Below are 60,948 nucleotides of genomic sequence, written 5' to 3' on the forward strand. Positions count from 1 at the left end.
ACTTTTCTCTTTGCTTGAATCTTAATAAAATTCTTATATATATAAAAAGAAACATAAGAAATGTGCTTTAGGATTGAAACTAGCTTTTCAGTTCAACTTATGGCAAGTTTATCTATCCATTCCCATGACAACCCATGCCTGATGCCCCAGAAGAATGAATCCTCCTTCCTGCATCTTGCACCCCTACATTACTGCCTCCCGCTTCCCAGTGACATGATTGTTTTCTTCATTAAGACAATTGCTTTCTTTGAAGTAGTTAGCAGAGGGGGTAAGAAGCAACCCAAGAGATCTACTGCTCATTAGTATGCATGTGTCACTTTTCCCTTCCCCTTTTCAGAAATGTATATAATGTTAGTGTATTCCTTTTGTTGGCAGGGAAAACACCCACCCTCCTTTGGGGAATTTCCCCTTCAGTGCGCAGTGTAACAACCGAATCAATACATACTGCAGTCAGCCTCAATTATTTTTGCTTTGTGTCCTGTGTTGATCCCACACAAGCTCCAGGGAAGACTTCACAGCCTGACCACAGTTTCACCACAATGTACGCTCAGGACATTCCAATGGAAGGGAATATATTCATATCAAGGTTGAACTGTGCAGGCCTTGGTGCTCTCTGAGCTTGGCTGTTTTTGTGCAGACGTTTAATTAGCCAACTAGGTAACAGTATCAGTGCAAGTGAGTGTGGGCTCTGTTAATTCCTGGAAGCTTGGCATTCAGACAAATCAGCTATCAATAGACACCTAGAGATAAACCATATTTACAGACCATTCCAAAGAGAGAGTAGAAAAGCTAAGAGGGAAACAAAAAGACCAGAACTCATCCTCTCCAGCAGCCAATGCCCAGAAATGCAGGGATTCACACCAGAGAAAAGATCAGGCAGAAAACAATACACTGATCAAGGAACTACCATGGAGAAAACCACACCACAACCAACGCTGGCAGGGCAAGCTACTGTATATATACAGGGAGCAAGCCCCACACCCACTCACACTGATGATGTTACTTATTTATCATATTTAAAAACAAAACTAGCTTAACATGTATAATAATTGAAAACCTAAATTGAGGTATCTGAGTGATTTTTCCCAGTTAATTTCTAGCTAACATTAGACTTTCAGGATAGGTTCCTTTTTAGGTGCTACCAGATCATCCTGTTGTGATTTGAGACCCGTTCTTTTCAGTCATTTCCCTCAATTTATGGAATGGAATATCAGAAATCCACTTTCCTTAGATACCTTCAGAAGAGCCAAAGATCCCTTCTTTTTACTCTTCTTAATCATTCTAGATCATTTTAATATCAGTAGTAATTAATGTTAATTTCATTTGTTTGCTTTGTTTGATGTGTCTAAATGGTGGAAATTTAAGTGTAAGCTGCCCTGAGATATTGAGAAAGCATTCTGCTCAGAATCTGAAAAATAAATTTCAAGTTCATCCTAAGGGTCACCACTAGGTCTTATTAAAAACTGGTTATTTATTAGATCACAGGTTCATGGAGAAAAAGATTAAAGAAACAAAAGCACCTCTTCATTTTGAAGGAAGAGAAGCTGGAAGTCAAGGAGTATGGAAATCTCAATTTACACTTCCTTCTTTAAGATCCTGCTTGTATGAACATTGACAATTTTGTGCATTCTCACTCCTGGTAATGGGCAAGCATCTCATTTAGCTAAAGAGAACTTTTCCTAGGATCTCAGTGCAGCTCTGAAGGCAACTGCAAGGGTAAAATGCACCTTGTTGCAAAGAAGTGCAAAGACATACTATGCTTATGCCCTCACATTCTACGAAACACTTTTTTGGCTAAAAGAATAGAAATTAGAATGTACCATGTAGATGTATTTCATTGGGTCTGCTGGAGAATGTAGATGTATTCCTTTGGGTCAAAGGTACAAAATATCAATTCTGCCAGAGTGATAAAATCCCTGTTGAAACAGTAGATTTGGATGCTTTGTCTGTTATTCAGTATAGAATGGCACTTCCTAAAAGAATCTTTGACATCTTTGCCACCTCTAACTTCCCCTCATCCCAAAAACTTTTTCTTCAATATATAATCCGTTTATGAGTCATTCCACCCTTTCTATTTCATTAAGAGAATGGAAATGTAAAGGTTGCAATTTCCTCTTCCCCTTATAATTATCAAAACAACAACAAAAACAACCTGTGATTAACTTTGCTGTTCCTCAAATCCCAGATTGACAAATTATTATACTTGGAAGAATGCGGACTAACTGCTGATGGACAGTTAAACCTTTTAGAGTTTAAAGGCAGGTAAGATCATTATCAGAATGATCTCTCTGAACCATTTATATTCTAAGATTCAGAACAGAATTTAAGTCATGTAAGGAACAGATTGAGATTCAGTTCATGCTAGTCCACATTTGGGGACTCATAAGCATTTTATGGAAATGAGGGACTTTTTCAAACTGGGATTAATATTTATAATGATGATATTGATTCTTTGCCTGCTGCTATTGCCACCCATGTCTTGCAAGACTGAACCAATAAAATGCAGCATCCAAGATCCTATCCCGATTGTTCAGAAATATTTCCAACCCGGTGACCTAATTATTAGTGGCATTACTTCTTTTGTCTTCATAACTAGAGACGTAGAAATCTTTGAGGAAGATCCTCATCATTCTCTTGTTGGTGAATCCCTGTAAGACAATAATTTCTTTCTGTACTCTATCGATCTAGATAAAATTCTTTTCTACACCTATTCTGTGTGTCATAATTAGCTACAGTGATAAAAAAAATATCCTTCCAGCTAAAGTTTAAATGAGGTGATATTTTTCAGCTTACAAATTATTTTCTTGTTCTTTGTAAAGTAAAACAACAGGTAGAACCTATGTTCATTAGGTCAAATTTTAAAAGATCAAACCATTCAATACATCATGGCTAGTAGATTCTGACAAGACAGGAATCCCGCCCCCCATATCCCCATCCCCCAATCCCTTTGGATGGGCATTACAGCATCAGTGTCTAAATCTGGCTCTGCAGAAGATGTGGAATTCCCTTGAACTATGGGAATAGTAATGTTGAGTCAGAGATACAGCATCTTTTCCCTCAGTCAATGAGTCATGCAGTTTTCTTCCTGGAACAATTTTCTTATTAACTCAAAGAGTTATTTTTTGGAGGGGAGAGGAACAGATATGAGAACCATATGCTGTCTCTGTCCTTTTACTGGTAAAAATCCTCATTCTGACTTTCTTAGTCCTTTTAATTATTTTTCTCCCAATTTCTCCATCACAACAGGTTCCTACAACAAAGCTTACCAAGGCCATAAACATCATAGCGGTATCACCAGTTTCTACAGGTGTTGTTAGTGAAGAAAAACTCATTCAATTTTGGTTATATTGTCATTTCTAATCAGAGAGTTTTGAATTGTTTATTAGCCTAGTAGAGAAAACTATGATTTATGCATTACTTAAGAAGCATGTGTGGTGCTATAAAAGGTCCTTGTGCTTCAACAAGATATATGTAGTCTTCTACATATAACTTGTGGAAGTCAGATGAAATTCAAAATGTATGCCAGTTTTGCAATTTTTCCACTCAATTAAGTTAAATTTAAACCATCTCTTGTGTAAGAAAAAGTGATTAATCCAATTTTACTTCCCAGCTATACAATGCTAATGTAGGTTTTACATGCTTGGTAATGATTCTGGTCAGTTTCACATAATTAGAATTGCTTAAGAATAGCAAAGGGAATAAAAAAAGTGAAAAAAAATTGGATTATTCCCCTCAAAAATATTTGCACAATATTTATATTGAGTAATAATATAAAAACCATTTAACACGAAACAGTGACTATTACCTTCTAAATAATTTTTCTGAAGCTTTATATATTAATCAGCTAACATGAAAGAATGATTATTGGCTTTTGAGTTATTTTTTTCTTGGTGTATATTTTCACTGCCCTTTTCAGGTGCCAAATTTCATTTGATGCAGCATCTCTTTCCCTTTGCAGAGTCCTGACTAAGTATTATCAGCATATCTTGACCATGATATTTGCTGTGAAGAAGATCAATGAAGACCTCCAACTCTTACCTAATATCACATTGGGCTTCAGAATCTATGATAGCTATGCTGGGGCACAGATGTATCATGCCACAATGGAAGTTTTCTCCAGTCAGAACAGATTCATTCCCAATTACAAGTGTGGCATTCTGAACAAACCCATATCGGTTGTCAGGACTATTGATCCTGGAATCTTTTTGGTAGATATTTTAGACACTTACAAAGTTCCACAGGTAAGATGGATTGGCTTTGTTTTTTGAGATGTAGGGGACTGCAAGATCTTAAAGTATAATGAACTTTCATCTATATTTCTCTATGGAGCATATTTAAGAAAGTGTATTGACTATATCATAAAATAAAATGATGGAAGTTGATAAAGAATATGCCTGCCAATCAGGGAGAAGGTTATTGTGAGATATGAAAAAGGAAACAATCCATACTGGAAAGGTATTCAAACACTAAATCTTAGTGAACAATATATTTTAGTAAAAGGAAAAGATATCTGTGAATTTAGAACCATATGGAATCACTATGGCAGATAAAATGTGAGCCAAATCAAAAGCCTCGTTACCATTTACAGTGAAGCAGGAAAATCCCTTCTTTCCCTAATAAGTCCTCCTTGATGTTTTGTCCCTTTCCCCCAATATCTCATCTTAAATTGTGAAGAAGAGTTACTTGAAGATGAATCAACAGGATCTCCCTGGAGATGCAGTGCTTCAGTTGGAGAATTCAACATGCTAAACCACCAAGTATATAAACAGTAGCAGTTCAAAAAAGTCTGAAATAGCATAAAGCAAAATTTATATTTTAAAGGTTGTTAGGAAGGCAGTTGTAGAACATATTTAAAATGTACAGTAAAGTAATTAAGAGAGGGTTATTTCTTAATATATACTTGAATATATGTATATAAATTTCTCATGGAATATTTTAGCTGCTTCCTCTTATTTGAGATTATATTATTTAATTATTTATTATTTTATTGTTATTGTGCTTTGTTTCATTGTTCCAGGAAGTATGCTTCCCAGAGTCATTTGAACCTGGGTCAAGGTAAAAGTACTCTAAGTAAGTAATAAGTAAGCAAACAAGTAAATACTGTACATATATGAATAATAACACAAGGCAAAGGTTCAGATGTCAGGGTCTTTATGGAAGCAAATTTAAGCCATAAGTATTCAGGTAATTGTAAAATTGTAGATTTGGAAGGGAACACCAGGATCATCTAGTCCAACCATGATAAGTACTGATAAGTATCTTGTGCACTTAAATTATGTGAAGGCATATGCTGAGATATTTCAGAACTCTAAATTTTGACAGGATGCACATTTTTGTTTGTCTGTCATGCTTTACCCCTCTCTGGGTTTTCTATTTACCTATCTAATATTTATTTCCATAGTTCTCAACTGGCTCTTCTCCAAATGAAAGCCCTTTCTACTACCGCATGGCTCCAGGTGAAGAACTTCATTACAGGGGGATTATTCGACTACTTTTGCACTTCAGGTGGACTTGGGTTGGGGTGCTTGTGAAAGGAGGTGGTGGAAGAATATTTGAGCACCTAATCTTTTCAGTGTTTTCTCTCCATGGCATCTGCACTGCCTTCTTGGAACAACTCAGAGCATTTTATATCACCAATGTTTTTGATGGGATGAAATCACTTGTGCAAACCTTTCACCTTTTCATTAACAGCAAAGCCAATGCTGTCATAATCAATGATAACTATCTTTTAAATTTAAGATGGTTGTTACATCTACCTGCAATGGAACTGGTTTCTATAAATCCAAAAGGTAAGGTGTGGATCGTGGCTTCCCAAATGGGTCTTGCATCATTCTTTTATCAGAAAAGCTGGGATATCCAAGTCCTCCACGGTGCTCTGACCTTTGCACCTTACTCAAATGAAGTTGCAGGATTCCAGCATTTTCTCCAGACAAGGAACCATTTCTCATCAAAAGAGGATGGTTTCCTCAAAGATGTGTGGGAGCAAGCATTTGGCTGTGTGTTTCCAAATCCATCTGCGAATGAAGAAACAGAGGACATCTGTACAGGGAAGGAGAAACTGGAGAGCCTTCCTGGGGCCTTTTTTGAAATGAGGATGACCAGTGATAGTTACAGTGTATACAATGCAGTGTATGCTGTGGCACATGCTTTACACGCCATGAGGTTGGGCCCACAACAGCACTGGGGAAAGTTGAATGGCAGGAAATTCAATCTTCAGCATCTCCAGCCATGGCAGGTAATTTTATGAATAATCAATTATGTTGGAAATGGGATTTGAATTGCACAGACTCTCCAGCATCTCACAGCCTCCAGCTCACAAAAAGAAGTGAGATGGGGATTGAAAGTTTGTAATGTCTTCTAGGTTTCTTCTTTATCACATCCTCTCCTTTTGTGGAATAGTTAATCTCAAAGTACTTTCTTCCTGTTCTGATCTTCCCAGCTCTCTTGCACTCTAACCCTCTTCCTGATGGCTGTAGCTAGTTGAGATATATGCTTTGCCTCCCCCCCCCCCACATACACGGGAACTATTTCCTGTAACAAGCTTTATTTCTGTTAGAGTTACAAGAGCTGCTTACTCAAGTTAAGTCCTCCAGTTTAGAAATACACTCAGAAGCATTTCAGTCAGTAGAGGTATGGGCCAAAAAGAATGAATACAATGGGAAAGTTTTAATCTGTGTAGAAGCTGGAAGCACTTGTAGTTTCTATCTGGTCTTTCAAGCTGACAATTGTTCTGAGGCCACAAGGCACTGCCTTTGTGCTAGACAAAGAAAAACCCATGAATTGTGGAATTGTTAATCTCAATGTACTTTCTTCCTGTTCTGATCTTCCCAGCTCCTTAGACTCTAACCCTCTTCCTGATGGCTGTAGCTAGTTGAGATATATGCTTTGCCTATCCCCCCACCACCCCCTGCATATACACAGGAGCTATTTCTGGTAGTCTCTCAGTCTGAAGAGCAGAGGAACCCCTTGCTCAGACCACTTGGCAGCATGTTCCACAATCGATGTTCTGCTATGTGCTCTCAATCTATTTTTGCCTCCTTCCACTTCCCCTCCTAATCATCACTCACATCATTTGGCTCTGTTTGTTTTGTAGAATATATTTTTATTTGTCAGCGATTGAAATACATTGTCTGTCTGTCTGTCTGTATTAATATATGTATGGCTTTCTTGGGCTGGATTATTTTTAGTTATTGAAAGTTAGTAGAATGTAAGGGAGTGATTTCTGATCAAGGACCACAGATAACCAGCCTAGAGAGGAACATCAGCACATTACCACACAACACCAACACCAGCAGGAACAGCGTGCCACATATGTAAGCTATTTCAAATTAAAAGACCTATATGGCATGGATATAAATCACCTACATCAGAACCTACCTGAGTTATACCTAGTTCTGTACATTAACCATGCTTTCTTTGTGCATACTTTTTTTCATATGCAGCTTCACTACTTTTTAAAAAGAGTCTCATTTAACAACAGTGTTGGGGATGAAATTTCCTTTGATGAGAATGGAGAACTGGCTGCAGGACTGGATATTGAGAACTGGGTCACATTCCCAAACCAGTCCTTCCATCATGTGAAAGTTGGGAAGCTGGATCCCTGGGCTGCTGAAGACAAAATGTTCACCATTCATGAGGAAGCCATCACCTGGCCCAGCAGTTTCAACCAGGTAGGTTCTGAATGTAGTCAATTTTGTTTAAATGATTGGGTTGATATCCAAAGCATAGCTCCATAGCATTTAGACCAGAAAGAATATCATACTGGCAGGAATTGTAAGCAAACTAAGAATTCAAAATTTTGGAACAACAGGGATATCTAGTCAATTACATAAATTAGAATTGGTTTTCAAAGCATATGTTGCTCTAATGCTCAAAATGTCAAGGCAGATAAGTTTTTAGACCCACATTAATGTAAAGGATGAGAGCCAGTTTGATGTAGTAGTTAAGCCAAAAGGGTAGAGTCCTGCCTTAGGCATGAAGCCAACTGGGTGAGTTTGGGCCAGGCACTTTCTCTCAGCCCTAGGAAGAAGGCAATGGCAAAAGAATTCCAAAAATATTACCAAGAAGTTTTCAGGGAGTAGTCCAGGTAGTTGTCAGGAGTTAAGGAGGCTTATACACATACACACACAAACAAACAGAATGGTAGTGGACTTATATTTTACTTCTAAGCTTATGCACCTAGGAATAAGTATGAAAATATATATTGGAAAATTGTGTTAATTTTTATTGCTCCAATACTTCACATAAATATTAAGAACATGTAAATCTTAAAAGGGATGCTTTGGTCTGATGAAGTTTTGACCAAATCCAATTTCTGTAGTAGGTTCATAAAGATTCATAAATCATAATGAACCCTTCTTTTTTAAAAAAAAGCTAAAGAGATCTGAGAACTGCAAAATGCTTCACATATTCAATGTTTCTAATGCTGTTTCTAGGGTCATTTTATGATGTTGACTGATGGCGAATGGGATGTCTGTGTCCTTTTATGTTGCATGATAGAGATTGTTAAAACAACTGATATGGAGAAAAAAATTAGGAAACGATTGTCCACTGCTTTTGGAATTTGGGGGAGGTAATATGCCTTATCAGCACAAAAGACAACTCCCCTTCTCTTTTTCTCTCAAAAAGCCTGCCTCAGGTCTGGCTCTTGATAATGTTTAAAATAATGAAATATAATAAGTTTTTTTTCTTTTTTTATGGCTGACAAAATGAATTGATCTAGACCCTTTTTAAAGCATGCTTTAGAAATCTTTTTTTATTTTTTTATTGCATTTTTAATGGCTTTGTATGACACTTAGAGTCTATCAGAGTTGGGTGGCTATAACAAATTGAATTTATTTATTTATTTATTTATTAAATGTTCTCCAACATCTCTCAGTATTCATTTTGTATTCCGAGAATAATGAATACAGAATGAACCATACAGTTTTTCTTAGATGTGTGGGGAAAAAACACAAATTAACTTTTTGAAACAAATTATTCTGAAAAAATGAATTTCAAATAAATTGAATGAAAATATATTTTTCTAATCTTTTGGCTCAAGCAATTACTAATGGATTATTTATTGTGTAGCTAAGATGAGATATGGCACTCGTCAACGATGTCATCAACCCTATTATCCTTCTGCAATGACCGCAAGGCTCAGGCTCTGCAGTAGTTTCATCCCCTTCTGCATCAGTTGTTCCAGTCTTCAGCTGTGGGAGAGGCAAGATCATCCTAGAGGCTGCTCCACTGAGGGGTTCCCATGGTTTGGTCTCTCCACCCATTACTTAACACCTAGATAAAGCCTCTGAGTGAGGTCAGTCAGAGCTTTTGTTTCAGCTGTCATCAATAACCTGAGAAGCAAACTGCCAGGTGATCAGAAGCCTTGGTTTCTGGCTGTGGCTCCTCAAAGCCAGACCTCCCTGTCATAACTCTGTCCTTATCCATGATTTAATCTTGCGTGAAAGGGCAGAGCACCAACCCTTTGGACTTGTTCCTGCTATGACTACACTCAATCTTCTAGCTGTTAAATGCCATTTCTGAAGATTTCCCTACATTCAGCTGCTACTTAAAAACAGTTTTTTTTTTCCCCATGAAGCTGTCCCAAAATTACTCTCTATGTCAATATTTACATAAGTTCTAATTAAATTTTCAAATCATCAAAAGGGTTTGTAAGTAAAAACTCTTGTAAATTTTAGGGATTCTGACCCTATTTTTAGTATAGTTTCCCAGGTTTTACGTCTGATCGCTGCTGTAAACCTGAGGTATTTTGTATTAATTTTTATGATTGATAAATTCTATAAATCTTCTTGCAATTGTTTTTCTTTATTATAACGCATCATTTCCGACTTAGGAAGAAGGCATATGAAATTGCCTGACAAAGCGCAAGATTTCTCAGCAACATTCATTAATTTGGTCAGGGAGTTGTTACGGCTTGAAATAACTAGAGATACATCATAAGCAGAAAAAAATGTTAAACTGTATGCCTTTAATTGCAGGAGGTTCCATATATCCCAGAGCTAAGTGTCAATAGCAAAAGCAAAAAGTAGCTGGGAGAGAAGATATCTTTGTTTTCTCTCTCATGCAATGTTACTGTTACTAAGAGAGACAGAATCACTATTTTCTCTATTATTTTGTCCTAACAACCAGGAAACACACTGAGACAATGAACTGGTCTCTAATATTTATTACTAGTACTTAACAGGAATCCTAACAAACTGAAGAAGCGTGGGAAAAACCCAGACATATAACCCCCAAGGGTTAAGGCGGTCCCGATCTGTGTCTCTTTGAATGGCTGAACAGTTCCTCAGTGCTACGCATGCGCTTGACAGTCTGGGTGAGAGCCCCCTGCTCACCATCCTTACTCATGACATCACCCTCCCCTCCAGATTCACATTCCATTTCAGCCCCCTCCCCTCCAGAGTCTTGATAAGATGTGCTGTCTGCTTCTAAAGTCCCATGGGAACTGGGCAAGGAAGGCAAGTCTTCAAAGGACAACTCCTCCAAGGACAAAGCAGTGCTGCCCTCCCAATCCGATAATGCCTCCGGGCCAGGTGGCTGCTGCTGGAAAACATCTAGAGAGTTAGCAGGGTCAGCCCCCCTCCCCCCTGGGAAATGCAAGCCCGAGGTTGAGGGCTGTGGTTCCCCCACCTCCTCTGTAACTGGAGTCGAGGCTTCAGGTGGGGGCAGGGGGAAATACATACTCACAAACTCCTCAGCTTGGGCTTCTTCGGCCTGCTCAGGCGAAAGAGGAATCTCGGGTAAAATGCGAGGCTTGGGTTTGTGAGGGAAAAGCTGATGGAATCGATGAACCAGTGCTGGAGCATGTACATCTCTGGCATTCTCCCACGTGTGCTCTTCCTCAGGGTACCCTTTCCAGTGTATGCAATATTGGATGCCCCTTCCCCTCCTCCTAGAGTCCAGAATTTCCTCCACTTCGTACTCTTCCTCTCCCTCCACAATTACTGGAGGTGGGGGGGGGGGTAGTTGCGATCGCAAGTTACTTGGGGGAGGGTCTTTGGCTAGCAAGGCTCTGTGAAACACTGGATGGACCTTCATGGATGGTGGGAGCTGTAAATGATAAGCTACTGGATTTATCTGCTGCACCACAGTGAAAGGGCCGACAAACTTAGAGTCCAATTTCTTGGAGGGTCTGGTAGAGATCAAGAACTTGGTAGAGAGCCACACTTTGTCTCCTACTGCAATCGCTGGCCCCTCCTGCCTGTGAGCATCTGCCGCTCTCTTATAAGCACTCTTTGCCCTGTTCAGCTGCTCCTTTAACAACTCCTGTGCGGCTTGTTGCTCTTTAAGAAAATCAGCTGCGGCTGGAACAGTTCCCTGCTGGGAGGAGGTGGGCAACACCTGAGGGTTAACCCCATAGAGTGCTTGGAACGGAGACATCTGGTAGATGACTGCACAGAGTTGTTATAAGTAAATTCTGCCATGGGCAGCAGGGCTGGCCAATTGTCTTGCCGATAAGTGGTGTAACACTGCTGTAACCACTGGTTAATTTTTTCGGCTTGCCCATTACTGGCAGGATGATGCGCTGATGACAGTTGGATCTGGACCCCTAATGACTGGAAAAGGGCCCTCCAGAGCCTGGAAGTGAACTGTGGGCCTCTGTCACTCACCAAGTGATTCACCATGCCTCTATACCTAAAAACGTGGTCTATGAACAACTGCGCTGTGGCTGGTGCAGATGGGAGGCCCTTGCAAGGAATAAAATGTGCCATTTTTGTGAAAAGGTCCACCACCACCAGTATGGAAGTCAAACCCTGGACCAGGGGTAAATCAGTGATGAAATCCATGGAGATCGTATCCCAAGGCCTACTAGGGGTGGGTAGGGGTTGCAAGAGTCCTATGGGCTTCCCTGGGAGAGGCTTGGCTCGTCTGCAGGTGTGACAAGAAGCAACGTACCCCTTAATGTCTGCAACCATCTTAGGCCACCAGTAGTCTCTCAGAGCTCTATGGAGAGTTTTGAAAACACCTCCGTGGCCTGCCGTTTGGTGGTCATGACACAGTCTCAGTACTTCTTCCCTCAATGAAGGGGGAATATACAATCGCCCACTATGCCAGAGGATTCCTGCCTCCACATTGAATGGAGAGGCAGTGTCTTGCGGGGCCCTCTGGAGGTCATCCATCTGGCCCTGGCATACGGGTCCTGTTGCTGCTGAGCTCTGGCTCTTGAAAATAGGTCCTCTGCTTGTCTGCCTGCTGCTAAAATCTCTGTTTGGCTCCCCCTCATTGGCTGATCAAAGTTGTAAGGTTGTAATATAGCAGCCTGTACTTCCTGGTGAGTGGGGGGTTTTGCCTGAAAGGATCGAGACAGGGCGTCTGCCAAGCAGTTTTGCGCCCCGGGCACATAAGAAATAACAAAATTGAAACGGGAGAAAAACTGGCTCCATCTGATCTGGCGTGGGGTGAGGGATCTGATGTTCTGTAGAAGCTGTAAATTCTTGTGATCGGTGCAAACTTTCACAGGAAAGGTCGCCCCTTCTAGCCAGTGCCTCCACTCTTGGAATGCTGCTTTAATTGCCAGCAACTCTCTGTTAAAAACATCATAGTTTCTCTCTGCTGGTGAGAGTAGGCATGAAAAAAAGGCACAAGGAAGCAATGTATTCTCTGCCTTGTTTGTATATTGCAATAACACTGCCCCAATGGCAACATCTGAAGCATCTGAATACATTATGAATGGCTTCGTGGGGTCAGGGTGCCTTAAGAGCAGTTGGGAAGCAAAAAGCTGCTTCAATTCCTGGAACGCTGCTTGCTCCCTCTCCCCCCATATGAATTTTGAGCCTTTCTTCAAGAGCTGTGTAAATGGTCTGGTACGGTCACTGTAATTTTTTATGAAACGATGATAAAAATTGGAGAATCCTAACCATTTTTGTATATCTTTAACATTTCGGGGAGGTGGCCAAGAGAGAATTGCCTGGACCTTAGCAGGATCCATGGATATGCCTTCTGTGGATACTATATAGCCCAGGAAATGTACTTCAGTTAAATCAAAGGCACACTTCTCTAGCTTGGCGAACAGCCTGTTCTCTCTTAGTCTTTGCAAAACATTACGTACATGGGTTACGTGAGTTGTGGCATCCTCAGAGAAAATTAATATGTCATCTAGATAAACGACCATGTACTTATCTAGTAAATCAGCAAAAACGTGATTCATAAATCTGGAAAATATGGCTCCTGCATTAGACAAGCCAGAGGGCATAACAAGGTACTCAAATTTTCCAAACCTGGTGTCGAAGGCAGTCAGGTATTCGTGCCCCTCTTTCACCTGGATCAGATTGTACGCACTCCTGAGATCCAACCTGGTAAAAATGCATGCCTTCTGTAAGCGATCTAGCAGATCCGAGATTAAGGGCAGAGGATACGATTCTCTCTTAGTTTGTTTATTTAAAAAACTGAAGTCGTGGACCACTCTCATGGGTGTCTCCTGGGTTGCAGGTGCCAACGGGTCGGGCTTCTTTGGTACGAAGAAGGTAGGAGCAGACGCTGGGGACGTAGATGGTCGGATGAACCCCTTTTGGAGATTGGAGTCCAAGTAATCCTTTAAGGTGGCTAACTCCTTGGGGGACATGGGATATTGTTTCCTTGCTGGAATCTTGGCTCCTGGTATCAACTCAATGGTGCAGTCACAGTCCCTATGGGGGGGTAGTGCTGTGGCCTCTTGTTCGCTGAAAACGTCTGCAAAATCTGCATACTTGGCTGGCAAGTGGACTCCCCCTGCTACTGTGACTGCGTTGGTTGCTGGAGAGCATGGAGCAGCTTGAATCTTGTGGTGCTGGCATTCCTTAGCTGGGAAGGAGATTGCTCCTGTAGTCCAGTTCATCAACGGGTTGTGGATCCTCAGCCAAGGCGTGCCTAGGATTACTGGCACATTTAGCGATGCAGTAACATAAAGCTGGATCCACTCAGTGTGGTCTCCCACTGTCAGTTGCACCGGTTCTGTGAGCCTTCTAATCGGCCCTGCTTTGAGTGGCTGGCCGTCAATGGTCTCCACTTCTATGGGGCATGGTAATTCTCTGGTCGGGATGTTGCAGTCTTGTACGGTCTGCGCATCAATAAAATTAGTTGAAGCTCCGGAATCCACGAGGGCCTCTAGCTTGACCTGGTGCTCTGGGTTGTCATGGATTATTACTGGTAAGTAGTAAAAGGCTTGCCTGGAATCTTCGGAATGAGCCCTCCTTAATTGATTTATGGTCTCCCTGCTGAGCTCTGTGGAGAGAGACCGCTGGAGTTTCCCTGGTTGGGAGTAGAGGCGGAGCTGGTCCCTGTTTCAGCTGCTTGCCTTGGGGCTCTTACTGGAGCTGCTTGGCCTCTCGCTGGGCAAGCTCTCACCATGTGCCCCTGGGCTCCGCAGTAGAAACACAGGGCTCTCTCTCTCCTTCTCTGCCTCTCAGTCTCGGAAATCAGTCTCCTACTTGCCCCAATCTGCATTGGCTCCTCTTGTGCTGAGTGAGAGGATGCTACAGAGAGAGCTGGAATTCCTGAAAATGCTCTGAGGGTCTTGCTTCTCCCTGGCTGCATCTGCCTAAGCTCCTCTAGCCTGGCATCTATGACCACCGATAACTGATATAGGGCTTCTAACGTAGCTGGTGTTCCCTGGTGCACCAATTCATTCTTAATTTCCTCATCCAGCCCCTGTTTGAATTGGTCTTTTAATGCACTCTCATTCCAGTCCAGATCTCCTGCTAACAACTTGAAATCAGCAATGTAGAGTCCCACCCTCTTGTTACCTTGCTTGAGCCTCCGAATTTCCCGGCTGGCCATGGCTTCTCTGATGGGGTCGTCAAAGTGTGCTCGGAACCCTGCCAAAAAGGTCTGGTAGTCGTTGAGAATCGGGTCGTTGTTCTCCACCATGGGAATAGCCCATTTGGCAGCTGGTCCCTTCAGCAGGCCTAGGATGAAAGTGACTCTGGTTCTGTCTGTGGGAAACTCTGCGGGTCTGCTATCGAAGAACATAGTACACTGTGTGAGAAAGATTCTCAACTGTCCTGCTTCTCCTCCAAATTTCTCTGGTAGACTGCCCTGGGATCTCAACATTACTGGTGGAGCTGCTGCTGCTGCTGCTGCTGGTGCCGGTTGTGGGTTAATCGGAGCTGGTTGTTGTAACTGCTGTAGCATGGCAGCTTGTAATGTGTTGATCTGGAGATCTACTTGTTGCTGGTGTTGTTGTAGGGCTGCTGCTAATTGTTGGATGGCGAGCCGCATTTCTTGGTTTTCTGAAGACATTTCTAAACGTATCTCCTTAATTGCTTGTTCCTCCCTCTTTCGATGGGAGTAGGAGTTTGTTAGGATTGATGTCCTAACAACCAGGAAACACACTGAGACAATGAACTGGTCTCTAATATTTATTACTAGTACGTAACAGGAATCCTAACAAACTGAAGAAGCGTGGGAAAAACCCAGACATATAACCCCCAAGGGTTAAGACAGTCCCGATCTGTGTCTCTTTGAATGGTTGAACAGTTCCTCAGTGCTACGCATGCGCTTGACAGTCTGGATGGGAGCCCCCTGCTCGCCATCCTTACTCATGACATATTTCATCTGAAAGGGTATTTTTGTATCTTAATACAAATTATAATATGTTTGTAAAGAAATGCTTCCAAAATTCTTATGCTTTCAGGAAGAAAATATGTTAGACAGGTTAAGTTTGGCAATCTCTAACGGAACAAGTTCAAAGCATTAAAAAGTTTTTTTTTTTACTCTAGTAAAATGAATTAATGAGTTTCTATAATGGTTCTCTTAGATACTTACATCTAGTGAAACCTGTTTGTTTTTCATTAATATATTCAGGAGCCAATATTGCCAATCTATTTTCTAAAACTCTTACAAAGATTGATGTGATTAATTAGTTAAAGGGGTCTATATAAGTCCATGCCATCTGGTTTTTTACCTGCTTTGCCAACAGTGTTATTTACAGTTCTTTCCATGATTCTGATACCTCTCCACCATTAAAGATTTTATTTATTTATTTATTTCTCTCATTTCTTCACCACTCATCTTGCCAAGTGACTCTGGGTCATTTACAATTCAATATTAATAATTTTAATTCAATATTAAAAAGTAGAAATGAATATCAAGCTAATAATTATCAAATGCTTTATAATTCTTTTGAAATTTAATGATACCTGGAGATTTACAAGATTTCCTCTTCCTTAAGTTCATCAGATATAATTAAGACAATTCAATTTAGTATTAATAGTAGTTAAATGTATTAAAATTCATCAATGGAGTTAAATACAATTTATTTAACTTTGAAGGAGATTTTTCCCTATCTCTTTATTATCTAAAATCTTAAAACTTAAAGCTACATAAGAAAACTAATTTCTTTGTTTTCTATAAATACTAAAAACTAATATGTCATTAGGAGATATTTTTAAAAGAATCTAATTACCCATTCTTTCCTTTTTATTCAGTTTGTTGGCTAATACCTTAGAATTCCTGCCTGAAAATATAGGATGTTAAGGTAGTTTTAATTGCCCACCATTACCTATAAATTTGATCAGCATCAGATGATGTAATGATTGCCTATTCTAAATCACCATCAGACTCACAAGTATGATTTCAGGGATATCTGATTTAATGAAGAACAGTATGCAGGATCACAAAGAAAGCTGAGAATACTAAAAGCGTGGGCAAATTCAAACTAATAACCCCAATGGAACCAGACCCCTCCCCCTTAAGTCATCAAAAGTTCATGTCCACAGGTGCTCCTAACGATTCTTGTTGGTCTGCAGGAAAAGTCCTTGAACAGGCATAATAACCCAAACACACATTCCTTCTCACTGAGTCTACACAGTACAGCCTGGCACAAGGTATTAAAGCAGCACCCTCCCAGAAAAAAACACGTGTCAGCGCCATGGCATGGGAAACGGTTACAACGTTTGAGATAACATTGAAACAGTAACCATGACAGGTGACTATAATTACTCTACACATCTGAAGTTTCACAGCATGTGTGATCACCTTTGAATATGCTTTTTATCTCTAGAAACATCACCTTCTAAAAGATCTCCTTCAGATCCTTTCAATGTATTCTGCATTAGTTTGTCTTATTTAAATAACTCTGAAAAAGTTTCTGCCCCTTTAATTTAATTTAAAATTTCTGTATTATCCACAATAAGAGTGGATAGTTTTCAGTGTCTTGAAAAGAGACTTCAGTGATAAAAATAATTTTATCACTGGGGAATGGCCTAAGCCTAACTTATTTCCTGGATGAGAAGAAACAAAGTTATTTATATAATTGGTAGAAATGAAAAAAAAAATCAGTCTGAAGTAGTTTTGATGATGACGTTGACAAATACTAAAATCTCTTATCCTTATAATTAGCTTTCTTTATTTGCCAAATATTGATCAATCATGATTATCCATTCCCCCACCAAAAAAAAAACGTGATCGAATGCTACCGTTTTCCTTCTTTCTTTTATTTTCCAGACACTGCCTGTTTCGGTGTGCACCGAGAGCTGCCTCCCTGGTTATTTCAGGAGAAAGCAGAAGGGGAAGCCGTCTTGCTGCTATGATTGCCTTCCATGTCCCAAAGAGAAAATGTCAAGCCAGAAGGGTAAGAGGCATCATGAACCAAGTTGCATTATGGTTCTGCAGGTCCCCCAAGGCAGATCAATGAACGTGTAAATATGGGAGCTGAATTATGTTCTTTCACTGTTCACATATTTTGCCCTTTCCAGAAAGGGTTCCTAAACATTTGAAAAGGAAGAATTCAGACAAAGTTAAGGGTGTAAACCTGCCTGGCCTCACATGCACAGGGGGCCTAGGTGACTCTGAACAGATAATTCTAGGGTACATTTACTTATTTTTTAATCTACTTAATTTTTTTGTATATTACTTCTTATTAAAAAATCTTGATGTGGTTTAGAAAAAATGAAAACAAAACCCAACCCACCAAGCAATTAAGAGAGTTGATAAAAATATTATTAAAGCATTTCATTTCTCTTATATAAGGATTATGTTCTCCATTTTTTAAAGAATATATCACTCCAACATTCACAAAATCTTTTCTACTTTTTAAAAAGAACTTCAGAAAATTTTAATGTAAGAAAAATAGAGAACACCTATCCCCCTTTTCCTTCAGCAAAACTTATATGTGAGAATTACTTTTATCTTAGAGAAATATAAAAATTGAACAATATTGCAAATAAATTATCTGATAGGAAGACAGTCCTATTATATTTATTTATATTTATATTATTTTCAAGAATGCTTTCTAGAAGGCCCTGTTGAAGATTGATGTAGCAATAAAACTAAAGAAATACACAGAGACACCCAATTTGAAGCACAAGTAATAGATAAGCAAGATGAAATGAAGTCATAAGTAAGTAACATTCTCTCCTGCAGCACAGAATTCCCATGTTCTGCTCTGTCCACTATGTACCAAATCCAAGAGTAGGAAGTCAGGTGGAGAATCTCAGAGTATCTCTTGTTTCTAGGAAAAACAAAACAAAACAAAAACCTGTGCAATGATGCTAATAATAGTATGACTATAGAACAAATGTATATACATTTATATATTTAAATTCTAGATCAGGATGACTGCTCCAAATGCCCAGAAGATCAACATCCAAATAAGGACCAAGATTCATGTATTCCCAAGAAAATATCTTTCTTGACCTATGAAGAACCAATGGGAATAGGATTAGTCATTCTGGCAGTTTTCTTTTCTTTCTGCACAGTTGTGGTGCTGGCAACATTTTTGAAGTATCACAATACTCCTATCGTCAAGGCCAATAACCGAAATCTCACCTATCTTCTACTCATCTCCCTCCTCCTCTGCTTCCTTTGCTCACTGCAGTTCTTCATTGCACCTGGCAATATAATATGTCTCCTCCGACAAATTAGTTTTGGCATCATCTTCTCCGTGGCTGTGTCTTCTGTGCTGGCAAAAACCATCACTGTGGTTCTGGCTTTCATAGCCACCAAGCCAGGATCCAGGATGAGGAAATGGGTGGGAAAAGGACTGGCCACCTTCATTGTTTTTTCTTGTTCCCTGATTCAGGCAGGCATCTGCACAGTGTGGCTCTTCACATTTCCTCCATTCCCTGACATTGACACCCATTCAGAAATTGAGGAAATCATCCTGCAGTGCAATGAAGGCTCAGCTACCATATTCTACTGTGTCCTGGGCTACATGGGCTTTCTGGCGGCTGCCAGTTTCACAGTAGCTTTTTTCTCCAGGAAGCTCCCCAGCAGTTTCAACGAGGCCAAATGTCTCACATTCAGCATGCTGATCTTCTGCAGTGTGTGGCTCTCCTTTGTTCCCTCCTACCTGAGCACCAAAGGGAAATACATGGTGGCTGTGGAGGTTTTCTCCATTTTGGCTTCTAGTGCTGGGTTGCTAGGGTGCTTATATTTCCCCAAATGTTACATAATTATTCTCAGGCCAGACCTAAACAACAAGGAGCAACTAATAAAGAGAAACAATTAATAATAGGCAACCCAAAGTCATCTTTTACCTATTACTCTCTTTTAGACCCCTTTGTTTATACTATTTTAATCACTGATTTTGGGAAGGCAGAAGAGAGTTTTCAGGTATTGGAGCAAATTAGCCCTCTGTAAATTAAAATTGAATTTCTGAGAAATGAAGAGTGCATGAGTCTAGCTTGGATTTGAAATTAAAGATATATATTCAAGTTCCTTAAAGAATTATGATTCAATTTGGGAGAAAATACCTGAAACTGATCACTTTTTGGAATGCTCTTGTTTAGGCCTCGGATAACCAACAGGGAAAAATCAAGAGAAAATATTAAAAGTACAAACAAAAATCTTCCTATTTCCATTATTTGTCACATGAAGCATTCCTTCTTTTAAATTTCCATTTTTTTCATCCCTTATGTACCTTGTGGGTTACTTTGTGATGTACGTCTTGAACAGAAAATTCCAGGAAGTATTCTAGATTACAATAAGTCTAGGAAGACTTCACCAATCATATAATATTCAGTTGGTTTTGAAAAGGGATATTTTTCACTTTGGGTTTTCCCCATACATACTCTTCAAAAAGTCCTCAGTCGCTCACCCTCCCCCATGCTCTTACAACAGGGTAAATCAAGTAGCTTTTTCTATGTAACTTTGAATCAAAACCAAGAAACAAAAATGCTGCCTTGCCTGATATGGTCAACATACTGTAACTGATCATTCAACAGACGAAGTATAACTTAACTTTGAACGTTGTGCCAGAATGGCACAAATTGGGTTGAATGTTGAAATACAGTGGGAGGAAGATTTTTCTAATGAATGGAGCAGGCTAAATGAATTTAAACATAAGCAATGTGGTGGGCATCCTGTGGGGCCATGACAGACTGCACAGCTGTGACCGTGGGCTCAGCGGCGCAGAGCAGACAACGTGGCAGTTTTTTCAGGCTCAGGCAGGTTTTCCTGAAGCCCAAGAGCCTTTTCCAGAAAAAGGAAAAGACCTGGAATCACTTGGTCTGTCCACCAGATGGCTGCTTGCAGTGAGCAGATCTCAAACAGCATTTGTGTTTGACTGGTAAGAGCTACCTAAGAGGCAGGGGTGTCACCAATTTCCAAGCCATGCTGTACCCTTCAAGGGACACGAAGACCAGCCACCCCATTTCTAAATCACTCAGTTTATATGTATTTTTTAAGTATGGGTACCCTAAGAGAGGCTTTGTACAGCAAGGAGAAGTGGAGTGTCTTGCTGCTTATGTTATTTTGGGGATTTAAAAAAATCTTTTAAAGTTTTGGACTTCATTTTCCCTCCAAATATTAAGGAGGATTGAGAGTAAATAATTGGCTCCCTGTTATTATTTCTGTACTAAATTTGAAGATATTAGCATTTTCCTACACACTGAACCAGCTGATTTGAACCTTCAGATTTCTACTTTCTCTTGGGAACTATCTGCATATCTCACATTCTGGATTTTTTTCTTATCTTCAACTTTTACTGGTTAAGCTCTGAGGGGGCACCATAAACTACTGCCTGAGACATGGAAGATTTGAAACAGAAGTTTTCTGACTTCATCAAGATTTTAAAGACATCTTTTCAGATTCCTATCAAGTTTTAATACAAGATATTCAGGGCATTGTGGAAAATGTGAGTTTTAAAATGTGTCATCCAGCTGGGGATGTAGTGGATGAACATGAAGAATTCAAAAGTGATAGAAATGTTTCTTCTAAGAATAGGATTGAGATTTCTGTTTAGATGCCAGATGAAGACTTGATACGGGAGTTGGAGAAATTCAGCGGAGAGAGGATTTGCTAGTAATAAGTAAAATTGAATTTTTGGTGAAATGTTATGAAAAAGAAAGGGTCCTTATGTAAGAAAGTTTTTCTGAAGAGAAGTTGGAATTTTTGAGAGGGGCAATTGGGCTGTTTGATTTTTTCAAGAGAAAATCTCTGTTTGCATTGTGGGGATAGAGTATGTTAATGCTTTGCTTTATTCTGAAGTGGGATAAGGGTTAAAGAATGTTTATCTGGATCACTTTTGGGGTTTGACTGATGGTATTTGTTTTTAAGGATATGGATTAAGGTTATAGAGTATTAAAAATATGTTGATTTGGATGGTTTTTAGAATTTAATTTAAGGTCATTGTTTTGAAATGCTTTTCTTTTGGGGGTTTATTAAGATTAAGATTATTAAAACTGTTGTATTATTTAGTATAAAGGCAGACATACTAACTAATACAACAGTTTTAATAATCTTAATTATGAGTATGATAGAATAGGCAAACATTACATAAAGCTGAGAATCTCAAAAAAAATTTCCGCTAGCCCCTGTCCAGACTTTACTGTGAGGGGAAGCGCTAGCGATGAGCGAGCCACAATTACAAGAGATGGAGAGCGGGGAGTCGAGCAAGGGGGAACCGTGGTAAGAACGGAAAAGATACCCCTCAGTGAGACCTCGGAGTGTCGCGAAGAGTCCAGTCCTAGTCTGAGGGGTGAGGAGGAGCGCAAGAAAACCCCAGAGATGACTGGCACCTCGGCCGGGGGGCTATATCACCTGGGATGAAGCCTTGGGGGCTCTGCCAGGGGCGGCTCAGGTGTCCTGGAAGCAGAGGTACCTGCTGTCCCCAAATGTGGTGAGAAAAGACGCACCTGAGGGTTCACTAACCCCTGACCGTATAAAGCTGATGGAGGCTAAATTGGAGTCGGTCGAATACATGTTAAAGAGAATGTCGATGGCATGGGGTTCCCCAGAGAGAGGATGGGAGGGCTCCAGTCGCAAGCATTCCACCCGCTCGTCGCCCCCGACATCCCCACGGGAGAGAAGCAGGGCACGGCACCGTGGTGAGGCGAGGGCTCTGGTGGTGACGATCTCGAGATCCCCTCCGGCAGAGAGGAGATCCCTGGGGGCAGTAAGGAAGGAGAAGCGCCCAGCTCTGGCAAGGGGGCCACCCAGTGCAGGGATAAAAGATTTTACCGTCAAGTTCGATGGGGACCCCACCAAGTTGTCCTTCTTCCTAACTAATGCCAGAAGTTATATGGAAGACTGGGAACAGAGTTTCCATTCGGAACGGGGCAAAATCAACACCATTGCTACCAAGCTCAAGGGGTGGGCAGCGGATTGGTACGTACAGTTGTGCCAATCGGAGGCTCCAGAATTAGAAGATTTTGAGGAGTTCTTGTTCGTGCTAAAGCAACACTTTGAGGACCTGTTAGCTAAAGAAAGGGCAAAACGGGCATTAAAGGGGCTGAGCCAAGGGTCCCGATCCATGGCAGACTATGCGCTTGAGTTTAAGGTGCTGGCTGGGAAAGTGGATGATTGGTCCCAGTCCACATTAATAGAGCTCTTCAAGGATGGGCTGGAAATAGAAGTGTTGCGGTGGTCCCTGGGGCGGGATGACCCAACCACCTTATATGAGTGGATCCAACTGGCAGGCAAGGCTGAGCATGCCCAAGAGACTTTTGCTCACAGAAGGGCGCTGAAATATGGCAAGCCCAGTAAAGGGTCGCGGGCCCCGGGCCCCTCAGGGAAGACCAGCCAGCGAGCCTGGGAGGAGGAGAAGGAGCAACGCTATGCGAACGGGCTATGCCTACTATGTGGGAAGGAAGGGCACTGGGCGGCGGCATGTCCAAAGGGAAAGATGGAGGACTGGCCAGGAAAGTCATCCAGGAAGTCCCCATCCCTACCCCGAAAGATGAAGGCGGCATTGGTGGAGGCCGAGCCAGAGGAAGTCCCTTTCTTTGGAGATGAGGGGGAGCATGATCCGGCTCAGCTGGCGGGAAACGCCCGCCACCTGCTTTAAAGGGCGCCGCTGGGCAGGTGGAAGAGGAAGGGTGCAATCATGCTTCGGTGAGTGGAAACTTCCCTACGCTGACAGTGAAGGTGAAATTGGGGTCCCGTACACGAACCGTTGAAGTGTGGGCATTGGTCGATTTGGGGTGCTCTCGTTCTTTAATGCACCCGGACGTGGTGGCTGCATTAGAGCTACCCACATTCCCTTTGTAACGGCCCATGATTTTCACCCAATTGGATGGATCCACAGTGGGGGGAAAGCTGGTGACTCACTCCACAGGGATGGTGGCATTACAGATGGGCAGCCATCGGGAGGGACTGCCTTTTGTGGTGGCGCCTGTGGGGGGTCCGTTTGTCATTTTGGGGATCCCTTGGTTCGTCCAACAGAATCCACAGATAAATTGGGTGCACAGGACTGTGACTTTTGTGGATGGGTTCTACAAAGCACCTGCGGGGGATGAGGAGGACCACGGCGCTGTGGGAAGGGCGGCAGCAGCAACGCCGCATTTCCTCACCGGTCCACTGGAAGGGCTGCTGGAACAATACCAGGACTTTGCAGATGTGTTCGGTGAGAAGGAGGCGGATCAGCTGCCGCCGCATCGCAAAACTGACTGTGTCATAGAGTTGATCCCTAATGCACAATTGCCGAAGCCTAAAATTTATGCTATGACCCAGAAAGAGTTGGCAACATTACAGGAGTTTGTGGATAAAAATTTGGCTAGGGGTTTTATTGAGCCGGCCAATTCTCCCGTGGGCGCCCCTGTTCTCTTTAGACCAAAGAAAGATGGAACTTTAAGACTCTGTACAGATTTCCGCAGATTAAACGCAGTATCAATATTAAATAAATATCCCTTACCGCTCATCAAAGACATGTTAGCACATCTGGCTAAGGGGAAGGTATTCTCCAAGTTGGATTTACGGGAAGCGTACTTCTGCATTCGAATATGGGAGGGGGATGAGTGGAAAACTGCTTTCAATTGTCCTCTGGGCTGTTTCCAGTATAAAGTGTTGCCATTTGGGTTGGCGGGGGAGCCTGGGGTCTTTATGCAGTTAATCAATGAGGTTTTGCATGACCATTTGTTTAAAGGGGTCCTTGTGTATTTGGATGATGTGTTGATTTATACTGAGACAATGGAAGAACATGTACAGTTGGTGAAACAGGTACTCAGCAAGCTGAGAAAAGCTGAACTTTATGCTAAATTGTCTAAGTGTGAGTTTCATAAGACTTGGCTTGACTATCTGGGTTATCAAATTTCTGACAAGGGTGTTGAAATGGATCCTGCTAAGGTCCAAGCCATTTTGGAATGGGAGCGCCCACGCACGTGTAGGCAGCTTCAAAGTTTCTTGGGGTTTGCTAACTATTATCGGCGATTTATCCAAGGGTTTGCTGAGATTGCTTTGCCTCTCACTGAATTGTTAAAAACTAAAGGGTTGGGTGACACCTGAAAGGTAAAAAACCCTGGAGCGTTGCTTAAATGGACACCAGATTGCCAAGGGTTTTTACTGCTGAACCCATTCTACAGCATCCCGATCCTACTAAACCTTTTGTGGTTCAAGTGGATGCCTCAGATTTCTCTATCGGGGCACTCCTGCTGCAAGCTGATGAGTCAGGTTGTCTGAAACCCCGTGCTTACCTATCCCATAAGTTTTCTGAGATGGAAAGGAGGTGGCATGTTTGGGAAAAGGAGGCTTTTGCGGTTAAGGCTGCTTTGGACACTTGGTGCCACTTGCTAGAGGGAGCTACATGTCCTTTCGAGGTTTGGACAGATCACAAGAATCTTGAAGTGCTCAGCGCGCCTCAGAAGCTCAGCCCAAAGCAAATTAGGTGGGCATAATTCTTCAGCCGCTTTGATTTCAAGTTAAAGTTTATTCTGGGAAAGAAAAACTTTCTAGCTGATGCACTTTCCCGCTTGCCCCAGGATTCTGGCTCTGTTCCTGATATGGTGGGTACATTATGGACAGGGCCCCAATTGAGTATGGCAGCTGTCACTCGGAGCCAGACTCGCACGCAGCAGCCTGCTGCTTCAGTTTCACCAAGGGAAGGAGGGTTGCCAATTCCCTCTAACTTGCAACAACAGTTTCTCTCCAAGCTGAAATCTGACACTTGGTTGCAAGCGAATAAAGACACTGTTACTTTTGACCGGGGTTTTGCTTGGAAGCAAGACCGTCTCTATGTCCCTGATGATTTATGCAAGGGCATTTTGCTCCGCTCCCATGATGATAAAGTGGCTGGTCATTTTGGTTTTGTGAAGACCCTCCACTTGGTTCGGCGCCAGTTCTGGTGGCCCACGCTAAGGCGCAATGTCAAAGACTATGTTGCCTCCTGCCCAGTGTGTGCCATGTCCAAACGGAAGGTTGGAAAGCCCCAGGGTTTACTGCAGCCAGTGGCCAGTCCCTGGGAGGAAATTTCTATGGACTTTATTGTAGATTTACCTCCGAGTCAGAGGAAAACTGTGATTTGGGTTGTAAAAGACTATTTCTCAAAACAAGCCCATTTCATTCCATACACATCTATTCCCTCCGCCCAACAGCTGGCTCGCCTCTTCCTAGTACACGTGTACAGGCTCCACGGGAGCCCCACCCATTTGGTGACTGACCGCGGGACACAATTTACTTCCCAGTTTTGGTGGGCATTTATGAAACTGGTGGGCACAAAACTAGCACTGTCCACTGCGTCGCATCCTAAGACTGACGGATCTACAGAGGCGCTTAATTCAACACTGGAGCAATATTTGCATGCTTTTGTGAACTATCAACAAGACAATTGGGTCGATCTCCTACCATTTGCTGAGGTCACCTACAACAACGCACTGCATCAAAGCACCGGGCAGGTCCCTTTCCGTACCGTGTTTGGGCGGGACTTCGTTCCCATTCCCAAGCTGCCTCAACTGGTTTCACTGCCATCGTCCCCCACGGACTGGGCATCACATCTGGGGGACTCCTGGCCCAAAATTCAACAAGCCCTTGCAGATGCACAGACTGCTTACAAGCGTCACGCTGATGCAAAGTGAGCGCTGCAACCAGCTTTTACGGTTGGGAACAAGGTCTATCCCTCCACCAAGTTCATCAAGTCACCTCAGCCCTCTAAGAAATTAGCTCCCAAGTTTGTGGGTCCTTTTCCAATTGTGAGCCAAATTAATCCTGTTACGTTTCGTTTGGAATTACCCCATAATCTTAAGCGTTTACACCTCATTTTTCATTGCAGCCTCTTCAAGCCTGTTCACCTGTCAGATTGCTGGCATCCACAACCTTCACCTCCTGTGCCCGTAATGATTGATGGTCAGCAGCACTTTGAAGTGAAGGAGATTCTTGATTCCCGCAGGCTTCGTTCTACCCTGCAATACCTTGTTCGTTGGAAGCATTTCCCTCATCCAGAGTGGGTTGCTGCCCGCGATGTTCACTCTCCTGTATTAGTTACCCGTTTTCATGCTGCCTATCCTGCTAAGCCTGCTCCTTAGTTCAGTTTGTTTAAGGGGGGCGGTATGTCATGTTCATCGTTCCAATGTTCTGAGTACATCGTAATGTTTCGCATGTCAGTTTCCTGATCCGTGTCTGTCATTTGCGGGGAGGTGTATTTCAGCCGTGCCGGGCTGTAATCTCCTTACTGTTACACTGGAATGTGTGTTTGGGTTATTGCATGTGTTCAAGGTTACTTTCCCAGGCCGATGTCTAACGGTCACCAACACCTGGGAGGGGGTGGTTGCTATGGCGGGGCGAGGGGCGGGATCGGGTTTGGAGCGAGGGTTTTTAGTTTGTATTTGGCGCGCTTTTACCCATTCTCAGCTTTCTCTGTATTTGCATACTATTCTTTCAATAAATCAGTTTTCATTCAGAACCTGCTTGTGGACCTGAGTATGTTAGAATAGGCAACCATTACACATACCTAGTACATAGAATTTGACAACTGGACAACATAAATGGATTCTCCATGCTCTTAAAAGGTAAAGGTAAAGGTTTCCCTTGATGTAAAGTCCAGTCGTGTCCGACTCTAGGGGGCAGTGCTCATCTCCATTTCTAAGCCTTGGAGCCGGTGTTGTCATAGACGCTTCCGGGTCATGTGGCCAGCATGATGACTCGGAACGCCGTTACCTTCCCGCTGAAGTGGTACCTATTGATCTACTCACATTTGCATGTTTTCGAACTGCTAGGTGAGCAGGAGCTGGGACGAGCAACGGGAGCTCACCCCACTGCGTGGTTTTGAACCGCCGACCTTCCGATCGGCAGCTCAGCGGTTTAACCCGCAGTGCCACTGCATCACTTCCGTGCTCTTACTATGGCTAAAAGACCAATATTGCCGCATTGGAAAGAAAAATATATGGCCCCATTCATTCAATGGATCGAAGACCTGATTACACTTTTCACTTATGAGTGGGTTGCCTATAGATGTAGAATTTGTGTGGACAAGTATAATGATATATGGGACTCATTCATACAAAATACAGTAGCTCAAAAAAAGCATGATAGTTATATGTGAATTAGAAATAAATATATTTATACTTGCATAAAATTTGTATTATTTATTTATTTATTTATTGAATTTATATCACCACCCATCTCCCCCAATGGGGGACTCTGGGCGGTTTACAATAAATAGCATTAAAACATAGCCAGATAAAATACTTTTTAGATAAGTATGTATAGAATTGAAACTATATAATGATATATTATACTATTTCTTTTTTTTCCAGTTCTTTTTTTATTTTTTTTAAAGTTTTAAACTTTTTTTTATAATGTTTGTATTTCTATCATGATTTTCTTTGTGTTTTGTTCCTTTTTTCTGTTGTTATTGTAAAAGCAATAAAAATAAATATTTAAAAAGTGAATGTTTATATAATGGTTTACTGTGTCCTTTTCAATCCTACTATAAACACTGGGGATCTATCTATCTATCTATCTATCTATCTATCTATCTATCTATCTATCTATCTATCTATCTATCTATCTTTTATAGCCTGCCATATACCAATGGAATTCTTTTACAGATGAAATATTCAAATAAATCAACCATTTAAATGCTACAGCACCCATTTCCTTAGAGGGACTTTTTTATGGTTTTTAAGTTAGAATGTAAAACCATCAATACTATAAGTTTTCCTGAAGTCTCTGCTATAGACATTACCTGCCACGATTGTATGTCCTGAAATTTATGTCTCCCCACATCCATCCAATTTCTTCGCTTGGATTTAGAGGAATGCATTGACTGAAAAATGTGTGCCACAGTGTAGGCAGCGTTGTACACGTTGTAGCTGTGGCCAGTCATGCTAATTTCAAAAGTAGAAGTAGGAAGAGTCTCCAATTTCTTTTCTCCAGTACAAATGCTCTCAGACCATTTATTCTTTTTAGAGTTGAGAAATGAGCAATCAAACACCTGCTCCCAAAAAACTCTGATAAACTCATCATGTGGTTCTGTGGTTGGATTTCTGCTTTGAAGAAATTTCTGGAATCCAAACACCTCCTTTGAGTTAACAGAGAGGGATAAAGCACCATGGAGGAAATGTATATCCCATTTTTTGTTAAAGGATACTGATGCAAAATCCATTTGTGCTGGCATAACCCAGATTTTGGTACTCACTGGTATGTCTTCCACTTCTGAAAAACGAAGAATCGCTTTTAAAAATGTCATAAACTGAATGTCGCCATACAGAATTATCACATTGGCTGTGCTTTTCATGACAGCTTTGTATATTTCAAGAACTTTATCCACCACATCCATAAAGTCACTGTAAAAATCTGGGGTGGGAAAAGTTTCTATAAAATCAAAGCAAATTCCATGCTGAGAAAACATGGGGAGTACATCCCATACAAACTTCTCTCCTGCATCATCTTTCATGGAAATAACTCCCATGACCATGGAAAATGCAGCAGTAACTGGAGGATTCCTTGGTGTTGCAGGGCCTCATTTGGGAACATTTGTTGTAAAAAAACACCTTGGGTTTCTTTATTCATTGCTGGAGCAGAGCCATATGTGAGCTGGTGGAAATCAAAAACAACAACAACAACTGTGTTTCTTTGTCCCTCCTTTAGTTTCAATAATGATACATTTTTCCAGATTCCACTGTTTCTTCCTAAATACTGTATCAGCAAGCTCCAACCTGGATTTCAAATGATCATCTTTTAAGTAAGTATTACTTAATACATTAAGTAATACTTAATACATACATATTTATGTATCAGGATTGTGACAGGGTACATACCTACGTTCAAGATTCATCTGATTGAAAGACACAGGACCCCATGGACTTCTAGGCTTGAACCCCACCACACAGTGTTTTTCACTTACAGTAATTTAAGAAGCAATTTCAGCAAGATCTATCAGACAGTTAAGTAATTTCTCTTTCCTGTCCTCAAGCCTTATAAATGGTTTTGCATTCTTTGGCCAGCAGTTCCTCCTCCTAATTGATAGCCTGACACACTCTAATTAAAGAAGTATTAAACTTTATGTCAACTCTCTAATTTTTAGATGCAGAAAAAAACTAAGTGAGCTTCACTTAGCCAATTGCCATATGAGCTGAACATATGTGTGTAACTAGCATACAGTATATGTACCCCTCTATATTGCTAAATACTATTCCTACTATTCCAGTCTTGATGTAGCAGCTGACTGGATTTACTGATGATCTCTGACAGGTAAGATCTGGTCTTTTTTCTTCCATCTATCCTCTGATGGACACTCTGTGTCACCTGTGTTGGAGATCTTATGGCTCCTTTGTTCTTTGGTGAGTCTTCACCCATGTCTTACCCTCAAATAACTTTGTAGAGTTTCCCCTGCTTAAGGACAGATGCGCCTTTGGACTTTAAGAAGCTCCAATCTGTTTTGGGACTACTATCCACACTTTATCTGGATTTAGAGAAAGGCCACATTGAAAGCCACTACAACTGTCTACATATATTGTAACCATTTAAGAACTAGACGTTGCCTTCATAACCAAGCATCTTCTTAGAATTGTTCCTGATGTTAATAGGGCAGCATGGGTGTTTTAAGATTTCCCTTTTTTTGCCAGCTTCACATCTGCTGCCTAATATTCAGAACTATTTCCTATGAGAATCTAAAATATCTCTTATTCCCAGTTCCTGATCAGCAAAGTATAGAACATAAATTTAGTACAAAGCTAGTATGGGTGTCTATGTAGGTGCAGGGATACATAAAAAGCTAGTGAGATGCTGCAGCAGAAACTCATCACCAGGATGCTTCAGAAACATAGTATTGATTATGAACATGAGAGTGTTACGGCATACATATTGATTGCAGCAGGCTTTAACATTATATGTGGAGCAAATGCAGTGAGGGTAACCCAGGTAGGAATCAACTGGACAATTGTTATTCTGACATTTTACAGATATTCTAAATAGGACCTTTGGTGGAGGAACACTCATGGTATCTTCTGCTGGCATTTATTTTTATTATTGGGTAAGTCACTCCCTCTAAAACAGGTTCTAGGGGTTAAGGAGGAAAAATGAGCACCTTTAGTCTTGCAGAGACTAAGGTCATTTCACCCCATACAACTCCTAAACCACCTTCCTCAAATGGTCCCCCCTATTACAGACAGGCAGACATGGGGGCCATCATATACTTTGGACTGATATTAATGGAACCTGGGAGAAAATAACAGTATCCATTTCTGAAAATGAATGATAACCTGTTTTGTTTCAGAAATATGAAGCCATTTATAGATACCGTAGAAGTCCTTCAAAACTAGTCCTTCAGAAAGGAAGGATTCCTAAAGCCCTAATGCTTATCAGCATATTAAAAGATTTCCCATGTCCCTTCACTTCCCATTTCCCATTTCCCAAGCACAAGAGGGCCCCCAAAGAATCAGGACAGAGTTGCCTCATGTGAACTGATAAATATTTCTATTCTATGAACCTTGGATTACCTGTGGAGTTTTGTAGATGTACAAAATGCTTGCTACATGGAGGCAGATGTCAGGTCCCGCAATTGCTGCTACAGGAATGTTCCCAAAGCCATACTTGTTGAGCTTTTTGTCCATAAAGGCTGTGTTATGACTGTGACCTTAGATTGGAATCCCTCAACTCCCAGCCACTCCACTCATAAGCTGACTGCAAAAACTTCAATTCCTGTGGTCTACTCATGAGAAGTGGCTGTCTGGAGTGCAAGTGGGAGATCTCATGATCTCTCCTTTCTCTGGTGAGATTTTTCTGGCCATAATCCAGCATCCTAGCTCACCATGGCCTCCCCAGAAGTCTCCCTATAGTGATTCTCACATCACAGCTGTACTTTTATTATATGTTAGCTATATGTGTGAGTAAATCATCTGTGAAGACTTAACATATGTGCTTCAAGATCCTCAGGGTCTGGAACAAGGAGAGCTTAAATTATTCTGCAATCTTTACTGAGAAGGGAACAGAGACAATTAAGAAACAAATTTTAAGGTTCCAAAATATAACAATATAGATATATCACCTGACTTTCTAATTTGTTGATAAAACAGTGGTTTCATTTTTTTCCTCAATCCCAGTTCAGCTATGGTGATTTTGCTCCCATGATGAGGGATCAGTCCCATTTTGTTTCTCTACACCAGCTGGTTCCAAATGAAATTCATCAGTACAATGGAATTGTCCAGTTACTTCTGCGTTTCAGGTGGAAATGGATATGCCTAATGATCTTTGATGATGATGGTGGAGAACTTTTTTTGAAGAATCTGATCCCAATACTTTCTCAAAATGGCATCTGTCCTGCCTTCACTGCAAGGATTTCTGCATTAGTTTGTTTTCGATGACTATGCAAATGCGCAAAGAAAATGGCACAAGATATTACTAGAAGTAATAAAGAGTGAGGCCAATGCTATTGTTGTCCATGGAGAAACTAGGACTATGTTATCTTTGATGACCATGCTGAATGCAGGAGATTCTGATGATGAGAAACTATTTGGTAAAGTATGGATTATGGCAGCACAGTTAGATTTTGCAGCACTGGTCTTACATAAGGATTTGAATATAGAAATCTTCCATGGTGCTTTAGCTTTCACACCCCATTCACATGAGATACCGGGATTCCAGCTTTTTCTTCAGAGCTTAAATCCCCACCTGGCTAAGAGAGATGGCTTCATCCAGACATTCTGGGAGCAGGCATTTGGCTGTTCCTTTATGAACTCTGATATTCAAGGGAACATTCAGAACAGCTGCACTGGAGAAGAGAGGTTGGAAAGCTTACCAGGGCCCTTCTTTGAAATGAGCATGACTGGCCACAGTTACAGTAGTTACAATGAAGTCTATGCCTTAGCAAATTCTATACGGATCATTAATTCAAGCATTTTGGCTCTCAGAAAAACATTTGCCAGAAGGGGAATAGAAGATGGAATTCTGCAGCCATGGCAGGTAATAGCTGTTAAAAATCTGTGACAAGGTCTAAATTAAGAAGCCATTACAGGTAATTGTCCTTGAAAGTTATTACTCAGATGAGACTCCAAAGATCACATGTTATCGGTGATATGTATCCTGTTTTAAAATTCTGAAGAATGTATTGACATGTAATTCCTCCACAATAATCTTCAGTGCTGTTCATTATTATTTTATCTTGAACTTGTATACAAGTAAATGTACTGTACAATGTTGGAAAATTAAAGTAGTCACCTTCAAAGTGAGCAAAAGAATAATGAGGGACAGTTGGCCAGATTCATTTACACAAACACAAACACTTGAACTTAGATAAATAGCCAAAATGCCTTTCACCAAATTCAGTTATATGCTCCTTGAGAGCAGCTCTTCAAGAGCAGCATTATGTTTACAGCTCTATTTGAAAAGAATTGTGCTGACATCTTGTTCTGTCCATATACCTATGGACAATGGGTATATGTACCCATGGAAAATGTACCCATGGACCCATAAGTACCCATGGGCAATGTACATATGCTCATAGACAATACCCATGGACAATGTACTTAGTGCATTGTAAATCAATGGGATTTTTCTTATTGACTTTTGAAACTCTCACTTGGATAATTATTATACAGAGAACATAAACAGATGTTCCAACCTTTCCAAACACCATTTTTCCAAGCGATGTCCATATTATTGCTGAGAGACCACACATGCACATGTCCATGTAGTCATCAGGACTTGTGCTAAGCTCAAGAAAATCTATACATATATTTAAACAACTAATTAATTCTTATAATCTAATAACATTGGAATTTTATTTATTTATTATTAGATTAATACATCTTGTTTTAACCATTATGGAACAGAGTGGCATGCAATATTTAAGTAAGCATATCTAGAATTATGCTGTAAATAACTGAGCCATAATATTGGAATTAGCATTCTAAAAACATCATAAATTTTGTCTTCTTAGCTTCATCATATACTAAAGAACTTCTCATTTAACAACACTGTTGGAGAAATCATTCACTTGAATGAGCATGGAGAATTTACTGTTGGATTTTGTGATGAGTACTTTAGACCAAATGAAAGTCTCAGACTCCAAACAAATGTTTAAGTTCTGATTCTTTATTTGGAATAGAGTGCAAACAGAAAGAAAGCTGAGAATGAGAAAAGCGTGCCCAAACCCAAACTAAATAGCATTGTTTCATACAGCTCCCCACCCACCCCCTACATACAGTACATCCCCACATTCCCAGGTGCACTAACGAGCTCTGCTGATCAACGGGCAAAAAGACCTTGACATTCAAGAGATAGACCAAACACATTCCTCTCGGCAGAGCTCACCACAGCTCCTGGTACAAGGCTTATCAGCAGTACCCTCCCAGCCAGAACACACATCCACACTCTGGCATGCGAGCCGTTACGATGACCCAAACATTGCAACGGTGAACATGACAGGTTTGATATTACAAATGTAATAACTTTTCCTAATAAATCCTTTGTTAGAATAAAAGTTGGAAAAATGAATCCTTGGTTGGGTCAAGGCACAGAATTCAGTGTCAGTGGGGATTCTATCATCTGGCCCAGCAACTTTAATCAGGTGGGAGTTTCTTAAAGATTTCCACTGTTTCTAAAAGTGACTTTATTATATAATTTTTGCACATTTATTAGCTAACTAATCCTACCTAATGAATGGAAAGTCATCAGGTGCGAGTAAGATTTATAGCAACCATGAAAATAGTGGATCCATTGGCAATATTAATTAAACTTGATTGTCTTACACAACTCACTGAGCATATTTTAAATCACTACATGTAGCTTTGGCTACTGTCTTGAATTCATAAGTTTAAGGAAAGCACAATGGAAAACATAATGCTTCCAAAAATTCTATTCTTCTCAAATCCAAAAAAAACAGCATTCAGGAAAGTGATGTTTTCATGTGCTGGGAGACCTTGTTTATTTTCTTTAAAACCAAACATTCTGAAAATGATTTATTTCTCAACGGTATTATCTTCATCCCATTCAAACAGGTAATGCCCGTTTCTCTCTGCAATTGTGTTTGTCCTCCTGGTTGTCATAAGAAAAAGAAGGAAGGGAAGCCATTTTGCTGCTATGACTGTGTTCCATGTCCAGAAGGAAAAGTTGCTCCCCAGACAGGTATAATGTTGATAGTCCATAGTATTATCAAGCCTTCTGCATAGACCAGTTCTGATAAAAGAGAAATGAGATAAAGTAACACTTCTCCCGTAAATTCCCTCTTTTTACTGGCATATGTTAAAATAGTACCTGGTCAATTCATTCAGAACTATCACACTCCATTGTTCTGAATATCATTCACTTTACTCTGGAATTTTGCTTCAGCACGCTTTGCTGGAGTCTCTTAGAATTCTTAACTTCCCACTTGAAGGCATCACAAGGTATCTATCTACTTTTAAAACACTCCCATTCCTCCTGGCTCTGTGGACAAAGTACAAGGGAATTGTACATGAGCAACATTTGCGGGGTGGGGGGAGGAGGAAAGGGGGTATTATTCAATTTGTTAAGGCATCAACAGACATGGATAACCATACCAGTTTGGATTCTGATCCCTCAAAGAAGATCAAGGACATACCTTGGCAGATAGTCTGCAGCTGAAAAATGGAACATGTAAATCCGTTCTGACTGTTCAACTTTTCTTTCCTCTGGACATGGATTCCTGCAACACCTGCCAAGAAGATCATTATCCAAACAAGGAACAAAGTCAATGCATTCCTAAGGGGTTTTCCTTCTTGTCTTATGAGGAACCTTTGGGGATGGGCTTAGCCATTTCTGCATGTTTCTGTTTTTTCATCGCAGTTTGGATCTTACAGATTTTTATCAAGTATCACAACACTCCTATCATCAAAGCCAATAACAGGAGCCTCACTTACACCCTCCTTGTCTTCCTTCTGCTCTGCTTCCTGACTTCATTGCTCTTCATTGGCCGACCTCAGAATCTGACTTGTCCCTTACGGCAAACAGCTTTTGGGATCATCTTTTCGGTGGCTGTTTCATGCGTGCTGGCAAAAAATGTTACTGTGATTGTGGCTTTCCTGGCCACCCAGCCAGGATCTCAAATGAGAAAGTGGATGGGGAAAAAACTAGCCAATGCTATCATTCTTTTCTGCTCTTCTATTCAAGCAGGTCTGTGTCTTCTCTGGCTAGCTACTTCTCCCCCATTTCCTGATTTGGATATGCATTCAATGGGTGAAGAAATTGTGTTGGAGTGTTACGAAGGCTCGGCTGCCATGTTCTATTGTGTCCTGGGCTACATGGGCTTCCTGGCTCTTGTGAGCTTCCTTGTGGCTTTCTTTGCCAGGAAGTTACCTGACAGTTTCAATGAAGCCAAGTTCATCACCTTCAGCATGTTGGCCTTTTGCAGTGTTTGGTTATCCTTTATTCCTACATACCTGAGCACCAAGGGAAAATACATGGTGGTGGTGGAGATCTTCTCTATCTTGGCTTCCAGCACTGGACTGCTGGCTTGCATCTTTTTCCCCAAATTCTACATTATTTTGTTGAGGCCAGAACTGAACAAAAGAGATGAAATAATCAAAAGAAAGAGATAAAAGAAACTATTTCTGGACTTTCCCTAATTGTTGGTATCTGTTTCTAATGTTGCAGGTAAGAAAGCATAACACACTGCACCATTCCCTGAGAACATGACTTGGAACATTGTAATTATGTCAGATTAATACATTTTACCCTTCCTCTGCCAGTCCCATGGGCATTTTCTCAAGCCAGTGAATACCTTCAGTTGCAATATCTGAAAGTTTATATAAAATATTATGGTTCACTTAAAAGTTAAAAAAAAGGCTAACTTGAAGTCAGTCTGATATATTACTTTATCAGAATAACTGAGTATTTTTATATCTGATGACTGAGGAGTTTGAGAATTTCTTTGGATCTAAAATTTTGTAATGAACTAATCGAATTTGCCTTTCTCAGCCTGATATATTGATAATAATCTGATTATTTGGGTGATTTACCCTGACTTTTATATTACAGTTCTGTATTCAAAATGCATAGCTATTTTGTCTTCCAGTGGGAATGGCAAACTGAATGGCTGATTCACCCGGGGGAGCTGACAATGCAGTAACTTTTTTCAGGCTCAGGAAGGTTTTCCTGAAGCCCAGAAACATTCTCTGGATCAAGGAGAATACCTGGAATCATCCCATCTAGAGGACAGATGGCTGCTTGCAGCGAGAAGATTGCAAACGTTTCATGCTTGACCGGTAACAGCAGCTGGGAGGCTGGGACGTCACCATTTCCAAGCTATACTGTAACCTTAAAGGGACACTAAGACCAGCCACCCCATTTCTAAATCACCAATTTGTATTTTTTTAAAAAAATATATGTACCCCAAGAGAGGCTTTCTACAGTGAGGAGAACCTGGTTCTCTTGGTGCTTAACATTAATTTGGGCATTACTTTTCTTTTTTCTTTTTTCTTTTTAATTCTTTTTTGTTTTCCTTCCAAAGGAAATTCCTAAGATCGAGAGTAAACAATTGTCTTCCTGTTATTATTTTTGTATTAAATTTGAAGCTATTAGCATTTTCCTACCTGTTAAATCAGCTCATTTGAACCTTCAGCTTTCTGTTTTTACTTTCCCTTGAGAAAAGTCTGCAATCTCACTCTCACTTTAAGTAAACACACTTTGGAACTCTTCGATATCTTCACCTCTTTCTGGTTAAGCTCCTAGGGGGTGCCATAATCTACTGCATGAGACATGGAGCATTTCAAACAGATTTTTTCTGACCTTCACCAGGATTTTAAACAGATTTCTTCTGACTGCCATCAAACTTTTATGCAAGATCTCAGGACATCGTGGAAAATATCAGATCTAAAATGTGCCATCTGGCTGGGGATGTGGTGGATGAAACTGAGGAATTTTAGAGCAATAGAAAGGTTTTTTTAAGACTGAGATTGGGATTTTTATCAAGATGCTGGATGAAGACTGGATAACGGAGTTGGAGAAATCTAAGGGAGAGAATGAGGGCCAGACATAAGTAAAATCAATCTCCTGGTGGAATACCATGAAGAGAACCTGGAATCTTGGGTGGGGGAGGGGGGTGTTGGGCTGCTCTGTGCACATTGTGGGGATATGTAACTGCTTTGGTTTATTTTGAAGTGGGATAAGGGCTGAAGAATGTTCATCTGGTTTGCTTTAAGGATTTGATTGATGCTATTTGCCTTTCAAGATTTGGATTTACTGTTTTGAATTGGCTTTGTTTTTTGGGTTTATTAAGATTAAAAATATTAAAACTGTTGTATTAGGGTTAAAGAGTGTTTATCTGGTTTGCTTTAAGGATTTGATTGATGTTATTCCCTTTTAAAGAGATGGAATCACTGTTTTGAATTGTATTTGTTTTTTGGGTTTATTAAGATTGGGATTATTAAAATTGTTGTGCTATTAAGTATAATAGCAGACAACTTATGTGCTTTTTAATTAGATTCTTATTATAGTAGGCAGAAATGTATAGACTAGTGGTAGGAAGGGAATAATTAAATATGTTTTCTCTTTTGGAAGGGAGAAAGATGTTTAGGAGGTTTATATGTTTTTTTTTTTCTTTATTTTAATATAAGGGGGAGGTGTAACTGTACTTAGTGGTTTTTATTATGTGTTAAAGTGGAATGACTTATAGAAATAATGTAGTGTTTTTGGTTTAATACAGAGTAAGAGATTGCTTATGGAAATTTTATATATCCTTGCTATTAAAAGTTGGAAGCCTCATCTTTTTGTAAATTTGAAAAAAAAAAAAATCTCTTGTGTTTCTGCACATTTTTAGTTTTTTTCTTTCTTTGTAGTTTTTTTTTGTTTTTGTAGTTTTTATTCTTTTCTTGAAACCTAATAAAATTTACTATAGAAAAAGCACAGCTATTTTATGCAACCATAATATGTATTTTAGGAAAAATGCCTACATTTAGAAAGACATCCAAAGAATAAATATTTTATTCTAATAAAAATGTGAATTGATTGAGATATGAATGTACCCATCCTTTTAATGCAGGTAGAACACAGGCAAAACATGTGGCGTCAAGAAAAAGACATTGCTCTGGCCAGTGTTACAACTGCAGACAGTCACAGCCTCAACATTATATACCATTGTTGTGAGTACAGTCTTCATCCCCATGAGTTCCTGAGCCTAGGAAGAAAAAGTTTGTTGCCATTTCAAACACTTAGATTAGATTGTCTGTGCCTGTTGACTTAATATTGACTCTTTAATATTTAGCAGCAGTCTAACGTGTGCTCTTTTCCCTCATCTTCAGTGCAAGATTCCCTAAGTGTTCTATACTTCCAGTCAGCAAAGTGATATCACTCAAAATAACTGAGGATGTTCCAATATATATTTCTTCTTGTCAAGCATTTTTAATATGATCTGCAAATAAATTAAAAAGGGACTGCTTTGAACTGCTGTTGTTCAATATTCTATTCCAAATGTTTCTTCCTAATCATCAAACAAATTACTGAATAAAGAGATGAGGCATATCAATACACCCATGTTTTTAAAGGCAAATCAAAAATTGTGGGGTGCCTACAGAGTCAAAAGCCTTTCTAAAATAAATAAAGCAAGAATAAATATCATTTTTGAACTCCTTTGCTTTTTCCTTTATATAGTATATCAGATATTAGCACTATGTTCTTGAATACCCCTGGCTCTTCTGAGTCCAGCTTGTACATCTGGCAACTCTCATTTCATGAACTGTCAAAGTCTGAATTCCAATAACTCAAGCATTATTTCAGCAGCATGTGAGTTAACTGATTTTTTTTTTCTGCTTGGAGCAATGGGGAATTCTTTTAGATTGGCCTTGATAATATTCATACCAAATCATAAAACCAAAAACCTTCAGTAAGTACCAGTGTGGAAACCAACAATTGCTTCTGGAAACATGTCTTCCAAAATGTTACATGAGGCCTTGTCTGCTACTTCAGAATCTATGTACAAACACTGGGGCAAAACAAGTTGTATGTGCTATCACATGGATATGTACATTTTAATAACAACAAAAATAATACAAGTAGAGATAGGTTGAATAAAAAAGAATACAGCCACAAAATCTAAGGTGTAAAAATGTGGATGTCCAGTATGTGGAAACAAAAATTGGCTGCCATCTAGTGATCATGCAGATTTTTTTCAGCCAAGGTACAGTACACTTATGAAAGACTTTTTTAAACAGTTGTATTTGTGTTATATGATTCCTGAAAAATTTCTTCCATTATGGATGACTAGTCTTAATTTTTTCATTCTGGAACATGTTGGAGAACATATGAAAACCAGACCCCAGGATTTCCTCAATATTCCTGATTTCCATTTTATTCTAGACAAATTGTTCACCTTGGAGGATCATCAGTGGTGGAAACTGTAATGGAATAATATATATTTGCTAATTATGCAGACCTCTGAGCAGCTCTCAGTCCTATTGACCACAGTATCAGGAAATTTCTGGAACAGGCTGACTGAGAGTGCTGTCAATATGCTAATGACACTCTGTCATTCCTTTTAAAATGAATATGGAGGGTCTGCCCTGAACCACAATACCTACTGTAAATCAAGCTTTATGTACTGAGATGCAAAACACCTTAGTTCTTTTCTGCACAAACTCCATGTATAACCAGGAAGTTCATATTATGAACTCTTCTGAAGATCAGAATGACTAAAGTTTCCTTCTGGTCCATGCTGTCACCCATTTCAACAATTTTCTCAGAAAAAAACTTCAGCCATTACCTCCAAGGTTCAACATTATTTTCAAATAGTACTATTCTTTATAGAAATCAGCCAAGGATTAAATTATTAGGAATGCCTCAAAAATTGTGTGTGGCAGGGGGAAGGGAGCAATTTCCATTCAGGAACATTATAATAATTTTATTTTATTCTAGATAATTACAGATTGAAATTTCTGCTTAAATGGTTCTCTTTATCAACTGTTCCTTGATGTTCAGTTCAGGCCTCAGGATAATGAGGTAACATTTAGGGAAAAAGATACAACTTAATAATCCAGCCCCAGATGCCAAGATAGAGAAGATCTCCACAGCCACCATATATTCTCCTTTAGTGCCCTGATATGAGGGAATGAAGGACAGCCATACACTGCAAAACACCAGCATGCTGAAAGTGATGAACTTGGCTTCATTGAAACTATCTGGCAACTTCCTGGCTAGGAAAGCCACTGTGAAGCTGACAATAGCCAAAAATCCCAAGTAGCCCAGGACACAATAAAACATGCCAACTGATCCTTCATTGCAGCACACTCGAATTGCTCCAGGGAGTGAGTGCATATCAAAATCAGGGAATGGAGGAGCTGTACATAGCCATACAGCACAAAAACTGACCTGAACAAAGGAGCAGCCAAACAGGATGAGGGTGGCCAATCTTCTCCCAACCCATTTCCTCATCCTAGATCCTGGCTTGGTGGCCATGAAAGCTAGGACTACAGTGATAGTTTTTGCTAATATACAAGAAACAGCCACTGTGAAGATGATACCAAAAGTAACTTGTCGTAAATAGCAAGTCACTATTTGTGGCTGGCCAATAAATAGCAAGGAGCAGAGAAAACAAAGCAATAAGGAGATCAGCAGAGAATAGGTGAGGTCCCGGTTGTTGGCTCTGACAATGGGGGTGTTCTGGTTCTTGATGAAAACTCCTAGTATCAGGATTGTGAGTAGAACAAACAAGAGAGCCAAAAATGCTAAAGTAATCCCCAAAGGATGCAGGAAAGAGAGAAAATGCAATCTCTTGGCAATACATTGATTTCTGCTCTCATTTGGAAATTGATCTTCAGGACACCGGAAACAGTTGTCCATGTCTAAAAAAAAACCAGAAAACAAAACAGATATATAATGTAATGAACTGAATGGCCCTTTCTGCCAAGTTACATACTGAAACTTTATTTCAACTCTGTACAAAAATTAACAAGAAAGAGAAATTAAGTGTGATATGGTAAAATATTAAGCATAGCTGATTCACTCTTCATTCTCTTTGACATGTATTACCTTGAAAGCAAGAAACTATTTCTGTGACCTGCTACTCTACACATATCTACATTTCTGAGAAGGTTGCTTTATTTTATAGAACTGAACTATTGGGACAACAATACCTGTGACAGATTATGCTTCTCCACCCTTAACTGTATAGTGGAGAGGACATCAAACAGAAATTGTTCTGTGTTCTAAGCTTATGGCAGTCAGAGTTTCACTAACAGCATTAGTGATTTCTAATTATGGGTTGTAATAATTTGTTGCACTGAACCCAACTCTAAATCAAAGGAAAAGATGCATGCTTAAAAGAGGGAAGCTAACTTCCTTTCACAACATAATAGAAACTAGCTATATTTTCTCAAAAGACATAAGCATTCCTTATGGTATTTTGTATTATTTTGATACTTATGTAATGGGAAACATTGCCATTGCCAAATGCTGCAAACACTGTACAGAGAAAGAGGTAATCAAGACATCATCCTGGATATTGAAACTTGTAAATAGCTGTTTCTATACTATAGGTGTATTAGAGAAGGAGAAAGACAGCTGTCCTATACAAATATAGTAAATGTATTATCATATTTCTAACATAAGCAGCATTTTGACATTGCCACCATAGCTTTCTACTGGAAGAAGAAATTATTAGTTTCTGCCACCAAATTGAAATTATCTGGTCAGTTAGCTATTAGGCCTACATAAGAATGTGCCAGGAGGGAGGGAAAGCTGTCTTTTTGTTTTGGGATATCTATCTATCTATCTATCTATCTATCTATCTATCTATCTATCTATCTATCTATCTATCTATCTATCTATCTATCTACCTACCTACCTACCTACCTACCTACCTACCTACCTACCTACCAATCATCTACCTACCTACCTATGAATCTAACCTCTGAGTGATGGTGGTGCCTTGTTTTGGAGGTTTAGCAACATACCCTGATAAATATTTTCTTTTCTTCAGATTCTGGAGAATGAAGACATGCTTTAATTGTTGGTATGACTTACTTACCATGAGAGATTATTGTATTGACTGTAGTACTGGTAAAGAAATTGTTGTGTTTTCTTTTTCCTACCAGTGTCCATTCAATTTGTAATTCCTAATATTGAATATTACGTCTCCTACCCTTCTGGTCCGAAATCTTCCCAACTGGACATGGAACACAACTGTAGCAGCAGAATGGCTCCCCTTCTTTCCTTTTTCTCCTGTAACCTGGATGGCATTTCTCATTACACAGAGCAATGGGCAGGTTCTATCCACAGGATAAAGAAATGAATAAGCATGTCCTTGAAAACATAGTAGTCTAGTTACTACAGAATCTTTTTTTTTTTAATCTGGGGAACATTTTTCAGAACTAAGTGGAAAGGATAAGCATCAAGCTGAGTCTGGAAAGTCAACATTATGTCAATGACTACAGCTCCTGAATCAGATATTAATAAGAGCTAATGGTCCCAGGATTATTTCTCCACTCTTTAAGTCTCCAAAATATTAAGTCCTATACTAGAGACATAACTATTAAAAAACATAGAAAGCCTTCCAAATTCCCCTTTAGCCAGCCCTTGACTACTCTATATAAATAACGTAGCCCCTCAGACCCCACACTAAATAGTATGAGCAGCCCTTGGCTATTAAACAATTAAACACTCAAGCCCCAAATGAATCTGATTTCATATTGCATGTCAAAGGAAGTGAGAAAGGAATGCATTCTATGCATTCTAAAACAATTTCATGTTGTTGGGAAGGATTTTTTAAAAAAAACAACCAAGAGAATAGGGTTTTCTTCTTCTTCTTACCTCTTCCTTGCCAGTCTATAGCTGCCTTTGATTTAGAGTTAGAAGGTAGTTTTTTTAAAATGATAGCTTGTTAGTATAAGAAAATACTTATTTATTTACCTCTAAGCTCTACTGGCTACAAATCATTTATGAATTGCAAAGACTGGGGCACTTTCCCATTTAGCTTTTCATACTTGAAATTATATTTGTACTTCACCTGATTAAATGAACTGTGCCATGTGATGGCCTCTTCATGAAGAGTTAATTTATGACCATGTAAAGTCTGTGGATCCAACCATCCAACTTTCACACGAAGAAGGGATTTGTTTGGGAAAGTGACCCAGTTGATAACATCAAATCCAGCCACCAATTCTCCATTCTCATCAAAAGATACAGTGTCTCCAGCACTATTGTTAAATGAGATGGTCCTCAGAAAACGGTGAAGCTAAAGAGAGAAAGGCAAGCAATGATAAAACATTGTAAGTAGAGAAGAACTGTGTGTTTGGATAATGTTGTTTATATAATTTACAAACCGGAGAAGCAGGACCTACCCTCCAGCTTTCATTTTAATAAGCACTTTCTCTCAATATTGTTCAATATGTGCAAAATGAGAATATAAAAAAGCTCTACTATATGAATCCAAACTCATCAGTCTAAACTGATTCAGATCATGTGGCAGGCAACTAGCAGGAAAAACATGAGTGTAACAGCACCTGCATTTTCATATCCCCAATAATTGGTCATTGGCATCCACAGAAGCAGGGCAAGGAGTACAAATGACAAAATGAGGTCCTAATGCAAACTCCTCCCCTTACATACTTGTATGCAACATCATGATGCTAGTATGAAAAGATGGAAAGTGCATCATGTCACAATGCCTGTTTCATCGTTTTGGCATCATTATGGCTAGCTAAAGATGCCTTTAGAGTTAATACTGAGCAATCCAACAATCCCTACTATTGTTGTGAGAGGCCGCCATTTGTGATATCCGTTTTTGTGTTAGAATGCAATTATTTTCTATAATATAGTTCATTTAATATTATTCTTCAGTTAGTTTTCAGATGTATTTGAACATCTTATCTTCGAAAAAATAAGGAATAGAATACAATTCCACCACATCCCAGCATATTGCATGAAGAACGATTTTAAGACAAGTTCAAATGTCAGATGAGAACCAAAGTTTATCATTTTGGTATGGTTGGTAGTATATTTATGCAAATAAACATGGAATGCATTGTATTACATCTGTCCAAATGAAGCCTGGTTATGCTTGATATGAAATCTATTTAAATTCTATTTAAAACCTTAAATTCTGATCTGTCATGAGTGCCGTTGAGCTGAAGTCATCAGCGCAATGGCACACATGACAATAGCAAGGAAACAGGAGAAGGGGCTCAAGATAAGTAGCCATCAACTCACAACGACTAACGGCCAACAAACAATAACTAAACGGATCACGGAGCACACCCAAGCCATCAGCGCCAATACAACGGAGATCGCCCAGCTGACAGCAATCACCGGATGAATAGAAAACCCGATGATGGGCGATCCCGGAATGCCAGCGGGGCCTCACAACCCCTCACCCACCGGCAGGGCAACGTATTGGACAAAGGGGGGTGACGTGACCACGAGTGAGGGGGCGCTGACCGGCGCGGGGTATTTAAACCCCGCACCGGCGCGCTCCTGTCACTCTCAGCTTTTTCTTCCGACACTGTAACTGCGCTGTGAATAAACCAGAGCCTGATCCATCGAACCAGTGTCTGAGCATTATTCAGAGGCAAGCAGCGCATGACATGATCCTTCCCATTAGTCCAAAAGATGACAGTGAGGTTAATTTGTTTTGAAATGTAGGAAAGCTGAATATGAGAACATCCCTGGGACCGATACTCTGGTTTCTATGTGATGTTGAACTTAGCACGCAACTATGGTTTCAACAGTTGAAATGAAATAAAGATTCTGTTTATTTATTATTATGAACATAATAATTCAAGTATCCCATTTACTGTTGCCTTTATTTTTCCGATTCCTTTCTTGTTTTCTTTACCTGGACTAAAGTTTACATTGTAAGCCTTTCACAGCCAGAATTTATTTTCTTATATTCCGCAATCAGGAACATCTTTTTCTAGGCTGAGAGCCATGTCTGATTTTTTATGATGTACCAAGGTACATATTCCAGAAATTGGTGGATGAAGCTAAGACAAACACTAAATTGGATTTCCTTCCTTCTAATTATATCTAAAGTAAATGAATTCATGTATTTATTCTTGTATCATGTATATAATAATACACTTAACACAATAAAGATTGCTATTTGAAAGTCTTTTGGGGGGGCTGCATCAAAGACTTTTGGGGAGTGGGTCCCACAGTGACACCTTTATAATTCGAGGGTGGGCAACCTGTGGCTCTGGGCTTCAGAAAGTGCTTGGAAAAAATGCATCAATTTTATCTGGCTGCAGTATCAAATTGTGGTGTCATGAACACAAAAAAATTGGAAGCCTGATTTCCCATTTGGATGAGGGAAATGCACAGAAACCATTGTGTAAAAATAAAAACCAACCACCCTTCCAAACCTGGATAAATTAGATTTGTAGCCTTTCCCATGTGAATTGACATTGTTTTTGCATCTCTTTCTCAATGCTTTACTTGTCCTACCATCCTAACTATACTCTTGATGTACGTGATTCATGACTGCCATTTTCACTGCCTTGCTCAGGGGAGTTTTGAAGCAGAAGCTTCACTGAGCACTGCTCCTTTCTACATTAATGAGGTGAGTGCACTATGCTGCTGTGATAATTTGAAAACCAAAATCACTTTTAGAACAATAAGGATTCAGCCTTTGCTCATGTCAGAACTGTCCCATGACAAAACTGACAAAATATTCTGAAATATGTTTTTGTGCAACATTCTTGAAGAGGCTAAAAAAAAAAACATGCTTTAGTCATTAAGTGTTGGTGGCATACAACTTTCATACATTATTATTATTATTATTATTATTATTATTATTATTATTTAGATATAATAGATGATAGAAGAGGAAGAGGAAGAGAAGGAGAAAGAGAAAGAGAAAGAGAAGGAGAAAGAGAAAGAGAAAGAGAAAGAGAAAGAGAAAGAGAAAGAGAAAGAGAAAGAGAAAGAGAAAGAGAAAGAGAAAGAGAAAGAGAAAGAGAAAGAGAAAGAGATATATTGGATTAGTCCCATGAACCAGAACAGAGCTTAATTGCTTATATGTTGCTTGTGATGCCTGGGCGAGAAAGGTATCTGTTTCATCACAGGCAAGATGCAAAGTTGAAAACATAACGTTGTAAAGAAATACAAACGTCTTGATAGCCTCTCAGAAGCAATAGCTCTGACATATTGGATTAACCATAATAAAGATAATTATCTGTTTGAAAAGCATTACCTCCCAAGGTAACAGATTTGGGGGATCTAACCTACTGGTGGAAGATAAGAACATCCTATGGAAAGCATTTGCTATGGCATGGACTGCATTGTAGATGCTGTAGCTTTGACTAGTCATGCTCATTTCAAAGAGAGTTCCAGGGAGATTTTCCAAGTTCTCTTCACCAGTACAATAATTATTATTCTCTTTGTCCACATTAGAATCAGGAAATAGGCAGTTGAATGCTTGTTCCCAGAAGATCCTGATGAACCCATCTCCTTTTGACGAGGTAGGATGGAGAGAATGCAAGAATTCTGTAAACCCCAGCACTTCATTTGAGTGACTTGCCAAAGACAAGGCACCATGGAAAACTTGTACATCAAAATCCCGGTGAAACGTCTCTGATGAGAAATCCCACTGGGCTGTCATAATCCACACCTTGCCTATAGTTAGTTGTGTTGGGCTTTCTATGCTGTGATAAAGGTATAGCAGCCATTTCAAGCATGACACAGCTTGGGGATCTGCATTTACAATATAGACTTTGATGCTGGGTGAGGATAACGAAACAGCCATGGCAAGAAGGGGTTCAAATGACTCAAAATTCTCTAAAACACCAGAAAGGGATAGTGTTCTTTCAATGATTGCTGCACAGATTGCATACTGGGAAAGCAGGGGTAACAATGCCTGCACAAATTTTTCTCCTTTATCACCATCCGGTGAAATAATCCCAATCCATTTCCACTGGAAATAAAGAAGCAGCTGAATAACTCCCATGTACTGATTTGTTTCACTGGGGATCATCCGGTAGAAAAAAGGGAGCTGGGTGTTACTGTTCATTACTGGAGCAAACACACAGCAAGCAATCTATGCAAAAGATGTTAAAAGAAAGAAAGAAGGGTAGAATTACAAAAAATATCCAGGAAGTATCTCAATTATTTCCTGTGATGACATCACACTTCTGAAGAACATTGTCTTTTTTAGGAAAGCACTGACCCTAAGATTCTGAAGCATATTGTCTTCCTACAATAGGCAAAAGGTTAGGTCTGAAGAAGCAGTCCTGATAAAACATTTGTAGGCAAGAACCACGTAGTTTTGGCAAACCAACATGGAAAGAGAGAATTTGAGACTGCATCTATTTGCAAATGTGAACCTGCCCACAGCATTTTACACTTGTTGAAAACTGAGTTACTAACCCCTTGCATGATTGAGTTAAAGTTAAAAATATTCTCCTGAAGTCTCTTTCTTCTTCCGGAAAAGAATAAAGGTGAAGGAACAAAGAGGAATCGTTTCTAAAACCCATTTGAGGACATAATTGCATTAGGACAACTCAAGATTACATAATGGTGCAAACATTTTCAAGGGTTAAGAACTCTTCAAAGCTAAGTTGGTTTTTAAAAACCACAGAAATAAAAGGGGTGAGAATAATAAATGCGGCTGGTCACATCTTATAATCTTAGGTGGAATGTGGAGCTAGACAGGAGATCTGAAACCTGGCTTCATCAGGCAAAGTGCTGTTCTTCAATGACCTTCCTGGGCTATTTCAACTGTCACTGTGAACTTTCCTGAAAGATTAATATAGCAGCATTGTGAATTTCATGGCCTACCTACACGTACCTGTGGAATTTTATAGATGCCTAAGACAGTAGCCATATGAAGGGAGACTTTGGCATCAAGTCCCCCAATGACAGCTATCAAATTACTTTGCTTCCCGCAGTTGTAATTTGGAGCGGTCCTCCTCTGGGCAGACAGAAGTTTCAGGGTGTTGTGATAAGACATCTTTGCGTTATTGTAGCTGTCATAAATGTGAAACCCTATGCTGAGATTGGATAATATTTTGGGATTCTCATTGATCTGCTTCACAGCAAATATTAATGAAAGGACATGCTGGTAATTCTTTAACATTACCCTGAGGGAAGATTTATATAATATATGAGATAACTATCACACAGACTTTGCATGGACTTCATTGTATCTACCAACAAAGTTAAATATTTGAGCTGTCGCAAATACATATTCTTATTTAGACATGACTCTTCATCGACACCATTTAAATACTTTTTGACAAATACATTATTTCTTTGTCCTTGTGGATAAATTTCAAGTTGAAGTTATATATCTTCCCAGCCATGTTGAATAAGAAAAAGACTCTCTCAGGTTAAGCATGACACCCAGGATTTGCAAGAACACACCCATAGTTTCCTGGCAGCATCATGGAACTGAGTTGCCACTCCTTTCAGTGATTGTTCTCAACAGTCTAATCAACAGGACTTACAGATTCCTATCCTAGCAATAAGCAGGTCTGACAATGCTTAGCCTTTGTTGGGATCTGCTAAGGATGGAGAGGTGCCTAAATATTAACTGTAAAATCAAACGTCAAGGCTAATTTACTTCACATACAACTGTTTTACTTAAAAGCAATGAAAAGTATGGATTACAGATTGCCTTTAAACATGTCAAGAAAAGCATTAAATCCCAACTGGTTACAGTGTGCCCTGCCAAAAACAGTTTCTAATTTATGCCAGCACATCCTGGATCCTATTTAAATTCCTTTAAATAGATTAACAGATGAGTTGAACCATAACAGATTATAAAAAATCTATATAAATTTCAAATCTATATAAATTTGAACAATCAAGATGATAATACCATCTATTGAAAAAAGGAAAGTGAACTACAAGAGCTCAGAACAAAGAAAATAGAAATGCTACTGCTGTTTGGTAGGAAGAAGATGAAATCAGAAAGAAGTAGTAATAAGCATGAATATATATAGGAGAAAGTGATGGGATAATGAACGGTCATTCTAAGGGATAGAAAAGCAACACTTGGCACCATATAGAAATATAATGCAAAAGGAAGTGAATTAAAAAATTAATTCTATAAGACTATAGCAATCCGTAACAAAAAGCATTTTTTCAAAAAGTCTTTTTTAGCCTTTTTTTTTTTATGAACTAGATTATTCAGAGTAATCCCAGTTCTTGGCTTGGGTATATAACTTCCTCCTTCCAGTCACTGGTACCTCCAGTAGAAAGATTTCCTTACATGAGTTCATCTACCACCTTTGTTTCAGGGGGTTCCACAAAGTTGCTTATTTCCAAAAGGCAGTCAAACTGGGCAGCAATCCCTCCAATTATTAGATCCCCTGTTTTACAGTATTCATATGGGAACTGGAAGGGGTCATTCATAGAGCAGATGGTATCATATGCCTTGAATTTAGTCAGGACAGGGTGGAGGAGTTGCCAAAGGAGAAGCTGCAGCAGAAATACCCTTTCCATGCCATGCATTGCTTCAAGAAACTGTCCAGCACTAGATTTCTTGATTCTACATGTTTTGCCAGTGTTCAGTCTGCATTAGGCTGTGAATTAAAAAGGACGGAGAACAGCATATTTCAATCAATCCTTGTGTTTAATGAAAGATTTTTTTCCCTTTCCATTTCTCACTGAATGTATGCAGCTACCCTAAAATACTCATTTGATGTACATTTCCTGCAAACAATACATAATTTATCTTTATTCTTTTCTTTTAAAATTTTACAGTGCTTTTTGAGTGCAGAACCACAACAGAAAAGACAGAGTGCATGATCAAAATAAGCAGATTATTATCAATAAATTAGGCTGAGAAAGGCAACCTAGATTAGTTCATTACAGAATTTTAGGTCCAACAAAATTCTGAAGGTCCTTAGTCACCTCATATAACAGTACTGGATTCCTCTGATAAAGTGAAAAATCAGACGGATTGGGTCCTGCCTATCTTCTGGACCTTATTTTTCAGTTCGAAATGCACCACAATATTTTATATAAGCATTCATATGTTGTTACTGAAGGTGTTCACTGGCTTGAGAAAATGCACGAGTTTGGCAGAGGAAGGATGAAACTTTGTCATCTCACATAATTACAATGTTCCAAGACTTGTCCACAGGGAATGCTGCAGTGTTCCACACACCTTGAGTTCTCTTACACCAGAGATTATAGCCCATAATTTTTTTTCCTGTCACCCAGAGTCTCCAGTTGTTCAAAGATTTTAACAGCAGTTATAAATCTCTGTTTTAATATTTGATATGAAGTACAGGGTTTCTCCCAGTGTTATGAACAGGATCATTCTTTTGGGGAGCTGAAAGACATGTGTAATTGTGAGAAGACCATTCTTTCATTGTGCTGCCAATGGGAAAAGCACAATAAAAGGCATCTATGGGATTATGTTAGCAGAGGCAATTATTACCCCAACCTGACCTGTCAGGGGTTATAAAACATTTGTTGTTGTTTATTCATTTAGTCGCTTCTGACTCTTCGTGACTTCATGGACCAGCCCACGCCAGAGCTTTCTGTTGGTCGTCAACACCCCCAGCTCCACCAGGGACAAATACATCACCTGTAGAATATCATCTATCCATCTTGCCCTTGGTCGGCCCCTCTTCCTTTTGCCTTCCACTCTCCCTAGCATCAGCATCTTCTCCAGGGTGTCCTGTCTTTTCATTGTGTGGCCAAAGTATTTCAGTTTAGCCTTTAATATCATTCCCTCAAGTGAGCAGTCTGGCTTTATTTCCTGGAGTATGGACTGGTTTGATCTTCTTGCAGTCCAAGGCACTCTCAGAATTTTCCTCCAACACCACAGTTCAAAAGCATCGATATTCCTTCTCTCAGTCTTCCTTATGGTCCAGCTCTTGCAGCCATACGATACTACGGGGAACACCATTGCTTTAACTATGCGGACCATTGTTGTAAGTGTGATGTCCCTGCTATTAACTATTTTGTCGAGATTGGTCATTGCTCTTCTCCCAAGAATTAAGCGTCTTCTGATTTCCTGACTCCACTCAGTATCTGCAGTAATCTTTGCACCTAGAAATACAAAGTGTTTCACTGCTTCTACATTTTCTCCCTCTGTTTGCCAGTCATCAATCAAGCTGGTTGCCATAATCTTGGTTTTTTTGAGGTTTGGCTGCAAGCCAGCTTTTGCACTTCCTTCTTTCACCTTCATCATAAGGCTCCTCAGTTCCTCTTCGCTTTCAGCCATCAAAGTGGTATCATCTGCATATCTGCGACTGTTAATGTTTCTTCCAGTGATTTTGACTTCAGCCTTGGATTCCTCAAGCCCAGCAAGTCGCATGATGTGTTCTGCATACAAGTTGAATAGGTAGGGTGAGAGTATACAGCCCTGCCATACTCCTTTCCCAATCTTAAACCAGTCCATTGTTCCGTGGTCTGTTCTTACTGTTGCTACTTGGTCATTATAGAGATTCTTCAGGAGGCAGACAAGATGACTTGGTATCCCCATACCACTAAGAACTTGCCACAGTTTGTTAGGGTCCACACAGTCAAAGGCTTTAGAAGAGTCAATAAAACAGAAATAGATGTTTTTCTGAAACTCCCTGTCTTTTTCCATTATCGAGCGGGTATTGGCAATTGGGTCCCTAGTTCCTGTGCCTTTTCTAAACCCAGCTTGCACATCTGGCAATTCTCGCTCCATGAATTGCTGAAGTCTACCTTGCAGGATCTTGAGCATTGCCTTACTGGCATGTGAAATGAGTGCCACTGTTCGATAGTTTGAACATTCTTTAGTGTTTCCCTTTTTTGGTATGGGGATATAAGTTGTTTTTTTCCAATCTGATGGCCATTCTTGTGTTTTCCAAATTTGCTGGCATATGGCATGCATTACCATGACAGAATCATCTCACAAGATTTTGAACAGTTCAGCTGGGATGCCATCGTCTCCTGCTGCCTTGTTATTAGCAATGCTTCTTAAGGCCCATTCAACCTCCCTCTTCAGGATGTCTGGCTCTAGCTCACTGACCACACCGTCAAAGCTATCCCCAATATTGTTATCCTTCCTATACAGGTCTTCCATATATTCTTGCCACCTTTTCTTGATCTCTTCTTCTTCTGTTAGGTCCTTGCCATCTTTGTTTTTGATGATATCCATTTTTGCCTGGAATTTACCTCCAATGTTTCTAACTTCCTGGAAGAGGTCTCTTGTCCTTTCTATTCTATTGCCTTCTTCCACTTCCATGCAGTTCTTGTTTAAAAATAATTCCTTATCTCTTCTGGCTAACCTCTGGAATTTTGCATTTAATTGGGCATATCTCTCTCTATCCCTGTTGCCTTTTGTTTTCCTTCTTTCTTGGGCTACTTCTAGTGTCTCAGCAGACAGCCATTTTGCCTTCTTGGTTTTCTCTTTCTTTGGGATGTATTTTGTTGCTGCCTCCTGAACAATGCTGCGAACTACTGTCCAGAGTTCTTCCGGGACCCTATCTACTAAGTCCAGTCCCTTAAATCGATTCTTCACCTCCACTGCATATTCCTTAGGAATATTAGTGAGCTCATATCTAGCTGATCTGTGGGTCTTCCCTAATCTCTTTAGTCTTGTTCTAACAGTCAGGAACCACGCTGAGACAAAGAACAGGTCTCTAGTGTTTTATTACTGCTCTATAACAGGAAATCCTAACAAACTGAAGAAGCGTGGGAAAAACCCAGACATATAAACCCCAAAGGCGGTTCCGATCTGTGTCTCTTGGAATGGCTACCTAATTCCTCAGTGCTACGCATGCGCTTTACAGCCTGGATGGGAGCCCCCTGCTCGCCATCCTTACTCATGACATCACCCTCCCCTCCAGATTCACATTCCATTACACATTCCTCCCTTCCAGAAGTCTGATAGGAGTCCATCTCTCCATCCAAGCTCCCATGGGAACTGGGCAATGATGGAAATTCTTCAAAGGAAAACTCCTCCAAGGACGAATCAGTGCTGCTCTCCAGGTCTGATAACGCTTCTGGCCCAGGTGGCTGCTGCTGGAATATAGCTAGATAATTAGAAGGGTCGTCCCCCCTCCCCCTGGGAAATGCATTCCTGAGGTGGAGGGCTGCACCCCCCCCTCCTCTGTAACTGGAGTCAAGGCTTCAGGCGGGGGTGGAAGTTGCAAAATTATGAACTCCTCTGCTTTGGATTTCTCTGCCTGCTCAGCGAAATGAGGAATTTCTGGTAGAGCGCGAGGCTTGGGTTTGTGAGGGAAAAGCTGATGGAACCAATGAACCAGTGCTGGAGCATGTACATCTCTGGCATTCTCCCACGTGCACTCTTCCTCAGGGTACCCTTTCCTGTGTATGAAATATTGGATGCCCCTTCCCCTCCTCCTAGAGTCCAGAATTTCCTCAACTTCGTATTCTTCCTCCCCCTCCACAATTACTGGAGGTGGGGGGGCAGTTGTGATCGCAAGGCACTTGGGGGAGGGTCTTTGGCTAGCAAGGCTCTGTGAAACACTGGATGGACTTTCATGGATGCTGGTAGCTGTAAACGATAAGCCACTGGATTTATCTGCTGTACCACAGTGAAAGGGCCTACAAACTTAGAGTCCAATTTCTTGGAGGGTCTGGTAGAGTTCAAAAACTTGGCAGAGAGCCACACTTTGTCTCCTACCACAATCGCTGGCCCCTCTTGTCTGTGAGCATCTGCCGCTCTCTTATAAGCACTCTTTGCCCTGTTCAGCTGCTCCTTTAACAACTCCTGTGCGGCTTGTTGCTCTTTAAGAAAATCAGCCATGGTTGGAACAGTGCCCTGCTGGGAGGAGGTGGGCAACACCCGAGGGTTAACCCCATAGAGTGCCTGGAAAGGGAACATCTTGGTCAAGGATTGCACAGAATTATTATATGTAAATTCTGCCATGGGTAGCAGGGCTGGCCAATTGTCTTGCTGATAAGTGGTGTAACACCTGAGATACTGCTGTAACCATTGGTTAATTTTCTCGGCTTGCCTGTTACTAGCAGGATGATGCGCTGATGACAGGTGGATCTTGACCTCTAATTGTAATGATTGCCTATTCTAACATACTCAGTCTCACAAGGGGATTTTTTATGAAAACTGATTTATTGAAAGAATAGTATGCAAATACAAAGAAAGCTGAGAATGAGCAAAAGCGCGCCAAATACAAACTAAAAACCCTCACTTCAAAACCAGCCCCGCCCTTCCTCCCTCCTAGCAATCCTAGCAACCACCCCCTCCCAGGTGTTAGCAACCGTTACCCACATCAGCCTGAGAAAGTAACCTTGAACAGAGTCAATAACCCAAACATACATTCCACAGTTGCAGTAGGAAGATTACAGCCTGGCACGGCTGGAAATTTCCAACCCGCAAACATGGGTTAGAAAAGTGACATGCGAAATGTTACGATGTATACAGAACATTGAAACGATGAACATGACATATTGCCCCCCCTAAAAAATGCAAAACTAAGGAGCAGGCTTATCAGGATAGGCAGTATGAAAACGAGTAACTAAAACAGGTGAGTGAACATGGTGAGCAGCAACCCACTCAGGATGTGGGAAATGCTTCCATCGGACCAGGTATTGTAAGGTAGAATGGAGGCGCCGAGAATCTAAAATTTCTTGCACTTTGAAATGTTGCTGGCTATCAATCATGATAGGAGCAGGTGGGGAGGGGTGCGGATGCCAGCGATCCGACTGGTGGCAGGGTTTGAGCAAGCTGCAATGAAAAACAGGGTGCAAATGTTTCAGATTATGAGGCAAGTCCAACTTAAAAGTAACAGGATTGATCTGGGCAACAATAGGAAAAGGGCCCACGAACTTTGGTGCCAGTTTCTTAGAAGGTTGGGGTGATTTAATAAATTTCGTGGAGAGATAGACTTTATCTCCAACTTGGAAAGGTGGTTGAGGTGCCTGTTTGATGTCAGCATAGCATTTATAAGTGGCTTGGGCATCAGCAAGAGCTTGCTTTATTTTTGGCCAGGAGTCTCCCAGATGTGCTGCCCAGTCTGCAGGGGACGAAGGAGGAGAAGTTGGTTGGGGCAGCTCAGGAATGGGTACGAAGTGACGGCCAAAGACAGTGCGAAATGGCACTTGACCAGTACTCTGATGCACTGCATTGTTATAGGTGACTTCAGCAAAGGGGAGAAGATCGACCTAATTATCCTGCTGATAATTAACAAAAGCACGTAAATATTGCTCCAACGTAGAATTAAGAGCCTCCGTGGCTCCATCAGTCTCAGGATGCGACGCAGTGGATAGGGCTTGTTTAGTGCCCATCAATTTCATAAAAGCCTGCCAAAATTGTGAAGTAAATTGTGTGCCTCTGTCAGTCACCAAACGGGAGAGGCATCTGTGTAGCCTGTACACATGTACAAAGAAAAGCCGGGCAAGCTGCTGTGCTGAGGGAATGGAAGCACATGGAATGAAATGGGCTTGTTTTGAGAAAAAGTCTTTTACAACCCAAATCACAGTTTTTCTCTGACTTGGAGGCAGATCCATGATAAAATCAATAGAGATTTCCTCCTAGGGGTGAGAGGGACTGGCTACTGGTTGGAGCAAACCTTGCAGCTTACCCACTTTCCGTTTGGAAGCAGCGCAAACAGGGCAGGAGGCAACATAGTCCTTAACATCCCACCTTATTGTGGGCCACCAAAATTGGCGTCTAACCAAATGAAGTGTTTTAACAAACCCAAAATGCCCCGCTAGTTTGTCATCATGGCAATGGAGCAAAATGTCTTTGCACAAAACTTCAGGCACATAGAGGCGATCATTTTTCCAAGCAAAACCCTTGTCAAAAGTAACATTGTGTAAATTTGCTTGCAACTAAGTGTCAGATTTCAGCTGGGAAAGAAACTGTTGTTGCAAATCTGAGGGAACTGGCAACCGTCCCAGACGGGGTGAACCTGAAGCATCTGGGTGTTGTGCACGAGTCTGGCTGCGAGTGACCGCTGCCTGACTCAATTGTGGCTCTGTCCAGAGAGTCCCTATTACATCCGGCACAATGCTGGAATCCTGGGGTCTGCGGGACAGCCCATCAGCCAGAAAGCTTTTCTTCCCTGGAATAAATTTCAACTTGAAATTAAAACGGCTGAAGAATTGCGCCCATCTGATTTGCTTTGGGTTAAGCTTACGAGGTGCACTGAGTGCTTCGAGGTTTTTGTGATCAGTCCAAACCTCGAACGGATGGATAGCTCCCTCCAACAGATGGCGCCAAGTGTCTAAAGCAGCTTTAACAGCAAAAGCCTCTTTTTCCCAAACGTGCCATCACCTTTCAGTCTCAGTGAATTTACGAGAGAGATAAGCACAAGGCTTTAGGCACCCGGATTCATCTGCCTGCAGCAGGAGAGCTCCAATGGAAAAATCAGAGGCATCCACTTGCACCACAAATGGTTTGTTCGGATCTGGATCCTGCAAAATGGGTTCTGCTGTGAACAGTTTCTTAAGTTTGTCAAAAGCCAGCTGGCATGCAGGCGTCCATTTCAATAACGCCCCCAGATTCTTTGATCTTCGGGTGTCCCCCTGCCCCTTAGATTTAAGCAACTCAGTGAGGGGGAGGGCGGTGTCCGCAAACCCCTCTATGAAGGACCTTTGGAAATTCACGAAACTGAGAAAACTTTGGAGTTGTCTCCGTGTACGTGGTGCCTCCCATGCCAGAATGGCCTCAATCTTAGCTGGATCCATTTCAATACCTTTGTCTGAAATTCTATAACCCAAATAGTCAATTTGGGATTTATGAAAAGCACATTTAGGCAATTTAGCATACAATTCAGCTTTTCTCAGTTTGCTGAGCACTTGTCTAACCAGCTTTACATGGTCTTCCATTGTTTCAGTATAGATTAATACATCATCCAAATATACTAATACACCTTTGAATAAATGGTCATGCAAGACCTCATTAATCAATTGCATAAAAACCCCAGGCGCTCCCACCAACCCAAAAGGTAATACTTTATATTGAAAAGAGCCTAGGGGACAATTGAAAGCAGTTTTCTATTCATCCCCCTCCCTAATGCGAATGCGGAAATATGCCTCCCTCAGATCCAACTTAGAGAATATTTTCCCCTTTGACAGGTGTGATAGCATATCCTTGATTAATGGGACTGGATATTTATTTAATATTGATACTGCATTCAGCCCATGGAAATCTGTACATAGTCTCAAAGTTCCATCTTTCTTTGGTCTGAATAGGACAGGCGCACCCACTGGGGAATTTGCTGGTTCTATAAAACCCCTAGCCAGATTTTTATCCACAAACTCCCTTAGCGTTTCCAGCTCTTTCTGGGTCATAGCATAAAGTTTTGGCTTAGGCAACTTTGCATTAGGGATAAAGTCTATGGCACAGTCAGTCTTTCGGTGTGGCGGTAGCTGATCTGCTTCCTTTTCACCAAATACATCTGCTGCTGGGAAGAGGTGGGCAACACCCGAGGGTTAACCCCATAGAGTGCCTGGAAAGGGGACATCTTGGTCAAAGATTGCACAGAATTATTATATGTAAATTCTGCCATGGGTAGCAGGGCTGGCCAATTGTCTTGCTGATAAGTGGTGTAACACCTGAGATACTGCTGTAACCATTGGTTAATTTTCTCGGCTTGCCTGTTACTGGCAGGATGATGCACTGATGACAGGTGGATCTGGACCCCTAATGACTGGAAAAGGGCCCTCCAGAACCTGGAAGTGAACTGTGGGCCTCTGTCACTCACCAAGTGATTCACCATGCCTCTATACCTAAAAACATGGTCCATGAACAACTGCGCTGTGGCTGGTGCAGATGGGAGGCCCTTGCAAGGAATAAAATGCGCCATTTTTGTGAAAAGGTCCACCACCACTAGTATGGACGTCAGCCCCTGGACCGGGGGTAAATCAGTGATGAAATCCATGGAGATTGTATCCCAAGGCCTACTGGGGGTGGGTAGGGGTTGCAAGAGTCCTGTGGGCTTCCCTGGGAGAGGCTTGGCTTGTCTGCAGGTGTGACAAGAAGCAATGCAACCCTTTATGTCTGCAGTCACCTTAGGCCACCAGTAGTCTCTCAGAGCTCTATGGAGAGTTTTGAAAACACCTCCGTGGCCTGCCGTTTGGTGGTCATGGCAAAGTCTCAGTACTTCTTCCCTCAATGAAGGGGGAATATATAATCGCCCACTATGCCAGAGGATTCCTGCCTCCACATTGAATGGGGAGGCAGTGTCTTGTGGGCCCCTCTGGAGGTCATCCATCCTGGCCCTGGCATACGGGTCCTGTTGCTGCTGAGCTCTGACTCTTGTAAATAGGTCCTCTGCTTGTCTGCCTGCTGCTAAAATCTCTGTTTGGTTCCCCCTCATAGACTGATCAAAGTTGTGAGGTTGTAATATGGTAGCCTGTACCTCCTGGTGAGTGGAGGGGGTTGCCTGAAAGGATCGAGACAGGGCGTCTGCCAAGCAGTTTTGCGCCCTGGGCACATAAGAAATAACAAAATTGAAATGGGAGAAAAACTGGCTCCATCTGATTTGGCATGGGGTGAGGGATCTGGTGTTTTGTAGAAGCTGTAAATTCTTGTGATCGGTGAAAACTTTCACAGGAAAGGCTGCACCTTCTAGCCAGTGCCTCCACTCTTGGAATGCTGCTTTAATTGCCAGCAACTCCTTGTTAAAAACATCATAGTTTCTCTCTGCTGGTGAGAGCATGCGTGAAAAAAAGGCACATGGAAGCAATGTATTCTTGGTTTTGTTTGTATATTGCAATAACACTGCCCCAATGGCAATATCGGAAGCATCTGAATGCATGATGAATTGCTTTGTGGGATCAGGGTGTCTTAACAGCAGCTGGGATGCAAAGCGTTGCTTAAATTCTTGGAAGGCTGCTTGCTCTCTCTCCCCCCAAATGAATTTTGATCCTTTCTTCAAAAGCTGTGTGAGGGGTCTAGCCCTGTCGCTAAAGTTTTTTTATGAACCACCTGTAGAAATTGCAAAATCCTAGATATCTTTGTACTTCTTTAACATTTCGGGGAGGTGGCCAAGAGGCAATTGCCTGGACCTTAGAAGGATCCATGGATATGCCTTCTGTTGATACTTTATAGCCCAGGAAATGTAATTCAGTTAAATCAAAGGCACACTTCTCTAGCTTGACGAACAGCTTGTTCTCTCTCAGTCTTTGTAAGACATTACGTACATGGGTTACATGAGTTGTAGCATCCTCAGAGAAAATTAATATGTCATCTAGATAAATGACCAGATACTTATCTAGTAAATCAGAGAAAATTTGATTCATAAATCTGGAAAATATGGCTCCTGCATTAGACAAGCCAAAGGGCAAAACAAGGTACTCAAATTTACCAAACCTGGTGTCGAAGGCGGTCAGATATTCATGCCCCTCTTTTATCCGGATTAGACTGTATGCATTCCTGAGATCCAACCTGGTAAAAATGCGTGCTTTCTGTAAGCGATCCAGCAATTCCGAGATTAGGGGCAAAGGATAAGTTTCTTTTTTTTGTGATTTTATTGAGGGAACTGAAATCATGGACCACTCTCATGGGTGTCTCCTGGGTTGCAGCTGCCAACGGGTCAGGCTTCTTTGGTCCGAAGAAGGTAGGAGCAGACGCTGGGGAAGTAGTTGGTCAGATGAACCCCTTTTGGAGATTAGAGTCCAAGTAATCCTTTAAGGTGGCTAGTTCCTTGGGAGACATGGGATATTGTTTCCTAGCTGGAATCCTGGCTCCTGGTATCAACTCAATGGTGCAATCACAGTCCCTATGGGGGGGGGGGGGTTAGTGCTGTGGCCTCTTGTTCGCTGAAAACGTCTGCGAAATCTGCATACTTGGCTGGCAACTGGACCCCCCCTGCTTCCGTGACTGAGTTGGTTGCTGGAGAGCAGAGAGTGGCTTGAATCTTGTGGTGCTGGCATTCCTTAGCTGGGAAGGAGATTGCTCCCGTAGTGCAGTTCAGCAATGGGTTGGATCCTCAGCCAAGGCATGCCTAGGATTACAGGCACATTAAGCGATGCAGTAAAATAAAGCTGGATCCACTCAGTGTGGTCTCCCGTTGTCAGTTGCACCGGTTCTGTGAGCCTTCTAATCAGCCCTGCCTTGAGGGGCTGGCCGTCAATGGTCTCCACTTCTATGGAACATGGCAATTCTATGGTTGGGATATTGAAGTCTTGTATGGTCTGCACATCAATAAAATTGATTGAAGCTCCGGAAACCACGATGGCCTCTAGCTTGACCTGGTGCTCTGGGTTGATGTGCATTATTACTGGTAAGTAGTAAAAGGATTGCCCGAAATCCTCGGAATGAGCCCTCCTTAATTGATTGATGGTCTCCCTGCTGAGCTCTGTGGAGGGAGACCAATGGAGTTTCCCTGGTTGGAAGCAGAGGCGGAGATGGCTCTTGTTTCAGCTGCTTGCCCTGAGGGTCTTACTGAAGTTGCTTGGCTTCTCGCTGGGCAAGCTCTCACCATGTGCCCCTGGGCTCTGCAGTAGAAACAGAGGGCTCTCTCTCTCTCCTTCTCTGCCTCTCAGCCTCGGAAATAAGCCTCCTGCTCGCCCCGA

The 60,948-nt window shown here is 40.9% G+C and overlaps 2 protein-coding genes across 2 annotated transcripts; one reads left to right on the forward strand and one right to left on the reverse strand.

Annotated features, from left to right (window-relative positions):
• Window positions 1–16,510: 16,510 nt before the first annotated feature.
• On the forward strand, window positions 16,511–19,429 carry LOC134496692 (vomeronasal type-2 receptor 26-like). The gene is made up of 3 exons (XM_063302402.1): window positions 16,511–16,546; window positions 17,425–17,551; window positions 18,528–19,429. Exons 1-3 carry the CDS (start codon window positions 16,511–16,513, stop codon window positions 19,427–19,429), a joined length of 1,065 nt encoding a protein of 354 aa, XP_063158472.1.
• A 21,029-nt stretch (window positions 19,430–40,458) lies between these two features.
• LOC134496693 (vomeronasal type-2 receptor 26-like) lies at window positions 40,459–49,965 on the reverse strand. Its single transcript, XM_063302403.1, has 6 exons — window positions 49,724–49,965; window positions 48,299–48,590; window positions 46,706–47,548; window positions 43,523–43,750; window positions 42,659–42,785; window positions 40,459–41,360 (listed from the first exon to the last, which is right to left on the reverse strand). Exons 1-6 carry the CDS (start codon window positions 49,963–49,965, stop codon window positions 40,459–40,461), a joined length of 2,634 nt encoding a protein of 877 aa, XP_063158473.1.
• Between the last annotated feature and the right edge of the window lie 10,983 nt (window positions 49,966–60,948).

This window comes from Candoia aspera, chromosome 4 (genome assembly GCF_035149785.1).
Source record: "Candoia aspera isolate rCanAsp1 chromosome 4, rCanAsp1.hap2, whole genome shotgun sequence".
In the NCBI taxonomy this organism is placed as follows: Eukaryota; Metazoa; Chordata; class Lepidosauria; order Squamata; family Boidae; genus Candoia; species Candoia aspera.

Excerpts from the sequence above, each read along its gene's own strand:
- LOC134496692 (XM_063302402.1), top strand. The coding sequence starts at position 16,511 with ATGATTGCCTATTCTAAATCACCATCAGACTCACAA. Across the intron at positions 16,547-17,424 it reads AATCACCATCAGACTCACAA|ACACTGCCTGTTTCGGTGTG; the intron begins GTATGATTTCAG and ends TTTATTTTCCAG. Across the intron at positions 17,552-18,527 it reads GAAAATGTCAAGCCAGAAGG|ATCAGGATGACTGCTCCAAA; the intron begins GTAAGAGGCATC and ends TTTAAATTCTAG.
- LOC134496693 (XM_063302403.1), bottom strand. The coding sequence starts at position 49,965 with ATGCATGGCATGGAAAGGGTATTTCTGCTGCAGCTTCTCCTTTGGCAA. Across the intron at positions 42,786-43,522 it reads GGCACAGTTCATTTAATCAG|AACCTGCCCATTGCTCTGTG; the intron begins GTGAAGTACAAA and ends TCCTGTGGATAG. Across the intron at positions 41,361-42,658 it reads GAAGATTTCGGACCAGAAGG|ACATGGACAACTGTTTCCGG; the intron begins GTAGGAGACGTA and ends GTTTTTTTTTAG.